General features: G+C 49.2%; 1 protein-coding gene across 1 annotated transcript; it reads right to left on the bottom strand.

Moving 5' to 3' along the window:
- Positions 1 to 22,823: 22,823 nt before the first annotated feature.
- Positions 22,824 to 56,120, bottom strand: LOC140480938 (plectin-like). The gene is made up of 2 exons (XM_072576548.1): positions 55,951 to 56,120; positions 22,824 to 26,855 (listed from the first exon to the last, which is right to left on the bottom strand). Exon 2 carries the CDS (start codon positions 26,792 to 26,794, stop codon positions 22,856 to 22,858), a length of 3,939 nt encoding a protein of 1,312 aa, XP_072432649.1. The 5' UTR covers positions 26,795 to 26,855; positions 55,951 to 56,120; the 3' UTR covers positions 22,824 to 22,855.
- Between the last annotated feature and the right edge of the window lie 6,005 nt (positions 56,121 to 62,125).

Raw genomic sequence — 62,125 nt, 5'->3', positions numbered from 1 at the left:
AGGGATATGGGCCGGGTGCTGGCAGGTGGGACTAGATTGGGTTGGGACATCTGGTTGGTATGGACGGGTTGGACCGAAGGGTCTGTTTCCGTGCTGTACATCTCTATGACTCTATGTTCCTGAGGGAGGGAATTCCAGGATTCTGACCCAGTGACTATGAAGGAATGGTGATATATTTCAAGTCAGGATGGTGAATGACTTGGAGGGGAACTTGCAGGGGGTGGTGTCCCTGTGTATCTGCTGCCCCTTGTCCTTGTAGATGGAAGTGGTCGTGGGTTTGGAAGGTGCTGTCTGAGGGTGTTTGGTGAGATTCTGCAGAGCATCTTGTAGATAGTACACACTGCTGCTACTGAGCATCGGGGGGAGGGGGAGTGGGTGTTTGTGGATGTGGTGCCAATCAAGCGGCTGCTTTGTCCTGGTTGGTGTTGAGCTTCTTGAGTGTTGGTGGAGCTGCCCCCATCCAGGGGCAAGTGGGGAGTATTCCACCGCGGGACCCTGCAACCACACGGCATCAATGTGGATTTCAACAGATTCCTCATTCCCCCCCCCCCCACTCCGCCAGCCTAGTCCCAACCCTCCAACGCGGGTACCGCCCTTCTGATCTATCCATCTTCCTTCCCATCTATCTGCTCCACCCTCCTCTCTCACCTATCACCATCACCCCCCTCTTCATCTCCCTATCACATTCCCAGCCACCTTCCCCCCAGCCTCACCCCCCTTAGATTACTTAGTGTGTGGAAACAGGCCCTTCGGCCCAACAGGTCCACACCAACCCGCCAAATTGTAACCCACCCAGACCCATACCCCTACATTTACCCCTTACCTAACACTACGGACAATTTAGCATGGCCAATTCACCTAACCTGCACATCTTTGGAGTGTGGGAGGAAACCGGAGCACCCGGAGGAAACCCACGCAGACACGGGGAGAATGTGCAAACTCCACACAGTCAGTCGCCTGAGGCGGGAATTGAACCCGGGTCTCTGGTGCTGCGAGGCAGCAGTGCTAACCACTGTGCCACCGTACAGCTCCCAGCCCACATCGTCATTCCTGATGATGGGCTTATGCCCGAAACATTGATGCTCCTGTTCCTCGGATACTGTCTGACCTGCTGTGCTTTTCCAGCCCCACTCTTTTCCATCACCCTCCTGCCTTGTGCCTTGTAGATGGTAGACAGGTTTTAGGGCGTCAGGAGGGGAGTTACTCGCTGCAGAATTCCTAGTCACTGACTTATGTGGCTGACCCTGTGTTGTACTTATAGTAGGAGTGGTTGCTAGGACCAGCAGAGGTGGATTATAAGGTTGGTGTTATATCTGGTAGTTCTGCTGATTGAAAGTCCCAGCACTGATCCCTGTGCTACACCACTGATCACAGGCTACCAATTAAAAAAGCAACCCACCACCATTAACCGATTTGTAAGCCCAGTTTACCAACTTGCCTTGAATCCCATGGACTCTTCCCTTTTGGACCAGCCTTCCATGTGGAACTTTACCAAAAGCCTTACTGAAGTTTATGTAAACAATATCAACAGCACCTCGATATATTTAGTCACCTTTCAAAAAACTCAATTAATTTAGTTAGGCAGCATCTCCCTCTAAGACTCCATGAGCATTACTATGTTAAGCTGTTTCTTGACATGTCACAGAGTTGTACAATCTGGAAACAGGAAGGAGACCAGAATTACACACAATATTCCAACAGTGGCCGAACCAATGTCCTGTACAGCCGCAACATGACCTCCCCACTCCTGTACTCAATACTCTGACCAATAAAGGAGACCATACCAAACACCACCTTCACTGTACTATTTACCTGTGACTCCACTGAAGGAGCTATGAACATGCACTCCTATCCCTGATCGATCCTTTCCATGTGTTGATTTTCCCATCCCTCACCATTTTTTCCCAATGATTTCTTGATCAGTGATGCCAGACGAACCGGTCTGTAATTACCTGGCCTATCACTGCTGCCCTTCTTGAACAAAGGAACCACATTAACCATCCTCCATCCGGCACTTCACCTGTGGTTAGCAAAGTATCAAATATCTCTGCCAGGGCTCCTCCAGTCTCCTCCCTCACCTCCCACAGCAATACGTGATACATCTCACCTGACCCTGGGCATTGATAATCATTTATACCAGATAAAACATTTACCACCACCTCCTTATTAATCTTAAGCTCTAGAACCTCACCATCCCAACTGAAATTCCTGGCTATAATGTATTTCTCCTGTGTGAAAACAGGTGAAAAATATTCATAGAACATAGAACATCGAACAATACAGCACAGAACAGGCCCTTCGGCCCACAATGTTGTGCCAAACTTCTAACCTAGATTAAGCACCCATCCATGTACCTATCCAAATGCCGCTTAAAGGTCGCCAATGATTCTGACTCTACCACTCCCACGGGCAGCGCATTCCATGCCCCCACCACTCTCTGGGTAAAGAACCCACCCCTGACATCTCCCCTATACCTTCCACCCTTCACCTTAAATTTATGTCCCCTTGTAACACTCTGTTGTACCCGGGGAAAAAGTTTCTGACTGTCTACTCTATCTATTCCTCTGATCATCTTATAAACCTCGATCAAGTCACCCCTCATCCTTCGCCGTTCCAACGAGAAAAGGCCGAGAACGCTCAACCTATCCTCGTACGACCTACTCTCCATTCCAGGCAACATCCTGGTAAATCTTCTCTGCACCCTCTCCAAAGCTTCCACATCTTTCCTAAAGTGAGGCGACCAGAACTGCACACAGTACTCCAACTGTGGCCTAACCAAACTCCTGTACAGCTGCAACATCACTTCACGACTCTTGAATTCAATCCCTCTGCTAATGAACAATAATACTCCATAGGCCTTCTTACAAACTCTATCCACCTGAGTGGCAACCTTCAAAGATCTATGTACATAGACCCCAAGATCCCTCTGTTCCTCCACCTGACTAAGAACCCTACCATTAACCCTGTATTCCGCATTCTTATTTGTTCTTCCAAAATGGATAACCTCACACTTGGCAGGGTTGAACTCCATCTGCCACTCCTCAGCCCAGCTCTGCATCATATCTAAGTCCCTCTGCAGCCGACAACAGCCCTCCTCACTGTCCACAACTCCACCTATCTTTGTATCATCTGTAAATTTACTGACCCACCCTTCGACTCCCTCATCTAAGTCATTAATAAAAATTACAAACAGCAGAGGACCCAGAACTGAACCCTGCGGAACTCCACTTGTAACTGGGCTCCAGGCTGAATATTTACCATCTACCACCACTCTCTGCCTTCGACCGGTTAGCCAGTTTTCTATCCAATTGGCCAAATTTCCCTCTATCCCATGCCTCCTGACTTTCCGCATAAGCCTACCATGGGGAACCTTATCAAATGCCTTACTAAAATCCATGTACACTACATCCACTGCTCTACCCTCATCCACATGCTTGGTCACCTCCTCAAAGAATTCAATAAGACTTGTAAGGCAAGACCTACCCTTCACAAATCCGTGCTGGCTGTCCCTAATCAAGCAGTGTCTTTCCAGATACTCGTAAATCCTATCCCTCAGTACCCTTTCCATTACTTTGCCTACCACAGAAGTAAGACTAACGGGCCTGTAATTCCCAGGGTTATCCCTATTCCCTTTTTTGAACAGGGGCACAACATTCACTACTCTCCAGTCCCCTGGTACCATCCCCGTTGCCAGTGAAGACGAGAAGATCATTGCCAACGGTACTGCAATTTCCTCTCTTGCTTCCCACATAATCCTAGGATATATCCCGTCAGGCCCGGGGGACTTGTCTATCCTCAAGTTGTTCAAAATGTCCAACACATCTTCCTTCCTAACAGGTATCTCTTCTAGCTTATCAGTCCGTTTCACACTCTCCTCTTCAACAATACGGTCCCTCTCGTTCGTAAATACTGAAGAGAAGTACTTGTTCAAGACCTCTCCTATCTCTTCCGACTCAATACACAGTCTCCCACTACTGTCCTTGATCGGACCTACCCTCGTTCTCGTCATTCTCAGGTTTCTCACATACGCATAAAATGCCTTGGGGTTATCCTTGATCCTATCCGCCAAGGATTTTTCATGCCCTCTCTTAGCTCTCCTAATCCCTTTCTTCAGGTCCCTCCTGGCTATCCTGTATCCCTCCAACGCTCTGTCTGAACCCTGTTTCCTCAACCTTATGTAAGCCTCCTTCTTCCTCTTTACTAGACATTCAACCTCCCTCGTCAACCAAGGCTCCCTCACACGACCATTTCTTTCCTGCCTGATAGGTACATACATATCATGGACACGTCGTATCTGCTCCTTGAAAAAGTTCCACATTTCCACCACATCCTTCCCTGACAGCCTATGCTCCCAACGTATGCTCCTCAAATCCTGTCTTACAGCATCGTAATTTCCCTTCCCCCAATTGTAAAAACTTCCTTGTTGTGTGCACCTATCTCTCTCCATAACCAAGGTGAAAGTCACAGAATTGTGGTCACCATCACCAAAATGTTCACCCACTAACAAGCCCATCACTTGTCCCGGTTCATTACCGAGTACCAAATCCAATATGGCCTCCCCTCTGGTTGGACAATCTACATACTGCGTTAGAAAAGCTTCCTGGACACACTGCACAAACACCGCCCCATCCAATCTACTTGATCTAAAGAGCTTCCAATCAATATTTGGGAAGTTGAAGTCGCCCATGACTACTACCCTGTGGCTTCTGCACCTTTCCAAAATCTGTTTCCCAATCTGTTTCTTCACATCTCTGCTGCTATTGGGGGGCCTATAATAAACACCCAACAAGGTGACTGCTCCTTCCCTATTTCTGACTTCAGCCCATACTACCTCCAAAGGCAGATCCCCCTCAAACTTCCTTTCTGCAGCCGTTATACCATTTCTAATTAGCAATGCCACCCCCCCTCCTTTTTTACCACCCTCCCTAATCTTACTGAAACATCTGTAACCAGGAACCTCCAACAGCCATTCCTGTCCCTCATCTATCCACGTTTCCGTGACGGCCACACTATTGTAGTCCCAGGTACCGATCCACGCTTTAAGTTCACCCACCTTATTTCTGATACTCCTTGCGTTGAAGTATACACACTTGAGCCCATCTCTGTGTCCGCAAGTATTCCCTGTCAGTGCTACCTTCTCCACAGCCTCCCTACAGTCTTGGACATCCTGACACACAGCTAGCTTACTTGCTGGACTACAAGTCCGGATCCCATCCCCCTGCCAAATTAGTTTAAACCCCCCCGAAGAGTGCTAGCAAACCTACCCCCCAGGATATTGGTGCCCTTCTGGTTCAGGTGCAACCCGTCCTGTTTATACAGGTCCCACCTTCCCCAGAATGCAGTCCAATTGTCCAAATATCTGAAGCCCTCCCTCCTACACCATCCTTGCAGCCATGTGTTCAACTGCACTCTCTCCCTATTCCTTGCCTCACTGTCACGTGGCACCAGCAACAACCCAGAGATGACGACTCTGTCCGTCCTAGCTTTTAGCTTCCAGCCTAACTCCCTGAGCTCCTGAATGACCTCCCCACCCCTCTTCCTAGCTATGTCCTTGGTGCCAATGTGTACCATGACTTCTGGCTGCACACCCTCCCCCTGAAGGATTCTGAAGACACGGTCCGAGACGTCTCGGACCCTAGCACCCGGGAGGCAACAAACCATTCATTTAAAAAACATAACCCGCATCCACTGGCTCCAAGCACAGATTGCCCCTTTTGGCTCTTCCCATGGTTGTCTTCTTACTCTTAATCTACTTATAAAATGCCTTGGGCTTTCCTTAATCCTGCTCACCAACGTTATTCCACGGCTTCTCTTTGCCTTCCTCACTTGTTTTGTAAGCAGCCCCCTATACTCTCTATAGGGGGCCCCTTCTCTGTTTTTAATGTGCTGACATAGAAACATAGAAGATGGAAGCAGGAGGAGGCCATTCAGCCCTTCGATCCTGCTCCACCATTCCTCACGATCATGGCACATCACCCAACTCAATAGCCTAATTCTGCTTTCTCCCCATAACTTTCGATCTCATACCTAGCTGTCTCTTGAATACATTCAATGTTTTGGCGTCAATTCCTTCCTGTGGTAATGAATTCCATAGGCTCACCACTCTTTGGGTGAAGAAATGTCTCCTCCTCGCCGTGCTAAATGGTCCACTCTGAATCCTCAGACTGTGACCCTGAGTTCTGGACACAGCCACCATCAGGAACATCCTCCCTGCATCTACCCTGTCTAGTCCTGTTAGACTTTTACAAGACTCTGAGATCCCCCCAGACAAAACAATCCTAACCTAGGCAGAAGTTTCCTTGTTTTTTTTCAATCAAACCCTTGCCTTTCACTCTTAGGGGAACACGCTGACACTGAGTTCTCACGAGACTACTTTGAAAAGACTCCCACCTTCCAAATGTAGACTTACCTGTAAGTAACTGCTCCTCATCTGTGTTGGCCAGGCCCTGTTTAATGATAGTGAAATTGGCCTTCCTCCAATTTAGACACTTCACTTCTGCATTGTTCTTATCCCCTTCTATAATGACTTTGAAAATTACAGAGCGATGGTCACCGTCCCCAAAAAGCATGCCACTGAAACTTCAGCACTTGAGCAGCTTCAATCCCCAGGATTAGGTCTAACACTCACCCACCTCTCAAAGGACCATCTATCTATTGACCAGCTCTCGAGGGACCATCTCTCTCCTGACACAGAAAGCTCTCTTGGATGCACTTTAAAAATGACGCCTTGTCTAATCCTTTCACACTAAGGCAATCCCTGTTAATGTTAGCAAAACCACCATCATCCCAGTCCCTAAGAAAGCACACACAGTGTGCCTTCGTGACTACCGCCCAGCAACTCTGACCTCAGTAATCAATAAGTGCTTCGAGAGGCTGGTCATGGCCCACATCAACTCCAGTCTCCCTCCCTGCCTCAATCCTCTACAATTTGCCAATTGATGTAACAGGTCCACAGTAGCTGCTGTTTCCCTCTCCCTGCACTCATCCCTGGAACATCTGGACAACAAGGACACCTATATCTGGCTCCTGCTCATTGAATACAGCTCCACCTTCAAAACCATTATCTCCTCCAGACTGATCTCAAAACTCTGGTCTCGGCTACACCCTCTGCAACTGGATCCTCAGCTTCCTGACCCACAGACCGCAATCAGTGAGAATAGACAACAGGACCTCCCCCACAATAACCCTCAACACTGCAGCCCCCCAAGGATGTGCTCTCAGCCCCTGACTGTACTCCTTGTACACTCACCGCTCTGTTGTCAAATACTAAACGAATGCCATCTACACATCTACTGACAACACCCCTGTGGTGGGAAGCTGGGTTAGGGGCTTGGTGACATGGTGCAATGAGAACAACCCACTCTCTCAATGTCAGCAAAACTAAACAACTGATCATTGACTTCAGGAAGGGAGGAGGAGGACATACCCCCATCTACATCAACGGAGTGGAGGTTGAGAGGGTGGACAGGGTCAACTTCCTCAGTGACGGTAACTGACAGCCCGTCCTGGTCTTCCCACGTAGATGTGATGGTCAAGAAGGAACAACAACACCTCTTCCTCCTCGGGCAGCTCAGGAAATTCAGCGTATCCATAAGGACCCTCACCAACTTCTCCAGGTACACCACTGAGAGCAGACTGTCCAGGTGGATAACAGCCTGGAGCGGTAACTGTAAGAAACTAGAGAAGGTGGTGTGCACAGCCCAGACCATCACAGAGGCCAACCTTCCATCCATGGACTCCATTTACACGGCTCACTGCCGCGGAAAGGCTACCAACATCGTCAAAGACCCATCCCACCCCGGGAATGATCTCCTACACCCTCTTCCATCAGGCAGAAGGTACAGAAACCTGAACACACGCACCAACAGGTTCAGGAACAGCTTCCTCCTCTCCGTTATTAGACTAACTTCAAGTAATGCTGACCTTGTTCATGTTGATCTAGCTTAGTGCTGGTCCTGTGTGGTGTAATCTGTGTGCCTCTGTCGAAGTTTTTTTTACCCCTTGCTTACTATGATCTGCCTGTACTGTTTGTGAACAAAGCTTTTCACTGTACTTAGGTACACATGACAATAGATAAATCAAACCAAAATTGACATCTCCTACAGCGATAAACCTATTCACCTGACACCTTTCTGTAATTTAGATTAGAGTGTTGTTGGAAAAGCGCAGCAGGTCAGGCAGCATCCAAGGAGCAGGAAAATCAACGTTTCGGGCAAAAGCCCTTCATCAGGAATAGAGCATTTTACCTTTCTGTAATTTGCCGGATACCTGTTCCTATATGTGAGGTTTCTGCTATAATCCCAGCAAAGTCACCACCATTTTTCTAATTCTAAGCTTGACCCAAATGGCCTCATTTGAGGAGCTTCTCAAACACCTTCCATCATTATTACAGTGACGGCTTCCTTTCTCAATAATACCAGGCCCCAACATCTCTTACATCCCCACCCCATCGCATCTGAAACATGTGTACCCTGGAATGTTGAGCAGCCAGTGCTGTCCTTCCCTCCACCGTGTCTCAGTGATCGTAATGATATCATATTCCCACACGCTGATCAACGTTCTGAGGTCACTGGCCTTACCAGTCAGGCTCCTCACATTAAAATGGATTTATACTCCAGAACTCGCCACACCCGTAGAGAAACTGTTCCATTACAGCTACAACACTGACATCTACCTACCAATGTGGTACACTGCCCAGGTATGTCCTGCACACAAAAATCAGGACAAATCTCATTCAGCTAATTATTTCCCCTTCAGTCTACTCTTGATCAATGTAAAGTGAGGGAAGGTGTCATCAACAGTTCTGTCAAACAGCACATCGTAAGAACACAGTTAAGAAATACCTGTCAAAAATATTTAATATCCCGATTAACTAATTGAGTAGAATCGAGGTGACTGGGGAGGTGATGTATTGCAACTGTAGTCGGTGGGAGCTAGTGGACACAGGTGTGGACATCTGGACCATGTGTTAGTGTAAAGATGGATGGTCTGGAGTCTGGGCTGTGATGACCCAGAAACATCAGAGAGGGAGAGAGGTTCAGACACTGTGTTTCAGGGGGCAGTCACACCCTTTAGATTAATCACATCAAATTTGGTCCACAGTCAGGGAAAATCAGGGTGTGACTATGACTGAGGCAGGTTTGAGGATGATCTGGAATTTAACTTCCATGGAGCCTCAACCAGTATCCTCATCGATCCTCATGTATCCTCATCGATCCTTGTCCTGATTAGAGATAGAAGTCATCATCATCAGCAATCACTAATGAGAGGGAAAAGGATAGACCAGATCTAAAAGTTGAAGTTCTAAGTTGAAGAAAGGCCAATTTTGATGGTATTAGGCAAGAGCTTTCGAAAGCTGATTGGAGGCAGATGTTCGCAGGTAAAGGGACGGCTGGAAAATGGGAAGCCTTCAGAAATGAGATAACGAGAATCCAGAGAAAGTATATTCCTGTCAGGGTGAAAGGGAAGGCTGGTAACTATAAGGAATGCTGGATGACTAGAGAAATTGAGGGTTTGGTTAAGAAAAAGAAGGAAGCATATGTCAGGTATAGACAGGATAGATCGAGTGAATCCTTAGAAGAGTATAAAGGCAGTAGGAGTATACTTAAGAGGGAAATCAGGAGGGCAAAACGGGGACATGAGATAGCTTTGGCAAATAGGGTTAAGGAGAGTCCAAAGGGTTTTTACAAATATATTAAGGACAAAAGGGTAACTACGGAGAGAATAGGGCCCCTCAAAGATCAGCAAGGCAGCCTTTGTGTGGAATCGCAGAAAATGGGGGAGATAATAAATGAGTATTTTACATCAGTATTTACTGTGGAAAAGGATATGGAAGATATAGACTGTAGGGATATAGATGGTGACATCTTGCAAAATGTCCAGATTACAGAGGAGGAAGTGCTGGATGTCTTGAAACGGTTAAAGGTGGATAAATCCCCAGGACCTGATCAGGTGTACCCGAGGACTCTGTGGGAAGCTAGAGAAGTGATTACTGGGCCTCTTGCTGAGATATTTGTATCATCAATAGTCACAGGTGAGGTGCCGGAAGACTGGAGGTTGGCAAACGTGGTGCCACTGTTTAAGAAGGGCAGTAAAGACAAGCCAAGGAACTATAGACCAGTGAGCCTGACCTTGGTGGTGGGCAAGTTGTTGGAGGGAATCCTGAGGGACAGGATGTACACGTATTTGGAAAGGCAAGGACTGATGAGGGATAGTCAACATGGCTTTGTGCGTGGGAAATCATGTCTCACAAACTTGATTGAGTTTTTGAAGAAGTAGCAAAGAGGATTGATGAGGGCAGAGCAGTAAATGTGATCCCTATGGACTTCAGTAAGGCATTCGACAAGGTTCCCCATGGGAGACTGATTAGCAAGGTTAGATCTCATGGAATACAGGGAGAACTCGCCATTTGGATACAGAACTGGCTCAAGGTAGAAGACAGAGGGTGGTGGTGGAGGGTTGTTTTTCAGACTGGAGGCCTGTGACCAGTGGAGTGCCACAAGGATCGGTGCTGGGTCCTCTACTTTTTGTCATTTACATAAATGATTTGGATGTGAGTATAAGAGGTACAGTTAGTAAGTTTGCAGATGACACCAAAATTGGAGGTGTAGTGGACAGCGAAGAGGGTTACCTCAGATTACAACAGGATCTGGACCAGATGGGCCAATGGGCTGAGAAGTGGCAGATGGAGTTTAATTCAGATAAATGCGAGGTGTTGCATTTTGGGAAAGCAAATCTTAGCAGGACTTATATACTTAATGGTAAGGTCCTAGGAAGTGTTGCTGAACAAAGAGACCTTGGAGTGTAGGTTCATAGCTCCTTGAAAGTGGAGTTGCAGGTAGATAGGATAGTGAAGAAGGCGTTTGGTATGCTTTCCTTTATTGGTCAGAGTATTGAGTACAGGAGTTGGGAGGTCATGTTGCGGCTGTACAGGACATTGGTTAGGCCACTATACTTCGTGCAATTCTGGTCTCCTTCCTACTGGAAAGATGTTGTGAAACTTGAAAGGGTTCGGAAAAGATTTACAAGGATGTTGCCAGGGTTGGAGGATCTGAGCTACAGGGAGAGGCTGAACAGGCTGGGGCTGTTTTCCCTGGAGCATCGGAGGCTGAGGGGTGACCTTATTTTCCCTGGGACAGGGAGTCCAGAACTAGAGGGCATAGGTTTAGGGTGAGAGGGGAAAGATATAAAAGAGACCTAAGGGGCAACTTTTTCACCCAGAGGGTGGTATGTGTATGGAATGAGCTGCCAGAGGATGTGGTGGAGGCTGGTACAATTGCAACATATCAGAGGCATCTGGATGGGTATATGAATAGGAAGGGTTTGGAGGGATATGGGCCGGGCGCTGGCAGGTGGGACGAGATTGGGCTGGGATATCTGGTCAGCATGGACGGTTTGGACCGAAGGGCCTGTTTCCGTGCTGTACATCTCCATGACTCTGTGACTTTAAGTTTTACAATCCTCGTGGACAAAGATGAGAGTGGTCCCAAAGGAAGTGCGCTAAATTAGGGGAAGGCCAACTATAGCAAAGTTTATCAGGAGCTGGGGAATCTGGATTGGGAGCAGCTGTTTGAAGGGAAATCCACATTTGATATGTGGGAGACTTTTAATGAGAGGTTGATTAGAGTGCAGGACAGACATGTCCCTGTGAAAATGAGGGCTAGAAATAGCAAGGTTGGGGAACCATGGATGAGAGGTGACATTGTGAGACGAGTGAAGCTGAAAAAGGAAGCATCGGCGACTGAAAACAGATGAAGCTTTGGAAGAATATCGGGAAACAAGGAATTATGAGGGCTAAAACAGGTCCGGAAATATCTTTAGCAAACTCGGTTAAGGAAAATCCCAAAGCCTTTTATTTTAGTCAGAGAGTAGTAGGTGTGTGGAACGCACTGCCAGCATCAGTAATAGACTCGCCAACTTTGAGAGCATTTATGGTCATTGGATAGACACATGGACGAGAATGGAATAGTGAAGGTTAGATGAGCTTCAGGTTGGTTCCACAGGTTGGCACAATATCGAGGGCCGAAGGGCCTGCACTGTGCCGTCATGTTTTATGTTCTATGTACATAAGGAGCAAGAGGGTAACTAGAGAAAGGGTTGGCCCACTCAAGGACAAAGGAGGAAAGTACAGTGTGAAGTCAGTGAAAATGGGTGAGATTCTTAATGAGCACTTTTCATCAGTATTCAACGAGGAGAGGGACATGACAGAGATTAGGGCTAGATGTCTGGGTCAAGTTGGCAGAAGGAGGGGAGGAAGTGTTGGGTATTCTAAAAGGCAATAAGGTGGACAAGTCCCCAGGTCTGGATGAGATCTACCTCAGGTTACTGAGGGAAGCGAGAGAAGAAATACATGGGGCCTTAACAGATATCATTGCAGCATCCTTGAACATGGGGGAGGTCCCAGAGGACTGGAGAATTGCTAATGTTGTCTCCCTGTTTAAGAAGGGTAGAGGGATAATCCAGGTAATTACATACCGGTGAGCCTGACGTCAGTCGTAGGGAAGCTGCTGGAGAAGATACAAAGAGATAGGATCTATTCCCATTTGGAAGAAAATGGGCTTCTCAGTGATAGGCAACATGGTTATGTGTGGGGAAGGTGATGTCTTACCAACTTAGTAGAATTCTTCCAGAAAGTGACAAAGTTGATTGATGAGGGAAGAGCTATTGATGTCATATACATGTACTTCAGTAAGACATTTGCTAAGGTTCCCCATAGTTGGCTGATGGAGAAGGTGAAGTCGCGTGGGGTCCAGGGTGTTCCAGCGAGGTGGATAGAGAACTGACTGGGCAGCAGGAGACAGAGAGTAGTAGTGGAAGGGAGTTTTTCCAAATGGAGACCAGTGACCAGTGGTGTTCCACGGGGATCCATCCTGGGAATACTGTTATTTGTGATTTACATAAATGATCTGGAGGAGGCGATAGGTGGTCTGATTAGCAAGTTTGCAAATGACACTAAGGTTGGTGGAGTAGCAGATAGTGAAGGGGACTGTGAGAGAATACAGCAGAGTATAGATAGATTGGAGAGTCGGGCAGGGAAATAGCAGCTGGAGTTCAATTCTGGACAAATGCGAGATGATGCGTTTTGGAAGATCCAATTCAAAAGCGAATTGTACAATAAATGGAAAAGCCCTGGGAAAATTGATGTACAGAGGGATCTGGGTGTTCAGGTCCATTGTTCCCTGAAGGTGGCAACACAGGTCAGTAGAGTGGTCGAGAAGGCACACGGCATGCTTTCCTTCATTGGACGGGGTATTGAGTCCAAGAGTTGGCAGGTCATGTTACAGTTGTATAAGACTTTGGTTCGGCCACATTTGAAATACTGGGTACAGTTCTGGTCACCACATTACCGAAAGGATGTGGATGCTTTGGAGAGGTTGCAGAGGAGGTTCACCAGGATGTTGGTATGGAAGGCACTAGCTATGAGGAGAGGTCGAGTAGGTTAGGATTATTTTCATTAGAGAGACGGAATCGAGGGGAATCTGACTGAGGCTGACAAAACCATGGAGGGTGGATAGCAAGAAGCAGAGTGGGGGACTCAATTACTAGGGGTCACGAGTTCAAAGTGAGAGGGGAAAAGTTTAAGGGAGGTATGTGTGGAAAGTTGTTCACGCAGAGGGTGGTGGGTGTTTGGAACGCATTGCCAGTGGAGTTGGTAAAGGTGGGCGCAAGAGGGTCATTTAAGATGTGTCTAGACAGATACCTGAATGGGCAGGAAGCAGAGGGATACAGATCCTTAGAAAATAGGTGTCATGTTTAGATCGAGGATCTGGATCGGTGCAGGATTGGAGGGCCGAAGGGCCTGTTCCTGTGCTGGAATATTCTTTGTTCTTTCTTCTTAATTAAGAAATGTGGAGCCAATCTTGGTAAATCTCTCGCAACCAATTTCTCCTACCAAGTTTGGGCCCGAATCTTTTACTACAGTCAGTCGGAACTGAAACAGCTGCTTCTCCTAAGAGACTGAAACCAAAGATGTCCCCTGAATCTGTAAATCCCCAGGATAGGTTCTCAGTCAATCCGTGGTCTTGTGCAAACCTAAAGTTTGGAATCCAGAGCAAATTTTATGAAAAACTAACTCTGTAATCACTGAAACAACCACGCTGGTATCAGCCTCTACTGGAACCAGGTGACCAGCTAACCAGACATTTATTTTAATTCATTCTGAATTGGATGTTGCTAAGAAATGTAACTGTTCCAAACCGGATGTAGGTGGACTTTCCAGGTTATGAACTCTCCTGGATACCCATCTATGAGTTCTCTTACTCAAGTCTTGCAGAACTCTTTTGCTGCCTTGAGTCTGAATACCACTAACAGCTACAATGGCTTACTGGCTGGATCCTGAAGGAAAGTGTAACTGTTTGGCCAAGGCTTGGCCTTATTTGGGGTTTTGCTGTGAGCTGACCCAGAATCCCCTGATCACAATATGTCCTGATGAAGTTATGGAATTGTATGCTGTCATATGGTGCTCCCCAATCCCTGTCAGCTTCCAATGCAATAGCCTGCAACTCATGTTCCATTTGACGCATTTTCCCATGATAAAGTCAGTTGTAGTGCCTGTTTGAAGTCTAGTTCTGCTTCAGCTAGTTTTTGTATAGTTAAATCATTAATCCCACATATCAGATGGTCTCATAAGTATCTCATTAAGGGTTAAACCAAATTCACTGGCTTCTGCCAGTTGACGTAACCAAGTCAAAAACCCTAACACAGATTCCCCTGATTCTTGAATTGCTGATTAAAGGCTGTCACAATGTCATACAGTCATAGAGTCCTACAGCACAGAGACAGGCCCTTTGGCCCATACCGACCAAAATGACCATCCACACTAACCCCATTTCCCAGCACTTGGCCCACATCCTTCTAATCCTTCCCTATCCGTGTATTTGTCCAAATGCCTTTTAAATGTTGTTAATGTCCCTGCCTCAACCACTTCCTCTGGCAGCTCATTCCATTTGCGTACCACTCTCTGGGTAAAAATGTTGTCCCTCAGGTTCCCTTTAATTCTTTCCCTTCTAACCTTAAACTGATGCCCTCTGGTCTTCAACTCCCCAACCCTTAGAAAAAGACTGAGTTCATTCACCTGATCCATGTCTCTCATGGTCTTATCCATCTCTATAAGATCCCTCCATAGTCTCCTACGCTGGAAAGAAAAAGTCCAGGCTTGTCCAACCTCTCCCTATAACCCAGACCACTGAGTCCTGGCAACATCCTTGTAAATTTCTTCTTTCCAGTTTAATAACATCTTTCCTGTAGCAAGGTGACCAAAACTGAACACAATCCTCCAAGTGCGGCCTCACCAACATCCTGTATAACTGCAACATAACTTCCCACCTTCTACTCTCAGTGCCCTGACTGATGAAGGCCAGTGTGCCAAAAGCCTCCTTCACTGCTCTGTCTCCACTTTCACCTGAACACCAAGGATCCTCTGTTCCACTGCACTCCTTGAGGCCTTACCATTCACCGTGAAACCCCTACTTGGATCTGACTTTCCAAAATGCAAGACCTCACACCTCTCTTTATTAAACTCCATTTGCCATTTCTTGGCTACTTCCCCAGATTCCCCCGCTGCAATTTCTGGTAATCTTTCTCACTGTCCATGATACTGCCTATTGTAGTGATATCAGAAAACTGTCGAATGAATCAAAGGCATGGTGTAAGAAAATACTTACCCCAACTCAAAGACCACTGTTACAAGCAGGTTTCTTCAGGATTGCAGTTTACTCTCATCTCCACTGAAATAACTCTGGAGAGGCCAGTGTCCTGTCACCATGTTACCTTTTAATTACATGTGAGCAGCACTTGACTCGATAGAGTCAGGTACCAGAGTCTCAGCATCTCCTACACTCCCACAGCCACGGTTCCCTGACTGGATCAGATTAACAGCCCCAGTCAGAGAGCTGATATTGTATGAGGCTCAGCTGGCTGCTTTGTTCCAAGTGCGGTGGCACAGTGGTTAGCACCTGGGTTCAATTCCCGCCTCAGGCAACTGTTTGTGTGGAGTTTGCACGTTCTCCCCGTGTCTGCGTGGGTTTCCTCCGGGTGCTCCGGTTTCCTCCCACAGTCCAAAAAGGTGCAGGTCAGGTGAATTGGCCATGCTAAATTGGCCATAGTGTTAGGTGAAGGGATAAAATGTAGGGGAATGGGTCTGGGTGGTTGGTCTTCGGAGGGTCGGTGTGGATTTGTTGGGCCGAAGGGCCTGTTTCCACACTGTAAGTAAACTAATCTAATCTAAAACAAAAGTGCGGATTGAATGACAAGGTACTCTGGCTCAGAGTCAATGGCGGGAAGCAGTAGGAGTGCCACAAGCTCCTCATATCCCCATCTTGTCCCACATTGCTGTCATTAACTGCAGCATTTCTTGGGTGTCAGAGCCCAGCTCCTACTGCTTTGAGTCAGGGTGGCCCCGTAATGGGCTGTTCCTGTCACTGGAGCATCGAAAATGGTTCATTTCTTTGTTAACTTTCTCAATGAATGTTGTTCTTGTTGAAAGGCTTAGCCATTTCAGATTTGGACAAGCAGGAAGTTCTACGCTCAGAGGGTGGGGAACCTTTGGAACTCTCTGTGCTAAAGGCTACAAAGACCCATTTATTGAGTGTGGAGATTGGAGAGATTGAGTGTAATCTATGTGTATGATAGTTAGTGTAGACTTGATCGGACAAATGGCTTCCTTCCACACTGTAACAATCCCAAGAATTCTATGAATGATTTCTGGATATTGGAGGGACAGTGGGATCTGGGGACAGTGAAGTCATGGCATAAAAACTGAAATTCGACTCACCTTCCCGTTTTTATCAGATACCCGTGGAATAAAGGAACAATATTCTCCACATTATCACCAATTCCACTATTTCTTCTGTAGAATCAAGGCATATCAGAGATCCAGAAAGCTAACTTGTATCTACTTTAATGTGAGGAGGCTGACTGGTAAGGCCAGTGACCTCAGAACGTTGATCAGCGTGTGGGAATATGATATCATTACGATCACTGAGACACGGTGGAGGGAAGGACAGCACTGGCTGCTCAACATTCCAGGGTACACATGTTTCAGATGCGATGGGGTGGGGATGTAAGAGACGTTGGGGCCTGGTATTATTGAGAAAGGAAGCCGTCACTGTAATAATGGTGGAAGGTGTTTGAGAAGGCTCTTAGAAACAGAAAAAGGAAGTGAATGTCCCTGAAAATTGCCACCCAGATTGACAGGGTTGTTAAGAAGACATACTGTGTTTTGGCCTTTATTAATAGAGGGATTGAGTTCCGGAACCAGGAGGTCATGCTGCAGCTGTACAAAGCTCTGGTACTGCCACACTTGGAGTATTGTGTACAGTTCTGGTCACTGCATTATAAGAAGGATGTGGAAGCTTTGGAAAGGGTGCAGAGGAGATTTACCAGGATGTTGCCTGGTATGGAGGGAAGGCTGAGGGACTTGAGGCTATTTTCATTAAAGAGAAGAAGGTTAAGAGGTGACTTAATAGAGACATACAAGATAATCAGAAGGTTAGATAGGGTGGACAGGGAGAGCCTTTTTCCAAGTATGGGGACGGCAAACACAAGGGAACACAACTTTAAATTGCGAGGTGATAGGTATAAGACAATGTCAGAGGGAGTTTCTTTACTCAGAGAGTAGTAAGGGTATGGAATGCTTTGCCTGCAACGGGAGTAGATTCGCCAACTTTAAGGGCATTTAAATCGTCATTGGACAGGCATATGTACGTACATGGAATAGTGTAGGTTAGATGGGCTTCAGATTGGTATGACAGGTCGGCACAACATCGAGGGCCGAAGGGCCTGTCCTGCGCTGTAATGTTCTATGTTCTATAATGTCTGAATTGAAGGAAGACAGATTTCACTCTCATCAGACAGAATCCCAGTCAGCTCTGGAGTCAGGCAGGGCTGCCCTCTCTCTCCTGCCTTGTTTGTGTGCTGCATAGAGCCATTTGCCGAAGGATGCGAGCCTGAGAGGGGTGACTATTCCTGGCAGCGGGGACCTGCAGGTTTAGGGGTCCCTGTACATGGATGGCGTCGCTGTTTTCTGCTCGGATCCGCTGTCCGTGCACAGACTCGTGTGCATCTGTGACCAGTTCGAACGGGCCTCGGGGGCCAAGGTAAATTGAGGCAAGAGCGAGGCCATGCTCTTCGGGAACTGGGCCGACCAATCCTCTATCCCCTTCACCGTCAGGACTGACCACCTGAAGGTGCTGGGTATTTGGTTTTGTGGGGCTGGGGCGTGCATCAAGTCTTGGGAGGAGTGTATCAGTAAAGTGAGGCAGAAACTGTGCAGATGGAAGCAACGGTCGTTCTCCATCGCGGGAAAAAACCTGGTCATCAGGTGTGAGGTTCTATCAGTATTGTTATATGTGGCACAGGTCTGGCCTATCCCTAGAACCTGTGCCATCACAGTCACCCAGGCCATCTTCCACTTCATGTGGAGATCAAAGATGGACCGGGTCCAAAGGGACACAATGACACAACGGGGGAGAAAACACGCCCAATGCCACCCTCACCCTGATGGCCACCTTTGTGTGTGGCTGCATCAAGCTGTGCGTGGATCCCCGGTATGCAAACACCAAGTGTCACTACGTACTGAGGTTCTACCTGTCCCCGGTGTTGCGAAGGATGGGCCTGGCCTCGCTGCCGCGGAACGCTCCGAGTAGTTGGACCGTTCCGTATCACCTGTCCTTCGTGGAGAAATTTATGAGGAAAAACACCTTTGACCACAAGTCCATCAGGAAGTGGTCAGCACGTAGTGTCCTTGAGACCCTTCGGAAAAAGGAGAGGGCGGATCCTATCGAGCGGTTCCCTGAGCAGACTGTCAAAGCCATTTGGCAGAATGCCTCATTGCCAGAACTTTCCAACAAGCACCAAGACGTGGCTTGGCTGGTGGTGAGAAGGGCTCTGCCTGTGAGATCCTTTATGCACGCCCGGACTCTCTGCCGCACCGCACGCTGCCCTCGAAGTGGCTGCGGGGGCGACGAGACTGTCACACACCTCCTTCTGGAATGTGCCTACACAGAAGAAGTCTGGGGAGGAATGCAGTGGTGTTTGTCGAGGTTCGTCCCGAGCAGTGCCGTGACGCGGGACTCCGTGCTCTACGGCCTGTTCCCCGGGACTCACACCGAGACGAACATCAACTGTACCTGAAGGTCATCAACTCGGTGAAGGATGCTCTCTGGGCGGTCCGAAATCTGTTGATCTTCCAGCTGAAGGAGTTGACCCCGAATGAGTGTTGCAGACTGGCACATTCCAAGGTCCAAGACTACGTGTTGAGGGACGCGTTGAAGCTTGGGGCAGCTGCCGTCAAGGCGCGGTGGGGAAAGATCACCATGTAACATCGGCCTGCCTAAAGAAGAGGGCCCACGCAGTCATTGGGCTCTGCTGAGACCTCAGCAGAATAGCTGATTTACAAACTTGTATTTATGAATGATTAATTCTGATCTCTCTATGTAAAGAAATGTAGTGTGTATGTATGTATGGCATCACCAATGGTATAGATATCAAAATAACTTTATGAATAAAGTATATTTTTGAAATTTAAAAAGATCAGACAGGATGTGATTGGTGGGAGCTGCTACTTAAAGACAAGTCTACATTTGGAAAGTAGGAGTCTTTTGAAAGTAGCATAGTGACAGTTCAGGGTCAGTGTGTTCCTCTAAGAGTGAAGGACAAGGGCAGCAAGTCCAAGAATCCTTGGATCTCAAAGGGACATTGGTCTGGATAGAATACTGTGATAAACAAAGAGGAAACGTATGCCAGGTTCAGAACATGCAAAGCTGGTAAGGTCCTTCAGGGGTATAGAGTGTGTGGGGGGGGGGGCTTAAAACAGAAATGAGGGGCAAGGAGGTGCCAGGAAGTATTAGGAAAAATTAAGGAAAACCCCAAGGTATTTTCTGAGTGTACTAAGAGTAAGGGTTAACGGAGAAAGAGTGGGGCCTCATTGAAACAAAAGGGGCAACCTGTGCATGAAGCCAAAGGATGTGAGAGATTTTAAATGAATATTTTTCATCTGTATTCACAAAGGAAAAAGACTTGTAGTTGGAGATTTCAATTGAGATGGTGAAGTTCTTGAACATGTTAAGATTAATAAATGTTTTGGGGGACATAAAGGTGCATAAATCCCTGGGGCCTGAGGAGATATATCCCAGGATACTACAGGAGACTAGGGATGAGATTGGTGAGGCCCTTGACAGTGAGATTTAATACTTTTCTGACCAGAGATAAAGTGCCAGATGACTGGAGGATGGCTAATGTGGTTCCTTTGTTCAAGAAGGGCAGCAGAGATAGGTCAGGTAATTACAGACCGGTTAGTCTGATGTCAGTGATGGGGGAATCATTGGAAAAATTCTGAAGGACAGTATCAACAAAACTTGGAAAGGCAGGGATTGGTCAGAGATAGTCAGTACTGATTTGTTACAGGGTGATCATATCTGACTCATTTAACTGAGAGTTTTGAAAGGTGAACTAGGGTTGTGCTGTTGATGTGATTTACATGGACTTCACAAGGTCCCACAGGGAAGGCTGGTCCAAAAGGGAAGAGTCCGTGGAATCCAAGGCAACTCAATCTAAACTGGGCTTACAGATCAGAACCAAAAGGAGGGTTGGTTTTGTGATTGGAAGCCTATGACAAGAGATCAGTGTGGGATGTTCAATGTTTGTTATCTACATTAATGATTTGGATGGAATGTAGAAGATATAATTGGTAAGTTTGCAGATGGCATAAAAATTGAGGATGGTGTTGTTAATATTAAGACGGATGGTGTTAGGCTACAATCTGATATTGATCAGCTGGTAAATTGGGCAGAGCAATGGCAGATGGAATTTAATCCTGATAAGTGTGGGGTGATTCATTTTGGGAGGTTTAATAAGGGAAGGATATACACAATGAATGGTAGGTCCCTGGGGAGCACTGAGGAACAAAGGGACCTTGATTACAAGTCTATAGATTCCTGAACGTTGCAGCACAGGCAGAGAGGGTGGGGAAGAAGGCGTTTGGGAGATCAGAGTCGAGAGTGTGGTGCTGAAAAAGCACAGCAGGTCGGGCAGCATCTGAGGAGCAGGAGAATCGACATTTTGGGCAAAGGCCCTTCATCAGGAATGATGATGAAGGGCTTTTTCCTGAAACATCGATTCTCCTGCTCCTCGGACGCTGCCTGACCTGTTGTGCTTTTCCAGCATCACACTCTCGACTCTGATCTCTAGCATCTGCAGTCCTCACTTTTGCCATGTGGGATATTAGCCAGGGCATATAATATAGGAGCAAGGAGATCTTGTTACAATGTTAGAGAGCATTTGTTTCCAACAGCTGTGCAGTTCTGGTCACCACACTATCAGAAGGATGGAGTACAGAGAATTTTCACCAGGACATTGCCTGTGATGGAAAGTCTCAGCTACGAGGAGAGACCAAAATAGGCCAGGGCTTGGTAGATTATTGGCGAAAGTGATAACTGTGGATGCTGGAGATTAGAGTCAAGAGTGTGGTGCTGGAAAAGCACAGCCTTGGAAGCTGCCTGACCTGTTGTGCTTTTCCAGCACCACATTCTCAGTGATCGATGGTTGACCCAGTGCAGGTAGACAAGTTTAGTGTATTTTGGTGTTTGTCGGTTGGAACAGAAAATGTTGCCATGAAATAAATGGAGCTGGAGGACAACAACCTTAAAATTCCTGAAAAGAAATCATGAACACATAATGACTCAACTTTATTGGTCAGAGTATTGAGTACAGGAGTGGGGAGGTCATGTTGTGGCTGTACAGGACATTGGTTAGGCCACTGATGGAATATTGAGTGCAATTCTGGTCTCCTTCCTACTGGAAAGATGTTGTGAAACTTGAAAGGGTTCAGAAAAGATTTACAAGGATGTTGCCAGGGTTGGAGGATTTGAGCTACAGGCAGAGGCTGAACAGGCTGGGGCTGTTTTCCCTGGAGCGTCGGAGGCTGAGGGGTGACCTTATAGAGGTTTACAAAATCATGAGGGGCATGGATAGGATAAATAGGCAAAGTCTTTTCCCTGGGGTCGGGGAGTCCAGAACTAGAGGGCATAGGTTTAGGGTGAGAGGGGAAAGATATAAAAGAGACCTAAGGGGCAACTGCTTCACATAGAGGGTGGTACGTGTATGGAATGAGCTGCCAGAGGAAGTGGTGGAGGCTGGTACAATTGCAACATTTAAAAGGCATTTGGATGGGTATATGAATAGGAAGGGTTTGGAGGGATATGGGCCGGGTGCTGGCAGGTGGGACTAGATTGGGTTGGGATATCTGGTCAGCATGGATGGGATGGACCGAAGGGTCTGATTCCGTGCTGTACATCTCTATGACTCTATGACTCCTCCTCCAACTTCAGCACTGATATAGATGTCTCCACATCTGTTAAATCAGATCTCAGCTCAGGAAAGTTAAATTTCCTGTTTTAATTTTATATTTTTTCTCTCTTGACCTAACTCTATCTCTTGACCATAATTACGTTAATTTTTAGTGAACTAGAAATGACTTTCCACTGTGTGATGTGGGAGTTGATAAAAGTTGCTTGATTAAAAGGGGGCCAGCACAGAAGTGATGTTAATTCAATTTGCGGGATTCGAAGCTACTTCTCCTGGCAAATTATCTGACAGGAGGCAGGAGCGGACAGCTGAAAATGATCATTTCAATGCTGACATCCGAGGACTTTCGTGATGAAGGGCTTATGCTCAAAATATCAATTCTGTTCCTGGGACGCTGCCTGACTGGCTGTGCTTTTCCAGCACCATACCTTTTGACTCTGACCCTCCAGCACTTGTGGTCCTCACTTTCTCCTAGATTCTGAAACAAGTGAAAACCATCATAAACCAAAGTACAAATGATATCCAGTTTGAAGAATTTTCATCTTTATTGAACTCATTTACTTTTAAGTAGCAACAGACAGAGCCCAGTCTCTGGGTCTTTAACACATCGCTCCATCAGCTGCAGATAGGTCAAGTTCTCTTTAGTATTTGGGTCAAAGAATCCTTTGGTGTCATCCCCAGCATCGGACAGAATCTCATTCATCTTCTGATCAAACATTCCTCGTTGGTAGGCCACATCGACAGGCAGTCGGTGACTGTGCACAGGGTCAATGATGCCTCCTGTGGCAATCTGTGCCTCAAGGAGACGGATCCCATGATCTTTTACGATCAGATCCTTCTTCAGGGCCTGAAACAAGGAGATCACATTCCCTGTGTAGGGATCTTTGTAGCCAGTCACAGCTCTTTCAGCAGACAGCAGTTTCTTATGGAGGTCTGCACTAACAAGTTTTTCATTTACTGCCTCGTCAACAGTGTACTTTGCATTTGTCACTGGATCGATGAGGAATCCAGTCGCAGCCTGCGCCTCCAACAGGATCAAGGCTGTTCCTGGCATCAGAAGATTCTTCTTCATTGCCCGGTAGATACTCATCTTCTCATTGGTTGACTCCACAAGGACCCCAGCAATGCTGTCTGATCCCTGGAGATACACCTTTACTGATTCCAACTCACTAACATCTTGCACAGTCTTCATCCCTGTCTGCAGATCCTGAAATGTTTGTTCATCAATGATCTTAGATTCCACCAGTTCTTCAGCAGTAATTTCCGAGCGGAAACCTAAAAAGGTGATTGATGTTTTTTTCTGTGTTTGAGTTCCCTCAATGATTGTGCGGATGAGTTTGACGATTGTCTCGAGCTCTATCTCCTTGTTTCGGTATTTCACTAACAATTCATTTCTCTTCTCTTCAGTGAAGAGTTTAGAATGAAGAAAGCACCACACAGAAAAGCACACCATTTCCTTTCTCAATGCTGCTTCTACCTCTTCAGCAGTGAGGAGCTGAGGAACTGCACATGTGACAGTATTGGAAGTAGTCACACTGACTGTCTCTGTCTGAGTTTGCTCAATAGTTGTGGTGATAATTTTGATGATGGTCTTCATATTGATCTCCTTCCTCTTGTACTTTGCAATCAGCTCATTCCTCTTTTCCTCAGTGAAATACCCTAAATGGAGCAGTTCCCACACTGAGAGAGTCTTGCCCTTGAGTGGACCACATGTCATAGTTATTACCTCGTCTCTCAAAGCTTTTTCAATTTCTACCCTGTTGTAAATCTGCTGAGTCTTTACTCCCTTGTTTGTCAACTTTAACAGACAGAGCCCAGTCTCTGGGTCTTTAACACATCGCTCCATCAGCTGCAGATAGGTCAAGTTCTCTTTAGTATTTGGGTCAAAGAATCCTTTGGTGTCATCCCCAGCATCGGACAGAATCTCATTCATCTTCTGATCAAACATTCCTCGTTGGTAGGCCACATCGACAGGCAGTCGGTGACTGTGCACAGGGTCAATGATGCCTCCTGTGGCAATCTGTGCCTCAAGGAGACGGATCCCATGATCTTTTACGATCAGATCCTTCTTCAGGGCCTGAAACAAGGAGATCACATTCCCTGTGTAGGGATCTTTGTAGCCAGTCACAGCTCTTTCAGCAGACAGCAGTTTCTTACGGAGGTCTGCACTAACAAGTTTTTCATTTACTGCCTCGTCAACAGTGTACTTTGCATTCATCACTGGATCGATGAGGAATCCAGTCGCAGCCTGCGCCTCCAACAGGATCAAGGCTGTTCCTGGCATCAGAAGATTCTTCTTCATTGCCTGGTAGATACTCATCTTCTCATTGGTTGACTCCACAAGGACCCCAGCAATGCTGCTGTCACCCTCTAAGTATTTCTGTACAGAGGACCTCTTGAGAAGATTTGTAACTGTCAAGTTGCCTGTCTGGACTTCTTCAAATGTCTGGCTATCAATGATTTCAGATTTCAGCAACTCCGTGAGAGAGATTTTCTTTCTGAAGCCATCAACCGTAATGTTTGTCTGAGTTCTGTGTTCTCTCTCTTCAATGGTGTTGATAATAATAGTAATGATCTGTTCAATTGTTAATTTTTTGGAGGTGAATTGTTGTACAATCTCTCGTCTCTTAATGTCTGTGATGTAATCTGAGTTGAGACATTCCCAGATTGACATGGTTCTTCTTTCGAATTTCCCCTTTTTGATGGAGATTGTGGCTTTTTGAAAGGCAATGATTGTTTGATTGTCTATATAACGCAGGTCCCTCAGACACAACAGACAGAGCCCAGTTTCTGGCTCCATCACACATCGCTCCATCAGCTGCAGATAGGTCAAATTATCTTTAGTGTTGGGGTCAAAGAATCCTTTGGTATCATCACTGGGGTCAGAGAGAATCTCATTCATCTTCTGATCAAACATTCCTCGTTGGTAGGCCACATCGACAGGCAGTCGGTGACTGTTCACAGGGTCAATGATGCCTCCTGTGGCAATCTGTGCCTCAAGGAGACGGATCCCATGATCTTTCACGATCAGATCCTTCTTCAGGGCCTGAAACAAGGAGATCACATTCCCTGTGTAGGGATCTTTGTAGCCAGTCACAGCTCTTTCAGCAGACAGCAGTTTCTTACGGAGGTCTGCACTAACAAGTTTTTCATTTACTGCCTCGTCAACAGTGTACTTTGCATTCATCACTGGATCGATGAGGAATCCAGTCGCAGCCTGCGCCTCCAACAGGATCAAGGCTGTTCCTGGCATCAGAAGATTCTTCTTCATTGCCCGGTAGATACTCATCTTCTCATTGGTTGACTCCACAAGGACCCCAGCAATGCTACAGGTTCCTTTCAGGTATCTGTTCACAGACTGGAGCTGTAAAACCTCTTCTGCAGTGGTGAGTCCTTTGTCAAGTTTTTGGAACAAATTCTCATTAATGATGTTACTGTCCAATAACTGCTGAGCAGATACCTTTTGTCTTAGACCATGAAACATCACTCCCTTCTTCTTCCTTTCTGTTTGTTCAATGGTTGTGGTCACGTTGGTGATAATTGTCTCAATTGTGCATTCTCCTGTTTTGACCTTTCCAACAAACTCCTTGGTTTGATCTGCAGTGAAGTATTCAGAATTGATGATTTCCCAAAGAGTTGCTTCCCGGCCTCTGAACCTGCCGAATTTTAATGAAACCAAAGTCTTTTTGAAGACTGCCTTGATCTTTTCATCAATGTGAAGCTGGATTCCCTTCACCACTTTGTCCGTAACAATCAACAGACACAACCCAGTCTTTGGGTCAGTCACACATCTCTGCTTCAGCTCTAGGTAACTGAGATTTTCCTGTGTGTTGGGGTCAAAGAATCCTCTGGTGTCATCACTGGGGTCAGAGAGTAACTTGTTCATCTCCTCATCAAATATCCCTCGTTGATAGGCAGCATCGACTGAAATATGTTGGCCAGAGAAGGGGTCAATGATGCCCCCTGTTGCTATCTGGGCTTCCAGTAAACGGATTCCATGTGAACGTACAACCAGGTCTTTCTTTAAAGCCTCAAAGAGGGAGATGAGGTCCCCAGTGTAAGGGTCTTTATAACCCACTGCCCCCTTTTCTGCAGACACTAGCTTATCATATACATCTGTCCCAATGATTCCCTCCTGGAGAGCGTCATCCACAGACAACTTTTGTTCGGTCACTGGGTCAATGATGAAGCCAGTAGCTGCTTGTGCTTCTAACAGCATCATTGCTGTTCCTGGCTGCAACAACCCCTTCACCTTTGCTTGGTAAATGCTCATCTTCTCATTGGTTGAATGAATGAGGAGGCCAGCAATACTGCACTCACCTTTCTGAAAGATAGTGACGCTCTGTTTTTGGGAGAGGTTCATTCCAGGGTCACTGCTCTTCGCTGCTGGCCCCAATGACTGTTGACTCTGGTCAGCTGTGCTCACAGAGCAGGTGTGCTCACCAATGAAAGCTGATGCTTCTCCATTCTGCACACGATTCACGTTCGCCATTGTCTCCGAATGAGGAATTTATCTGCCACGTGTCGTGATGGTGTCTGTGATGTTGATGCCACTTTAAAGACAAGAAAATATTGTTATGGCCCACAGTCAGCCTCATACTCAATCTCCTGAACTGGAGACTATTTATAATCTTATTACTACAGAACCAATCAACTGTTCCCTACCAGTGGAACACTGCATTCTCCTTTGAAATTCTTTCATAGGACATGGGTATTGCTGGCTAGGCCAACGTTTCATGTCCTTCTTTAATTGCACAGGAGAAGGTGGTGGGGAGCTGCCTTCTTGAACCACTGCAGTCCATGTAGACCCACAATGCCGTTAGGGAAGAAGTTCCAGGATTTTGAGCCAGTGACAGTGTACGCACAGTGTTAACATTGACCAGAGCAAGTCAGAGGCTGGGAATCCTGCAGCATATGGGCATCATGGAGGCTCAGTGGTTAGCACTGCTGCCTCACAGCACTAGATACCCAGGCTCAGGTTACTGTCCACGTGGAGTTTGCACATTCTCCATGTGTCTGAGTGGGATTGCTCCAGTTTCCTCCCACAGTCCAAAGATGTACAGTTTAGGTGAATTGGCAATGCTAAATTGTCCATAGTGTTCAGGGATGTGTAGGTTAAGTGCATTAGTCAGGGGAAATCTAGAGTAATAGGATAGGGGAATGGGTCTGGGTGGGATACTCATCGGAGGGTCAGTGTGGACTGGTTGGGCCGAAAGGCCTGTTTCCATACTGTAGGGTTTCTAAAAAGGGAAAAAAGAGTAACTCACAAGTCAGGAGTGTGATGAAATACTCCCCATTTGCCTGGATGGGTGCAGCTCCAATAATACTCAAGAAGCTCAACACCATCCAGGTCAAAGCAACCCTAGATTAGAATCACATCCACAAACTGCCACTCCCTCCCACCACCGACACTCAGTAGCAGCAGTGTATACTAACTACAAGGTGCACTGCAGGAATTCACCAAAGATCCTTCAACATGTCTCCCCATCAACCCCCTTCCCCACATACACCCCCTGCCCCACCTACAGCCACTGCCCCACATACACCCCCTGCCCCACCTACAGCCACTGCCCCACATACACCCCCTGCCCCACATACACCCCCTGCCCCACCTACACCCCCTGCCCCACATACACCCCCTGCCCCACCTACACCCCCTGCCCCACCTACATCCCCTGGCCCACCTACACCCCCTGCCCCACCTACAGCCACTGCCCCACCTACAGCCACTGCCCCACATACACCCCCTGCCCCACATACACCCCCTGCCCCACCTACAGCCACTGTCCCACATATAGCTCCTGAAGGTGGAAGTGGTTCAGAGGGGGGTAACTAGATTGATTCAAGACATGAGGTGTTTGTTTCATGAAGAGAGATTGAACAATTTAGGCCCATTCTGTCTGGAGTTTAGAAAAAGGAGAGGAGATCTCATTGAGGTTTATCAGCTGCTGAAGGGGATTGGCAAAGTTGATGAAGAGCGCATATTTCTTCACATGGGACAATCTAGAATGTGAGATGATAGTTTTAGGATAAGGGGGTAGCAGAGTTAAAACAGAGACAAGGAGAAATTACTTCTCTCAAAGTGACATGAATCTGTGGAATTCACTCCCCCAGAGTGCAGTGGATGCTGGGACATTGAATAAAATGTAAGGAGGAGATTAACGGGCTTTTAATGAGTAATGGGTTATGGAGGATGGTCAGGAAAGTAGAGTTGAGGCTGATATGTGATCAATCATGATAGTATTAAATGGTGGAGTAGACTAGTGGGGCTGAATGGCCTGCACCTGCTTCTAGTTCTGACATTCTTATGTTTGATCTGACTAAAAACCACCCTCAGCCTGAATAATCACTCGCCTAATGAATTAAAAGATGTGACATGTTCAACAGCTTATTTGCTTACAGTAGCTATTGTTTAAAATGGGGGTGTCCTTTCTGTTGTTGTAAAGATGGGGTGTCCTTTCTGCCTTCTGTACACTGGCTGCACTTACCCCTGGTGTTTGCACACAGACAGCAATTTATTTTCTTTTTAAAAACACCAGTCATCCTGACTGGAAATGAGCAGTTTCTCGGTACATGGATAATAGTAATTTGCCCAGAGTTTCCCTCTGACCAGGAGTATGGTGCTTTTCCTGGGATTCAGTCAGACTGTAGAGATGGTGAGGGTTAAAGACTGCCTGAAGGACTGATGGGATATGAGTGTGGAATATCAATGATTGCACCATACCCAGTTTTTCTGAGAATGAAAGGTGGGTGTGTAATTGAACAGTCAGACTCTTTGTCATTTGTAAAGGGATGATAAGGAGATGGAAATAGACAGGCACAAGAATTTCTGGAGAATAATTACCACAAGTGCCCAGCTGTCTGCTGATACGCTGATGTTATCAGTGAAATGCACAAACAACATTTATACCAACACATTTTGTCATGAGCCTCATTCACATTGTGATGGACTTTCCACTCTGTCTGAAGGTACTGTGTGCACTTGGCAAGACCCCAGTCTGTTTGGGCATGAAGTGTTATGAAAAGTTCAGGTGATTATCAGCACTGACAGGACCTCACTGTTTGAATCTACCTCCCTGTTTTGTCAGTAAGGAGAGTTTCTTAAACCCTGGCCACACTGCCACAAAGGTTAGAGAAGTCCAGCTTTGATTTTGTCACTGGGGATGAGATTGTGGCCATAAACATATGGAAGGGGTTTGCTGGAAAGGACACAGGGAAGGTGTTTCCACATGTGACTGAAATCAGTCCTCGATGCCATAAATACAAAACAGTCATTAATAAAACCGTTCAGCAATTTAGGACACTCCTCTTTCCCCAGCGAGTGAGCCAGATGGAAAACTTGCTCCCATAGTGACAGGAGTCATTAACCTCACAAAGACAGAGAGAGAGGTCGGACTGGGGTCATTGAAGGGGAAAGCTGGATAAATGCATGAGAGAGAAAGGGATAGGACACTGGGATGTGATGAAAAGTGAGTGAGAGGATACTTGTGTGGGGCAGATATACACCAGCATAGAACAGCTGGGCTGAATGGCCTGCACACTTGATTTCCAAGTTAGTGCAGCAGAAGGAGCTGGTAAATGAGAAACTACAATGTTAAATCACAGAATCCCTACAGTGTGGAAGCAGGCCATTCAGCCCATTGAGTCCACACCAACTGCCTCTGGCCCAGACCCATCCCATCTTTGTAGCCCTACATTTCCCAACACATCTGCAATTCATGAAGTGAAGACTGAGCTGCAGACACTGTGGAGCATCAGGGAGTGGGAGAGTGAGCTGGGCACTTTATTCCAGGGGGCAGTCACAGCTTTTTGGACAGAGCCAATTATTCCATCAGGGACAGGAAGGTGTGACTGTAAGTGAAGAGGGTAAGGGGGCCCAGCGAAGGACGGCAACTGGCCGTGGGCTTGGGGATGTTGCAGAAATGAACTGGGACAATGGCTGGACAGGGGTGGGAGGAGAGATGAGGACTGCCAGAAGTTTTCAGCCTGAACTTATCAGGGTGTTTTAAATGGAGGCATTATAGCAAGGTCGGTGTCATTAGTTGGTAACTCAGAATGTTTGAATGCAAATTGGACATTTTTAGTACAGGCCTGATGACTGAGTGCCAATCTGTCTCTGAAACAGTATGGCAGTCTATGTTGATTGGAATTCCAGATTAGTCTCACCCTGTACTGTGGGAGTTTCAGCACCTAAACCTCTGACCTGAAGTATATTTACACTGTAACAGTGCAGATATCATCATGGTTTCTATAGAAGGCATCTTGTGCAGTGAATAAATACAGGCATGGAGTTGTTAGGTTGATGGACTGGAACTGAGGGGTGAGGTGTGTAGATTAAACCCTCTCAACAGAGAGAAGGTCTTTGACACATGAGGTAGCAGTACTGTTGGTGGGGACCCCAGTCTGACCTCTCTCTGTCTTTGTGAGGTTAATGACTCCTGTCACTATCTCACTGAAGAGCAGGGAGACTCTCCCCACTGTTCTAGACAAGAATAATCACTGAATCATTATCACAAAGAAAGAGAGATTATCTGGGCATCATCACATGGCTGTTTGTGGGATCCTTCTGTGTACAATAGATGAACTGCCTGATTTTCTTTCATTTGACAATGTCTATTCTCTGAAATCTTCTTCATTGACAATGGCCTGCTTTGGACCATACTAAGGATGTGAAAGGTGCTATAATAATGCACCCACAAAAAATGTGAAAGATGATTGTTTAAAAGGCAGGTGTTAAAGGAATACAGAGATCTTGGAGGATTTTGGCATGAGAACAGGTAACTGAGTTGAGGAGCAGCAAGACATCACAATGATCGAAAAATGAATGTTGACCTAAGTGTTGCACTGAGCTCTGCCTGAGGAGGGCAAGTTGCGAGTGAACCAGAACAAAATGAACAATGCACTGAACATAAATCAGTCATTTTAAGAATAGAGGAACTACTGCACTAACACCCCCTGCCTCACTGCCTGTACCTGTCCCACTGTACTAACACCCCCTGCCTCACTGCCTGTACCTGTCCCACTGCACTAACACCCCCTGCCTCACTGCCTGTACCTGTCCCACTGCACTAACACCCCCTGCCTCACTGCCTGTACCTGTCCCACTGTACTAACACCCCCTGCCTCACTGCCTGTACCTGTCCCACTGCACTAACACCCCCTGCCTCACTGCCTGTACCTGTCCCACTGTACTAACATCCTCTTGCTTCACTGTTTGTATACCTGTCTGTTAATGTAACCCACTGTTCAAGAAGGGAGGGAGGCAGAAGACAGGAAGAGGTAGACTGATTAGCCTGACCTTAGTCATTGGTAAGATTTTAGAGTCCATTATTAAAGATGAGATAACAGAGTACTTGGAAGTGCATAGTAAAACACGGCTGAGTCAGCACAGCTTCATCAAGGGGAGGTCACGCCTGATGAATCTGTTAGAATTCTTTGAGGAGGTAATGAGCAAGTTAGACAAAGGGGACCCAGTGGATGTTATCTATTTGTGTTCAGAGGAAGGATCACTGGACCTGAAACATTAACTCTGATTTCTCTCCACAGATGTTGCCAGATATGCTGAGCATTTCCAGCAATTTCTGTTTTTGTTGTTGATCTATTTTGGTTTTCTGAAGGCCTTTGACAAGTTGCTGCACAGGAGACTGTGAAAAAAGATAACAGCACATGGTGTTAGAGACAAGGTACCATTATGGATAAAGGATTGGGTGACTGGCGAAAACGGAGAGTGTGGATAAATGGGTCTTTTTCAAGATGGCAGCCGGTTACTAGTGGAATTCCATAGAGATCAGTATTGGTACCAAAATTACCAAATTATAGATTAAAAATCTGGACAAAGGAACTGAGGGCATTGTTGCTAAGTTTGCAGATGTCACAAAGATAGATGGAGGGACAGGGTCTTGTTAAGGAAGTGGGGAGGCTTCTAATCTCTGCATAAATGCTTCTGTTTAGAGTCCTGATATTGGTGATTGCAGTCTGCCCAATTGGGCTGGATGGCGGGTGAGGGGAAGCACTTCAATCCAGAACAAAAACCAAGGATGGGGAAGGACATAAGGTATGAATTGGGTATGTTCGGGATGGCGATGGGGGTGGGATGGTGGTGGTTGATTTTGATTAGCACAGATATGATGAGGGCCGAAGACCTTTTCGTGTGCTGTAGATTTCTCTGACTCCATATTTTTACACCACTTACATGCCTTACTATCTGGGTGTGAAGGAGCAAACCTGTATACAATGACTAGAACCCTCCAAATATCAGACCCAGTGGTACAGAAACAGTGCCATGTAGACCAACATAGTTCACAGGCCTAAACCGTTATAGTTGACTGTGTGTGACGAATACACTTCCTCAGTCACAGGTACCAAGAGAGTGGTGAAGCAGCTCTTCAGCTGATTGAAATTCAAACAAGTTTATATGAATGAATACACCGAGCACTTTTCATTCTACAGAAAACACTCTCAAAGATCCAAAACCAAGTGTCCTGGGAATGTTTGATAGGGGACAGTGTAGAGAGATCTTTACTCCATATCTAACTCCATGCTGTCCCTATCTGAGGAGTGTTTGATGGGGCCGGTGTAGAGGAAGCTTTACTCAGTACCTCATCCCATGCTATCCCGGGAGTGTTTGATGGGGACAATGTAGAGGTTGTTTTACTCTGTAACTAACCCCACACTGTAAAATAATATGATCATAAGATATAAGAGAATGAGACCTGCTCTGCCATTCCATTATGGCTGATATGTTTCTCAAGCCCAATCTCCTGCCTTCCCCCCATAACCCTTGACCCAAGAACCTATCTTTCTCTGTCTTAAATACACTCAATGACTCGGCCTGCACAGCCCTCTGTGGCACTAAGTTCCACAGTTTCCCACCCTCTGGCTGAAGACATTCCTCCTCACCTTAGTTCTAAAGGGTCGTCCCTTCACTCTGAGGCTGTGCCCTCAGGTCCTAGTCTCTCCTCAGCTACTCTGTCCTAACCTCTCAGTATTTTGTAAGTTTCAATCTGATCCCTCCTCATCCTTCTAAATTCCATTCAGTACAGACCCAGACTCCTCAACCATCACTCATATGACAACCGTTCATTCCTGGGATCATTCTTGTAAACCTCCTGTACACCCTCTCCAACACCATCACATCCTCTGGCAGCTCATTCCATACACACACCACCCTCTACGTGCAAAGGTTGCCCCTAAGGTCTCATTTAAATCTTCCCCCTCTCACCCTAGACCTATGCCCTCTTGTTCAGGACTCACCTACCTGTTTATTTACCCTATCCATGCCCCCCATGATTTTATAAACCTCTATAAGGTCACACCTCAGTCTCCGAAGCTCCAGGGAAAACAGCCTGAGCCTATTCAACCTCTCCCTCTAGCTCAAATCCTCCAACCCTGGCAACATTCTTGTAAATCTTTTCCGCACTCTCTGAAATTTAATATCTTTCTTATATCAGGGACCCGAGAATTGAGTGTAGTAGTCTAGAAGTGGCCTAACCAATGTCCTGTACAGCTGCAACATGACCTCCCAACTCCTGTACTCAATACTCTGACCAATAAAGGAAAGCATACCAAACGCCTTCTTCACTATCCTATCTACCTGTGACTCCACTTTCAAGGAACTATGAACCTGCACTCCAAGGTCTCTTTGTTCAGCAACACTCCCCAAGACTATTAAGTGTCTAAGTCCTACTCTGATTTGCTTTTCCAAATTGCAGCACGTCACACTTACCTAAGTTACACTCCCTCTGCCACTTCTCAGCCCATTGGCCCATCTGGTCCAGATCCTGTTGTAATCTGAGGTAACCCTCTTCGCTGTCCACTACACCTTCAATTTTGGTGTCATCTGCAAACTTACTAACTGGACTTCCTATATTCACATTAAAATCATTTATATAATTGACAAAAAGCAGTGGATCCAGCACTGATCCATGTGGCACACCGCTGGTCACAGATCTCCAGTCTGAAAAGCAACCCTCCACGATCACCCACTGTCATCTATCTTCGAGCCAGTTCTATGTGCAAATGGATATTTCTCCCTGTATTCTATGTGATCTAACCTTGCTAACCAGCCTCCCATGAGTAACCTTGTCTATGTTGAAGACCACATAGACAATGTCCGAACTGTTCCAAGGAAGGGTCATTCAACCCAAAATGTTAACTCTGATTTCTTCCCACAGGTGCTGCCAGACTTGCTGAGTTTTTCTAGCAATTTCTATTTTTGTTTCAAGATATCACTGTTTGTTTCTCCAAGTTCTGTCGCTTCTATACCCTTCTCCACAGTACATACAGACATTTAGTATCTCACCCACCTCCTGTAGTTCCACACATAGGTGGCCTTGTTGATCTTTAAGGGGGGGGGTAAACTCTCCCTAGTTCCTCTTTTGCCCTTCATGCATTTTTCGAATCTCTTTGGACTCTCTCTTTAACCCTATTTACAAAAGCTGTCCTGGTGGTTTTTGATGACGGACGGTGTAGAGGAAGCTGTGCTTCTTGTTGTGGAAACGTTTAATTAATTCATTCATTGGATGTGAGATTCAGTGACTGGGCCATTCCTAATTGGCCCTTGATCTCAGTGGTTAGCGAGGGCCATTTCAGAGGACCAGCTTTTGGGTCTGGAGTCATATGTAGCTTTCAACTTCCAGTTTTTATTGATCTCAAATTTCACCATCTGACGTAGTGAGATTTGAACCCATTTGCTTGGGTTCTGGATTACTAAACCACTGTTACACTTCTCCTGGGGACAGTCTAGAGGGCTGTGTCCAATAAGTGTCTCATTTCCTCAATCACTTGCAGTGTGAGTTTTACGAATGTTTTGTGCTCTGTATTTGTGTGAAGTGCACGTGGGGACAGTTCTTGATTAGAGTAAGAATCCTGAGGACTGTGAGAGTGTGAAGTCACATGGTGTGCAGGGTGTTCTAGCAAGGTGGATAAAGAACTGGTTGAGCAACAGGAGATAGAGAGTAGTAGTTGAAGGGAGTTTCTCGAAATGGAGAAAGGTGACCAGTGGTGTTCCACAGGGGTCAGTGCTGGGGCCTCTGTTGTTTGTAATATACATAAATGATCTGGGAGAGGGCACTGTTGGTCTGATCAGTAAGTTTGCAGATGATACAAAGATTGGTGGAATAGCAGAAAGGGACTATCAGAGAATACAGGAGGATATAGATAGACTGGAGAGTTGGGCAGAGAAGTGGCAGATGGAGTTCAATCCAGGCAAATGTGAGGTGATGCATTTTGGGAAGTCTAATTCTAGAGCGAATTATACAGTAAATGGAAGAGCCTTGGGAAATGTTGATGGGCAGAGAGATCTGGGAGTGCAGGTCCATTGTACCCTGAAGGTTGCTGCACAGGTGGATAGAGTGGTCAAGAAGGTATATAGTATGCTTGTCTTCATCGGACGGGGTATTGAGTATAAGAGCTGGCAGGTCATGTTAAAATTGTACAAGACATTGGTTCGGCCGCATTTAGAATACTGTGTACAGTTCTGGTCGCCACATTGCCAAAAGGATGTGGACGCTTTGGAGAGGGTGCAGAGAAGGTTTACGAGGATGTTGCCTGGTATGGAAGGTGCTAGTTATGAAGAGAGGTTGAGTAGATTAGGTTTGTTTTCATTAGAAAAAAGGAGATTGAGGGGGGACCTGATTGAGGTTTACAAAATCACGCAGGGTATAGACAGGGTGGATAGAGACAAGCTTTTTCCCAGGGTGAAGGATTCAATAACCAGAGTTCATGCTTTCAAGGTGAGAGGTGGAAAGTTTAAGGGGGATACACGCGGTGAGTACTTCACACAGAGGGTGGTGGGTGTTTGGAACACATTGCCAGCAGAGGTGGTAGAGTCAATTCTTTTAAGATGCGTCTGGACAGATGCATGAGAAGGTGGGGAGCAGAGGGAAAAACAATGACTGCAGATGCTGGAAACCAGATTCCGGAATAGAGTGGGGCTGGAAAAGCACAGTAGTTCAGACAGTATCCGAGGAGCAGGAAAATCGACGTTTCTGGCAAAAGCCCTTCATCAGGTGGGGAGCAGAGGGATACAGATGCTGAGGGATTGACTGACAGGTTTAGACAGTACATTTGGATCAGCTCAGGCTTGGAGGGCCGAAGGGCCTGTTCCTGGGCTGTACATTTTCTTTGTTCTTTGACTAGTGAAAGTTAGAACAACTGACTCCATATCCCTCACTCCTCCCCATACCATTCCCTGTAATTGAAATATGCATGTGGATATACAGATGACTGTGTGTGAGTGCATGTGTCTGTATGAGAGAGAGAGTGGGTAAGTGTGTGTCCTTGCGTGCGTCTTTGCCTGTGTGTGTGCATGTGAGAAAATGAAAGTCTTTGTGTATATTTATGTGTGTGTGTGTGTCTTTCTGGGAACGTGTATGTGCGTGCATGGTGTATGGCTGTGTGTGTGTGTGTGTGTGTGCGTGTGTATATACGTGTGAGAGACTGTGCATGTCCATATGAGAAGTGTTTGTGTGCATGAGTGAGTGTGCGAGTATGTTTGAGTGAATGTGTACGTGTGTGAGACAATGAGTGAATGTGTGTCTGTGTCGGTGTATGTGAGAGTGAGTGTGTGTGAATGAATGAGTGATTGTGTGTCTGTGTCGGTGTATGTGAGAGTGAGTGTGTGTGAATGAATGAGTGATTGTGTGTGAGAGTGAATGTGTATGGGAATGAGTGTGTTAATGAGTGTGAGCGTGTAAGCAAGAATATGTTTTGTGTTTGAGAGTGAATGAGCATGTGAATAGGTGTGTGTGAGTGAATATATGAGTGAGCATGTGAGTTTGTGTGAAAGTGAGCGTGCAAGAAAGTGAGTTTAAAGGTTTAGGAGAAGATTTGTAGCTCGGGTGCTCGTTGTTGTGGTTCTGTTCGCCGAGCTGGGAATTTGTCTTGCAAACGTTTCGTCCCCTGTCTAGGTGACATCCTCAGTGCTTGGGAGCCTCTTGTGAAGCGCTTCTGTGCTGTTTTCTCCGGCATTTATAGTGGCCTGTCTCTGCCGCTTCCGGTTGTCAGTTCCAGCTGTCCGCTGTAGTGGCCGGTTTATTGGGTCCAGGTCGATGTGTTTGTTGATAGAGTCTGTGGATGAGTGCCATGCCTCTAGGAATTCCCTGGCTGTTCTCTGTTTGGCTTGCCCTATAATGGTAGTGTTGTCCCAGTCGAATTGATGTTGCTTGTCATCTGTGAGTGTGGCTACTAAGGATAGCTGGTCGTGTCGTTTCGTGGCTAGTTGGTGTTCATGGATACGGATCGTTAACTGTCTTCCTGTTTGTCCGATGTAGTGTTTTGTGCAGTCCTTGCTTGGGATTTTGTGCACTACATTGGTTTTGCTCATGTTGGGTATCGGGTCCTTCGTCCTGGTGAGTTGTTGTCTGAGCGTGACTGTTGGTTTGTGTGCTGTTATGAGTCCTAGTGGTCGCAGTAGTCTGGCTGTCAGTTCAGAAATGCTCCTGATGTATGGTAGTGTGGCTAGTCCTTTGGGTTGGGGCATGTCCTCGTTCCGTTGTCTCTCCGTTAGGCATCTGTTGATGAAATTGCGAGGATATCCGTTTTTGGCGAATACATTGTATAGGTGTTCCTCTTCCTCTTTTTGCAGTTCTGGTGTACTGCAGTGTGTTGTGGCCCTTTTGAATAGTGTCCTGATGCAACTTCGTTTGTGTGTGTTGGGGTGGTTGCTTTCATAGTTCAGGACTTGGTCTGTGTGTGTGGCTTTCCTGTAAACCTTTGTGGTGAATTCTCCGTTCGGTGTTCTCTGTACCATCACGTCTAGGAATGGGAGTTGGTTATCCTTTTCTTCCTCTCTAGTGAATCGGATTCCTGTGAGTGTGGCGTTGATGATCTGGTGTGCGTTCTCTATTTCTGTGTTTTTAATTATTACAAAGGTGTCAACCACATATCGGACCCAGAGTTTGGGTTGAATTTGCGGTAAGACTGTTTGTTCTAACTTTGCATTACCACTTCTGCTATGAGTCCAGAGATGGGTGAGCCCATGGGTGTGCCATTGATTTGTTTGTATATCTGGTTGTTGAATGTGAAGTGTGTTGTGAGGCACTTAAACTACTTCACATTCAACAACCAAATATACAAACAAATCAATGGCACACCCATGGGCTCACCCATCTCTGGACTCATAGCAGAAGCAGTAATGCAAAAGTTAGAACAAACAGTCTTATGGCAAATTCAACCCAAACTCTGGGTCAGATATGTGGATGACACCTTTGTAATAATTAAAAACACAGAAATAGAGAACACACATCGGATCATCAACACCACACTCACAGGAATCCGATTCACTAGAGAGGAAGAAAAGGACAACCATCTCCCATTCCTAGACGTGATGGTACAGAGAACACCGAATGGAGAATTCACCACAAAGGTTTACAGGAAAGCCACACACACAGACCAAGTCCTAAACTATGAAAGCAACCACCCCAACACACACAAACGAAGTTGCATCAGGACACTATTCAAAAGGGCCACAACACACTGCAGTACACCAGAACTACAAAAAGAGGAAGAGGAACACCTGTACAATGTATTCGCCAAAAATGGATACCCTCGCAATTTCATCAACAGATGCCTAAGGGAAAGACAACGGAACGAGGACATGCCGCAACCCAAAGGATTAGCCACACTACCATACATCAGGAGCATTTCCGAACTGACAGCCAGACTACTGCGACCACGAGGACTCATAACAGCACACAAACCAACAGCCACTCTCAGACAACAACTCACCAGGACGAAGGACCCGATACCCAACATGAGCAAAACCAATGCAGTGCACAAAATCCCATGCAAGGACTGCACAAAACACTACATCGGACAAACAGGAAGACAGTTAACGATCTGTATCCATGAACACCAACTAGCCACGAAACGACACGACCAGCTATCCTTAGTAGCCACACTCACAGATGACAAGCAACATCAATTCGACTGGGACAACACTACCATTATAGGGCAAGCCAAACAGAGAACAGCCAGGGAATTCCTAGAGGCATGGCACTCATCCACAGACTCTATCAACAAGCACATTGACCTGGACCCAATATACCGGCCACTACAGCGGACAGCTGGAACTGACAACCGGAAGCAGCAGAGACAGGCCACTATAAATGCCGGAGGAAACAGCACAGAAGCGCTTCACAAGAGGCTCCCAAGCACTGAGGATGTCACCTAGACAGGGGACGAAACGTTTGCAAGACAAATTCCCAGCTCGGCGAACAGAACCACAACAAAGTGAGTTTGTATGAGTAAGTGTATTTGTAAGAAAGTGAATGTGTGTGAGAGTGTGTGTTCATAGTTGAGAGAGAATGAGTGTGAGTGTGATAGACAGTGAGTGTTCACAAGACTGAGTTTGTGTGGGTGTGAGAATGATTGTTGGTGTGTGCAAGAGTGTGCATATGTATGAGAGATGTGCAAGAGAGGAAATGAGTGAGTTTGTGTGTGAAAATGAGTTTTTGAGATTGAGTGAGTGTGTGAGAGAGTGAGAGTGCACAAGAGTGTGTGTGCAGAGTCAGTGACTGTGTGTGAGAGGGATTAGATGAGTGAGTTTGTGCGAGTGAGTGCATTTGTGAGAGAATGAGTCTGTGAGAAGTGAGTTTGTCTGTGAAAGTGAGTTTGTGTGTGTGTGAGAGCGATTGAGAAAGTATGAGTATGTCTAGGCACAAGAGTATGTGTGTGTGTATATACAAGAGTGTGTGCAAGACAGTGTGCATGTGTGAGTGTGTGTGCATGTACATGTGCAAGACTGAGTGTGAGAGTGACTGTGTGATAAAGAGAGATTGAGAGTAAGTGTGTCGGTATGCAGCATTGTGCAAGACACTATATATGTGTGAGTTCCTGTGAGAGTGTGTCTCACTGCCTGTGCACATCTATGTGTGAGAGAGTGGGTGTGCACCTGTATGTATGTGCAAGAATGAGATATTGTGTGCACCTGTGTGTGCAGATGTATGTTTGCGTGCGAGAATGAGTGTATGTGCGTGAGTTTGTGTACAAATATGTGTATGAAAGGGTGAGTGTATGTGTGTAAGATTATGAGTAAGTGTGTGTATGTGCATGTGTGTAAGCATGAGTGAGTGTGTAAGTGCGAGTGTGTAAGAGTGTGAGTGAGTACGTGTGTACATGTGTGTAAGCATGTCTGCATGTGTGTGAATGAGTGAGTGTGAGTGTGTGTAAGTGTGTGAGTGTGAGTACCTGTAGATGTGTGTGTGGGGGTTGAGGCTGAGTTTCCTGCACCTTACTGAATCCAGTGCGAAGGAGAGTTGTGATAAATGAGGAATGTTGGGTGTGGTATCTGAACACTCCACTCATGATGATTTGCTTGACTGCGTTATAAAACAGTTCTATCAACAGGGCATCTTATTGGATGTCCGGAAACCAACATTTCACAAGAATGATATGTACTTCTTGTCAGATGTGGGAGTTTAAAGAGAGTTTAAGGGTTACTGCAGATTATATCTGCCATAAATGCTGTTGGATGCAAATCTTGTCAGATTGAGTGGATTCGTTGGAGAGACAAATAGAAGCGATGAGGAATTTGCAACAGCAACAGTATGTGGTGAATGGCAGTTATTGGAAGGGGAGTCAGTCTCAGATACAGTCACATAGATGGGTTAACTCCAGGAAGGGTGAGAGAGGTAGGCACCTAAGTCAGGAATCCTTTGTGGATATACCCATTTCAAACGGGTATGCTGTTTTGGAAAACGTAGGGGGTGATGGACTCTCAGGGGAACGTAGCACGAACAGCCAAGTTTCTGGTATTGAGCCTGGCTCTAATGCAACGAGGGGTACGTCGGCTTCCAAGAGATCAATTGTGTTAGGGGATTCTGCAGTCCAAGGTACAGACAGATGTTTCTGTGGCCAGCAGAGAAAAAGCAGAATGGTGTGTTGTTTCCCTGGTGCCAGGATCAAGGATGTCTCAGAGAGAGTGCAGAATGTTCTCACGGGGGAGAGGGGCCAGCAGGAGGTCATTGTCCACATAGGAACCAATAACATAGCAAGGGCAAAGGTTGAGCCTCTGAAGGGAGATTACAAAGAGTTAGGTAGAATTTTAAAAAGGAGGTCCTTAAGGGTAGTAATTAGGAGGTTAGAGCAGATGAATGCATGGCTGAGGAGCTGGTGTGTGGGAGAAGGATTCACATTTTGGATCATTGGAATCTCTTTTGGGGTAGTAGTGACCTGTACAAGAAGGACAGATTGCACCTAAATTGGAAGGAGACTAATATACTGGCAGGGAAATTTGCAAGAACTGCTTGGGAGGATTTAAATGAGTAAGGTGGGGTGCGGTGGGGGGGGGGGGGGGGGGGGGGTGGGGGGGGGGGTGGGGGGGGGTGCGAGGGGTGGGACCCAGGGAGATAGTGGGGAAAGAGATCGATCTGAGATGGGTACAGCTGAGAACAGAAGTGAGTCAAACAGTCAGGGCAGGCAGGGACAAGGTAGGACTAATAAATTAAACTGCATTTATTTCAATGCAAGAGGCCTAACAGGAAAGGCAGATGAACTCAGGGCACTGTTAGCAACATGGGACTGGGATATCATAGCAATTACGGAAACATGGCTCAGGGATGGGCAGGACTGGCAGCTTAATGTTCCAGGATACAAATGCTACAGGAAGGATAGAAAGGGAGGTAAAAGAGGAGGGGGAGTGGCATTTTTGATAAGGGATAGCATTACAGCTGTACTGAGGGAGGATATTCCTGGAAATACATCCTCTAGCTTATCTCTCCACGTTTCAGGCTCACTGCCTTTATTCCTGATGAAGGGCTTTTGCCCGAAACGTCGATTTCGAAGCTCCTTGGATGCTGCCTGAACTGCTGTGCTCTTCCAGCACCACTGATTCAGAATCTGGTTTCCAGCATCTGCAGTCATTGTTTTTACCTCATATGTTGAAGGTGTTAGATTAGAATCAATCTAAACATCAGGTCATAGACAGAGAACACAGGGGGCTAACACCTTCAACATATTGTCTAGCTATCACCATTGTTAACAGCTAACACGAGAATGCAACTTTTAAAAAAAGGTTTTGTGATTTACACATGAAAGAAGTGAAACTATCACTGTATTCTAACAGATGAAAGGCTTAACTGACAGACAATTTTTCAATGTATAATTTCAGTTACGTCACGCTGTAAATTTTTGCAGTGTGAGGGACTGGGCAGTGGGTGTGGGGGACTGGGCAGTGGATGTGAGGGAGACTGAGCGCCTCCTAGCAGAGCGCTTTAGGGAACATCTCCGGGACACCCGCATCAATCAACCACACCACCACGTGGCCCAACATTTCAACTCCCCCTCCCACTCTGCCAAGGACATGGAGGTCCTTAGCCTCCTTCACCGCTGCTCCCTCACCACCAGACGCCTGGAGGAAGAACGCCTCATCTTCTGCCTCGGAACACTTGAACCCCAGGCCATCAATGTGGACTTCAACAGTTTCCTCATTTCCCCTTCCCCCACCTCACCCTAGTTCTAAACTTCCAGCTCAGTAACTGTCCCCATGACTTGTCCGGTCTTGTCCTACCTGCCTATCTCCTTTTCCACCTATCCACTCCACCCTCTCCTCCTTTGACCTATCACCTTCATCCCCTCCCCCACTCACCCATTGTACTCTATGCTACTCTCTCCCCACCCCCACCCTCCTCTAGCTTATCTCTCCACGCTTCAGGCTCACTGCCTTTATTCCTGATGAAGGGCTTTTGCCCGAAACGTTGATTTCGCTGCTCGTTGGATGCTGCCTGAACTGCTGTGCTCTTCTAGCACCACTAATCCAGTGGGTGTGAGGGACTGAGCAGTGGGTGTTGGGGACTGGGCAGAGGGTGTTGGCAACTGGGCAGTGGGTGTTGGGGACTGGGCAGTGGGTGTTGGGGACTGGGCAGTGGGTGTGAGGGACTGGGCAGTTGGTGTTGGGGACTGGGCAGTGGGTGTGAGGGACTGGGCAGTGGGTGTGGGGCATTGGGCATTGGGTGTGAGGGACTGGGCAGTGGGTGTTGGGGACTGGGCAGTTGGTGTTGGGGACTGGGCAGAGGGTGTTGGCAACTGGGCAGTGGGTGTGAGGGACTGGGCAGTTGGTGTTGGGGACTGGGCAGTGGGTGTTGGGGACTGGGCAGTGGGTGTTGGGGACTGGGCAGTGGGTGTGAGGGACTGGGCAGTTGGTGTTGGGGACTGGGCAGTGGGTGTGAGGGACTGGGCAGTGGGTGTGGGGCATTGGGCAGTGGGTGTGAGGGACTGGGCAGTGGGTGTTGGGGACTGGGCAGTGGGTGTTGGGAACTTGGCAGTGGGTGTGGGGCATTGGGTAGTGGGTGTGGGGCATTGGGCAGTGGGGTTTGGGGACTGGGCAGTGGGTATTGGGGACTGGGCAGTGGGTGTGAGGGACTGGGCAGTTGGTGTTGGGGACTGGGCAGTGGGTGTGAGGGACTGGGCAGTGGGTGTGGGGCATTGGGCAGTGGGTGTGAGGGACTGGGCAGTGGGTGGTGGGAACTTGGCAGTGGGTGTGGGGCATTGGGCAGTGGGTGTTGGGGACTGGGCAGTGGGTGTGAGGGACTGGGCAGTGGGTGTGGGGCATTGGGTGTTGGGGACTGGGCAGTGGGTGTGGGGCATTGGGCAGTGGGGTTTGGGGACTGGGCAGTGGGTATTGGGGACTGGGCAGTGGGTGGTGGGAACTTGGCAGTGGGTGTGGGGCATTGGGTAGTGGGTGTGGGGCATTGGGTAGTGGGTGTGGGGCATTGGGCAGTGGGGTTTGGGGACTGGGCAGTGGGTATTGGGGACTGGGCAGTGGGTGTGAGGGACTGGGCAGTTGGTGTTGGGGACTGGGCAGTGGGTGTGAGGGACTGGGTAGTGGGTGTGGGGCATTGGGCAGTGGGTGTGAGGGACTGGGCAGTGGGTGGTGGGAACTTGGCAGTGGGTGTGGGGCATTGGGCAGTGGGTGTTGGGGACTGGGCAGTGGGTGTGAGGGACTGGGCAGTGGGTGTGGGGCATTGGGCAGTGGGTGTTGGGGACTGGGCAGTGGGTGTGGGGCATTGGGCAGTGGGGTTTGGGGACTGGGCAGTGGGTATTGGGGACTGGGCAGTGGGTGGTGGGAACTTGGCAGTGGGTGTGGGGCATTGGGTAGTGGGTGTTGGGGACTGGGCAGTGGGTGGGAGGGACTGGCAGTGGGTGTGAGGGACTGGGCAGTGGGTGTTGGGGACTGGGCAGTTGGTGTTGGGGACTGGGCAGTGGGTGTGAGGGACTGGGCAGTGGGTATTGCGGACTGGGCAGTGGGTGGTGGGAACTTGGCAGTGGGTGTGGGGCATTGGGTAGTGGGTGTGGGGCATTGGGCAGTGGGGTTTGGGGACTGGGCAGTGGGTATTGGGGACTGGGCAGTGGGTGGTGGGAACTTGGCAGTGGGTGTGGGGCATTGGGTAGTGGGTGTTGGGGACTGGGCAGTGGGTGGGAGGGACTTGGCAGTGGGTGTGAGGGACTGGGCAGTGGGTATTGGGGACTGGGCAGTGGGTGGGAGGGACTGGGCAGTGGGTGTGAGGGACTGGGCAGTGGGTGTTGGGGACTGGGCAGTTGGTGTTGGGGACTGGGCAGTGGGTGTGAGGGACTGGGCAGTGGGTATTAGGGACTGGGCAGTGGGTATTGGGGACTTGGCAGTGTGTGTGGGGCATTTAGCCGTGGGTGTTGGGGACTGGGCAGTGGGTGTGAGGGACTGGGCAGTGGGTGTGAGGTACTGTGCTGTGGGTGTTGGGGACTGGGCAGTGGATGTGAGGGACTGTGCCGTGGGTGTGGGGCATTGGGCAGTGGGTGTTGGGGACTGGGCAGTGGGTGTGAGGGATTGGGCAGTGGGTATTGGGGACTGGGCAGTGGGTGTTGGGGACTGGGCAGTGGGTGTGAGGGATTGGGCAGTGGGTATTGGGGACTGGGCAGTGGGTGTTGGGAACTTGGCAGTGGGTGTTGGGGACTGGGAAGTGGGTGTGAGGGACTGGGCAGTTGGTGTTGGGGACTGGGCAGTGGGTGTGAGGGACTGGGCAGTGGGTGTGGGGCATTGGGCAGTGGGTGTGAGGGACTGGGCAGTGGGGGTTGGGGACTGGGCAGTGGGTGTTGGGGACTGGGCAGTGGGTGTGAGGGACTGGGCAGTTGGTGTTGGGGACTGGGCAGTGGGTGTGAGGGACTGGGCAGTGGGTGTGGGGCATTGGGCAGTGGGTGTGAGGGACTGGGCAGTGGGTGGTGGGAACTTGGCAGTGGGTGTGGGGCATTGGGCAGTGGGTGTTGGGGACTGGGCAGTGGGTGTGAGGGACTGGGCAGTGGGTGTGGGGCATTGGGCAGTGGGTGTTGGGGACTGGGCAGTGGGTGTGGGGCATTGGGCAGTGGGTGTTGGGGACTGGGCAGTGGGTGTGAGGGACTGGGCAGTGGGTGTGGGGCATTGGGCAGTGGGTGTTGGGGACTGGGCAGTGGGTGTGGGGCATTGGGCAGTGGGGTTTGGGGACTGGGCAGTGGGTATTGGGGACTGGGCAGTGGGTGGTGGGAACCTGGCAGTGGGTGTGGGGCATTGGGTAGTGGGTGTTGGGGACTGGGCAGTGGGTGGGAGGGACTGGCAGTGGGTGTGAGGGACTGGGCAGTGGGTGTTGGGGACTGGGCAGTTGGTGTTGGGGACTGGGCAGTGGGTGTGAGGGACTGGGCAGTGGGTATTGGGGACTGGGCTGTGGGTGGTGGGAACTTGGCAGTGGGTGTGGGGCATTGGGTAGTGGGTGTGGGGCATTGGGCAGTGGGGTTTGGGGACTGGGCAGTGGGTATTGGGGACTGGGCAGTGGGTGGTGGGAACTTGGCAGTGGGTGTGGGGCATTGGGTAGTGGGTGTTGGGGACTGGGCAGTGGGTGGGAGGGACTTGGCAGTGGGTGTGAGGGACTGGGCAGTGGGTGTTGGGGACTGGGCAGTTGGTGTTGGGGACTGGGCAGTGGGTGTCAGGGACTGGGCAGTGGGTATTGGGGACTGAGCAGTGGGTGGGAGGGACTGGGCAGTGGGTGTGAGGGACTGGGCAGTGGGTGTTGGGGACTGGGCAGTTGGTGTTGGGGACTGGGCAGTGGGTGTGAGGGACTGGGCAGTGGGTATTAAGGACTGGGCAGTGGGTATTGGGGACTTGGCAGTGTGTGTGGGGCATTTAGCCGTGGGTGTTGGGGACTGGGCAGTGGGTGTGAGGGACTGGGCAGTGGGTGTGAGGTACTGTGCAGTGGGTGTTGGGGACTGGGCAGTGGATGTGAGGGACTGTGCCGTGGGTGTGGGGCATTGGGCAGTGGGTGTTGGGGACTGGGCAGTGGGTGTGAGGGATTGGGCAGTGGGTATTGGGGACTGGGCAGTGGGTGTTGGGGACTGGGCAGTGGGTGTGAGGGATTGGGCAGTGGGTATTGGGGACTGGGCAGTGGGTGTTGGGAACTTGGCAGTGGGTGTGAGGGATTGGGCAGTGGGTATTGGGGACTGGGCAGTGGGTGTTGGGGCTGGGCAGTGGGTGTGAGGGATTGGGCAGTGGGTATTGGGGACTGGGCAGTGGGTGTTGGGGACTGGGCAGTGGGTGTGAGGGATTGGGAAGTGGGTATTGGGGACTGGGCAGTGGGTGTTGGGAACTGGGCAGTGGGTGTGAGGAATTGGGCAGTGGGTATTGGGGACTGGGCAGTGGGTGTTGGGAACTTGGCAGTGGGGTTGGGGACTGGGAAGTGGGTGTGAGGGACTGGGCAGTGGGTGTGAGGGACTGGGCAGTGGGTATTGGGGACTGGGCAGTGGGTGCTGGGAACTTGGCAGTGGGTGTTGGCGACTGGGCAGTGGGTGTGAGGGACTGGGCACTGGGTGTGGGGTATTGAGCAGTGGGTGTAGTGCATTGGGCAGTGGGTGTTGGGGTGGTCAGTGTGTGTGGGTCGTTGGGGAGTGGGTGTTGGGGACTGGGCAGTGGGTGTGGGGGATTGGGCAGTGGGTGTGGGGCATTGGGCAATGAGTGTGGGGCATTGGACAGTGGGTGTGGGGCATTGGGCAGTGAGTGTGGGGCATTGGGGAGTGGGTGTTGGGGACTGGGCAGTGGGTGTGGGGCATTGGGCAGTGAGTGTGGGGCATTGGGCAGTGGGTGTGGGGCATTGGGCAGTGGGTGTTGGGGACTGGGCAGTGAGTGTGGGGCATTGGGGAGTGGGTGTTGGGGACTGGGCAGTGGGTGTGGGGCATTGGGCAGTGAGTGTGGGGCATTGGGCAGTGAGTGTGGGGCATTGGGGAGTGGGTGTGGGGCATTGGGGAGTGGGTGTTGGGGACTGGGCAGTGGGTGTGGGGCATTGGGCAGTGGGTGTTGGAGACTGGGCAGTTGGTGTTGGGGACTGGGCAGTGGGTGTGAGGGATTGGGCAGTGGGTGTGAGGGACTGGGCAGTGGGTGTTGGGGACTGGGCAGTGGGTGTGAGGGACTGGGCAGTTGGTGTTGGGGACTGGGCAGTGGGTGTGAGGGACTGGGCAGTGGGTGGTGGGAACTTGGCAGTGGGTGTGGGGCATTGGGCAGTGGGTGTTGGGGACTGGGCAGTGGGTGTGAGGGACTGGGCAGTGGGTATTGGGGACTGGGCAGTGGGTGGTGGGAACTTGGCAGTGGGTGTGGGGCATTGGGTAGTGGGTGTGGGGCATTGGGCAGTGGGGTTTGGGGACTGGGCAGTGGGTATTGGGGACTGGGCAGTGGGTGGTGGGAACTTGGCAGTGGGTGTGGGGCATTGGGTAGTGGGTGTTGGGGACTGGGCAGTGGGTGGGAGGGACTTGGCAGTGGGTGTGAGGGACTGGGCAGTGGGTGTTGGGGACTGGGCAGTTGGTGTTGGGGACTGGGCAGTGGGTGTGAGGGACTGGGCAGTGGGTATTGGGGACTGAGCAGTGGGTGGGAGGGACTGGGCAGTGGGTGTGAGGGACTGGGCAGTGGGTGTTGGGGACTGGGCAGTTGGTGTTGGGGACTGGGCAGTGGGTGTGAGGGACTGGGCAGTGGGTATTAAGGACTGGGCAGTGGGTATTGGGGACTTGGCAGTGTGTGTGGGGCATTTAGCCGTGGGTGTTGGGGACTGGGCAGTGGGTGTGAGGGACTGGGCAGTGGGTGTGAGGTACTGTGCAGTGGGTGTTGGGGACTGGGCAGTGGATGTGAGGGACTGTGCCGTGGGTGTGGGGCATTGGGCAGTGGGTGTTGGGGACTGGGCAGTGGGTGTGAGGGATTGGGCAGTGGGTATTGGGGACTGGGCAGTGGGTGTTGGGGACTGGGCAGTGGGTGTGAGGGATTGGGCAGTGGGTATTGGGGACTGGGCAGTGGGTGTTGGGAACTTGGCAGTGGGTGTGAGGGATTGGGCAGTGGGTATTGGGGACTGGGCAGTGGGTGTTGGGGCTGGGCAGTGGGTGTGAGGGATTGGGCAGTGGGTATTGGGGACTGGGCAGTGGGTGTTGGGGACTGGGCAGTGGGTGTGAGGGATTGGGAAGTGGGTATTGGGGACTGGGCAGTGGGTGTTGGGAACTGGGCAGTGGGTGTGAGGGATTGGGCAGTGGGTATTGGGGACTGGGCAGTGGGTGTTGGGAACTTGGCAGTGGGGTTGGGGACTGGGAAGTGGGTGTGAGGGACTGGGCAGTGGGTGTGAGGGACTGGGCAGTGGGTATTGGGGACTGGGCAGTGGGTGCTGGGAACTTGGCAGTGGGTGTTGGCGACTGGGCAGTGGGTGTGAGGGACTGGGCACTGGGTGTGGGGTATTGAGCAGTGGGTGTAGTGCATTGGGCAGTGGGTGTTGGGGTGGTCAGTGTGTGTGGGTCGTTGGGGAGTGGGTGTTGGGGACTGGGCAGTGGGTGTGGGGGATTGGGCAGTGGGTGTGGGGCATTGGGCAATGAGTGTGGGGCATTGGACAGTGGGTGTGGGGCATTGGGCAGTGAGTGTGGGGCATTGGGGAGTGGGTGTTGGGGACTGGGCAGTGGGTGTGGGGCATTGGGCAGTGAGTGTGGGGCATTGGGCAGTGGGTGTGGGGCATTGGGCAGTGGGTGTTGGGGACTGGGCAGTGAGTGTGGGGCATTGGGGAGTGGGTGTTGGGGACTGGGCAGTGGGTGTGGGGCATTGGGCAGTGAGTGTGGGGCATTGGGCAGTGAGTGTGGGGCATTGGGCAGTGGGTGTGGGGCATTGGGGAGTGGGTGTTGGGGACTGGGCAGTGGGTGTGGGGCATTGGGCAGTGGGTGTTGGGGACTGGGCAGTTGGTGTTGGGGACTGGGCAGTGGGTGTGAGGGATTGGGCAGTGGGTGTGAGGGACTGGGCAGTGGGTATTGGGGACTGGGCAGTTGGTGTTGGGGACTGGGCAGTGGGTGTTGGCGACTGGGCAGTGGGTGTTGGGGACTGGGCAGTGGGTGTGAGGGACTGGGCAGTTGGTGTTGGGGACTGGGCAGTGGGTGTGAGGGACTGGGCAGTGGGTGGTGGGAACTTGGCAGTGGGTGTGGGGCATTGGGCAGTGGGTGTTGGGGACTGGGCAGTGGGTGTGAGGGACTGGGCAATGGGTGTGGGGCATTGGGCAGTGGGTGTTGGGGACTGGGCAGTGGGTGTGGGGCATTGGGCAGTGGGTGTTGGGGACTGGGCAGTGGGTGTGAGGGACTGGGCAGTGGGTGTGAGGGACTGGGCAGTGGGTATTGGGGACTGGGCAGTGGGTATTGGGGACTTGGCAGTGTGTGTGGGGCATTTTGACGTGGGTGTTGGGTACTGGGCAGTGGGTGTGAGGGACTGGGCAGTGGGTGTGAGGTACTGTGCAGTGGGTGTTGGGGACTGGGCAGTGGGTGTGAGGGACTGGGCAGTGGGTATTGGGGACTGGGCAGTGGGTGCTGGGAACTTGGCAGTGGGTGTTGGGGACTGGGCAGTGGGTGTGAGGGACTGTGCCGTGGGTGTGGGTCATTGGGCAGTGGGTGTTGGGGACTGGGCAGTGGGTGTGAGGGATTGGGCAGTGGGTATTGGGGACTGGGCAGTGGGTGTTGGGAACTTGGCAGTGGGTGTTGGGGACTGGGCAGTGGGTGTGAGGGACTGGGCAGTGGGTGTGAGGGACTGGGCAGTGGGTATTGGGGACTGGGCAGTGGGTGCTGGGAACTTGGCAGTGGGTGTTGGGGATTGGGCAGTGGGTGTGAGGGACTGGGCAGTGGGTGTGGGGTATTGGGCAGTGGGTATAGTGCATTGGGCAGTGGGTGTTGGGGTGGTCAGTGAGTGTGGGGCATTGGGTAGTGGGTGTTGGGGACTGGGCAGTGGGTGTGGGGGATTGGGCAGTGGGTGTGGGGCATTGGGCAGTGAGTGTGGGGCATTGGGCAGTGAGTGTGGGGCATTGGGGAGTGGGTGTTGGGGACTGGGCAGTGGGTGTGGGGCATTGGGCAGTGGGTGTGGGGCATTGGGGAGTGGGTGTTGGGGACTGGGCAGTGGGTGTGGGGCATTGGGCAGTGGGTGTTGGGGACTGGGCAGTTGATGTTCGGGACTGGGCAGTGGGTGTGAGGGACTGGGCAGTGGGTGTTGGGGACTGGGCAGTGGGTGTGAGGGACTGGGCAGTGGGTGTTGGGGACTGGGCAGTTGGTGTTGGGGACTGGGCAGTGGGTGTGAGGGACTGGGCAGTGGGTATTGAGGACTGGGCAGTGGGTATTGGGGACTTGGCAGTGTGTGTGGGGCATTTAGCCTTGGGTGTTGGGGACTGGGCAGTGGGTGTGAGGGACTGGGCAGTGGATGTGAGGGACTGTGCCGTGGGTGTGGGGCATTGGGCAGTGGGTGTTGGGACTGGGCAGTGGGTGTGAGGGATTGGGCAGTGGGTATTGGGGACTGGGCAGTGGGTGTTGGGAACTTGGCAGTGGGTGTTGGGGACTGGGCAGTGGGTGTGAGGGACTGGGCAGTCGGTGTGAGGGACTGAGCAGTGGGTGTTGGGAACTTGGCAGTGGGTGTTGGGGACTGGGCAGTGGGTGTGAGGGACTGTGCAGTGGATGTGAGGGCCTGGTCAGTGGGTGTGATGCACTGTGCAGTGGGTGTTGGGGACTGGGCAGTGGATGAGAGGGACTGTACAGTGGGTGTGAGGGACTGGGCAGTGGGTGTTGGCAACTGGGCAGTGGGTGTTAGCAACTGGGCAGTGGGTGTTAGCAACTGGGCAGTGGGTGTTGGGGACTGGGCAGTGAGTGTGGGGCCATTGGGCAGTGGATGTTGGGGACTGGGCAGTGTGTGTGGGGCATTGGGCAGTGGGTGTGGGGCATTGGGCAGTCGATGTGGTGTACTGGGCAGTGGGTTTTGGGGACTTGGCAGTGGGTGTGAGGCAATGGGCAGTGGGTTTTGGGGACTGGGCAGTGGGTGTGGGGCATTGGGCAGTGGGTGTTGGGGACTGGGCAGTGGGTGTGGGGCTTTGGGCAGTGGGTGTTGGGGCTGGGCAGTGCGTGTGGGGCATTGGGCAGTGGGTGTTGAGGCTGGGCAGTGAGTGTGGGGCATTGGGTGTTGGGGACTGGACAATGGGTGTGAGGGACTGGGCAGTGGGTGTGGGGTATTGGGCAGTGGGTGTAGTGCATTGGGCAGTGGGTGTTGGGGTGGTCAGTGAGTGTGGGGCATTGGGGAGTGGGTGTTGGGGAATGGGCAGTGGGTGTCGGGCATTGGGCAGTGGGTGTGGGGCATTGGGCAGTGGGTGTGGGGCATTGGGCAGTGAGTGTGGGGCATTGGGGAGTGGGTGTTGGGGACTGGGCAGTGGGTGTGGGGCATTGGGCAGTGAGTGTGGGGCATTGGGTGTTGGGGACTGGACAATGGGTGTGAGGGACTGGGCAGTGGGTGTGGGGCATTGGGCAGTGTGTGTGGGGCATTGGGGAGTGGGTGTTGGGGACTGGGCAGTGGGTGTGGGGCATTGGGCAGTGAGTGTGGGGCATTGGGCAGTGAGTGTGGGGCATTGGGTGTTGGGGACTGGACAATGGGTGTGAGGGACTGGGCAGTGGGTGTGGGGCATTGGGCAGTGGGTGTGGGGCATTGGGCAGTGGGTGTTGGGGACTGGGGCATTTTTTTAAACCCAGAGGGTGGTGCAGGCAGGTACTCTCACTCTGTTCAGGAACCATCTGGATGAGTTCTTAAAGTTCCAGGGTGTAGTAAACTATGCACCAAATGCAGGTAAATGGGATGAGTGCAGTTTGACGTTTGTGGGTCAGCACAGATATCCTGCTTCAATGCACGGCTATAACTATTGAGTGACTTTGGGGGACAGGGAAGACGCCACAGTCAGTGTGAGGTCTTTAACAGCTTTGGGGAGTGGCTTTGGCTAAAGAACAGAACTTAATTGGGCTCCTACCTGATCTGATTAATAATAAATACAAACAAACCCCTAAAATTACAGTAAAGCAGCTATGGAAGTGAGTCGAAATACTGAAATGTGATTCAATAGACAATAGGTGCAGGAGTAGGCCATTCTGCCCTTCGAGCCTGCACCACCATTCAATATGATCATGGCTGATCATCCTTAATCAGTATTCTGTTCCTGGATTCGTGGTGCTGGAAGAGCACAGCAGTTCAGGCAGCATCCAACGAGCAGGGAAATCGATGTTTCGGGCAAAAGCCCTTCATCAGGAATAAAGGCAGTGAGCCTGAAGCGTGGAGAGATAAGCTAGAGGAGGGTGGGGGTGGGGAGAGAGTAGCATAGAGTACAATGGGTGAGTGGGGGAGGGGATGAAGGTGATAGGTCAAGGAGGAGAGGATGGAGTGGATAGGTGGAAAAGGAGATAGGCAGGTAGGACAAGTCCGGACAAGTCATGGGGACAGTTACTGAGCTGGAAGTTTGAAACTAGGATGAGGTGGGGGAAGGGGAGATGAGGAAGCTGTTGAAGTCCACATTGATGCCCTGGGGTTGAAGTGTTCTGAGGCGGAAGATGAGGCGTTCTTCCTCCAGGCGTCTGGTGGTGAGGGTGCAGCGATGAAGGAGGCCCAGGACCTCCATGTCCTTGGCAGAGTGGGAGGGGGAGTTGAAATGTTGGGCCACGGGGCGGTTTGGTTGATTGGTGCGGGTGTCCCGGAGATGTTCCCTAAAGCGCTCTGCTAGGAGGCGCCCAGTCTCCCCAATGTAGATGAGACCACATCGGGAGCAACGGATAAAATAAATGATATTGGTGGATGTACAGGTGAAACTTTGATGGATGTGGAAGGCTCCTTTAGGGCCTTGGATAGAGGTGAGGGAGGAGGTGTGGGCACAGGTTTTACAGTTCCTGCGGTGGCAGGGGAAAGTGCCAGGATGGGAGGGTGGGTCATAGGGGTGCATGGACCTGACCAGGTGGTCACAGAGGGAACGGTCTTTGCGGAAGGCGGAGAAGGGTGGGGAGGGAAATATATCCCTGGTGGTGGGGTCTGTTTGGAGGTGGCGGAAATGTCGGCGGATGATTTGGTTGATGCGAAGGTTGGTAGGGTGGAAGGTGAGCACCAGGGGTGTTCTGTCCTTGTTACGGTTGGAGGGGTGGGGTCTGAGGGCGGAGGTGCGGGATGTGGACGAGATGCATTGGAGGGCATCTTTAACCACGTATCTTGTTCCTGCCTTATCTCCATAACCCTTGATTCCACTATCCTTGAGAGCTCTATCCAACTCTTTCTTAAATGAATCCAGAGACTGGGCCTCCACTGCCCTCTGGGGCAGAGCATTCCACACACCCACCACTCTCTGGGTGAAGAAGTTTCTCCTCATCTCTGTCCTAAATGGTCTACTCCGTATTTTTAAGTTGTGTCCTCTGGTTCGGGACTCACCCATCAGCGGAAACATGTTTCCTGCATCCAGAGTGTCCAATCCTTTAATAATCTTATACGTCTCAATCAGATCCCCTCTCAGTCTTCTAAACTCAAGGGTATACAAGCCCAGTCGCTCTAGTCTTTCAGCGTAAGGTAGTCCCGCCATTCCAGGAATTGACCTCATGAACCTACGCTGCACTCCCTCAATAGCCAGAATGTCTTTCCTCAAATTTGGAGACCAGAACTGCACACAATACTCCAGGTGTGGTCTCACCAGGGCCCTGTACAGCTGCAGAAGAACCTCTTTGCTTCTATACTCAATCCCTCTTGTTATGAAGGCCAGCACGCTATTAGCCTTCTTCACTACCTGCTGTACCTGCATGCTTGCCTTCATTGACTGGTGTACAAGAACACCCAGATCTCTTTGTACTGCCCTTTACCTAAATTGATTCCATTTAGGTAGTAATCTGCCTTCCTGTTCTTGCCACCAAAGTGGATAACCATTCATTTATCCACATTAAACTGCATCTGCCATGCATCTGACCACTCACCTAACTTGTCCAGGTCACCCTGCAATCTCCTAACATCTTCCTCACATTTCACCCTGCCACCCAGCTTAGTATCATCAGCAAATTTGCTAATGTTATTACTAATACCATCTTCTATATCATTAATATATATTGTAAAAAGCTGCAGTCCCAGCAATGATCCCTGCGTTACCCCACTGGTCACTGCCTGCCAATTCGAAATGGAGCCGTTTATCACTACTCTTTGTTTCCTGTCAGCCAACCAACTTTCAATCCAAGTTAGTACTTTGCCCCCAATACCACGCGCCCTAATTTTGCTCACTACACTCCTATGTGGGACTTTATCAAAAGCTTTCTGAAAGTCCAGGTACACTACATCTACTGGATCTCCCTTGTCCATCTTCAGAGTTACATCCTCAAAAAATTCCAGAAGATTTGTCAAGCATGATTTCCCCTTCATAAATCCATGCTGACTCTGACCTATCCTGTTACTACTATCCAGATGTGTTGTAATTTCATCCTTTATAATAAACTCCAGCATCTTTCCCACCACGGAGGTCAGACTAACTGGTCTATAATTTCCTGCTTTCTCTCTCCCACCTTTCTTAAAAAGGGGTACAACATTAGCCACCCTCCAATCCGCAGGAACTGATCCCGAATCTATCGAATTCTGGAAAATAATCACCAAGGAGGAGGAAGCCGATTATTCTCACAAAGCGAGGATCATAGTTACAGAACCAAATTAACTTTATTTCCAAAATTATGCCTAGTGTAATCCCACTCTCCCCCTCACTCCCTGCGCCATTTAATATCCCACCCAGTGTAATCCCACTCTCCCCCTTCACTTGCTGCACCCTTTAATATCCCACCCCGTGTTATCCCATTCTCCCATTCACTCCCTCTACTCTAATATCCCATCCAGTCTGATCCCACTCACTCCCCGCTCCCTTTAATATCCCACACAGTCCAATCCCACTCTCCCTCTCACTCCCCACTCCCTTTAGTATCCCACCCAATATAATCCCACTCTCCCACTCACTCCCGGCGCCATTTAATATCCCACCCAGTGTAATCCCACTCTCCCACCCAGTGTAATCCCACTCTCCCACTCACTCCCTGCACCATTTAATATCCCACCCAGTGTAATCCCACTCTCCCACTCACTCCCTGCACCATTTAATATCCCACCCAGTCTCATCCCAGTCCTCTTGTACCGTTGCATGAGGTCACAGCCTCTGCGCAACTCCTATCTCCCGATAACTCGGTGTTCCGTGGAGTTCATTGCATAGTTCCATTTCAGATTGCTGTCTGTAGTTTGACCCTCAGCACGGGATTAAGGGTTAGACAAGATCCCAGACCTTGCACCCCAGACACTGCCCTAAAGGAAGCTGGAGCACCAATACAGAGTTAAACTTCCCCTGTGTTCAGCACTATCCCTACCTGGGAGTGTTCAGTCCACCTTCTCTTACAGCCTGCTCTTGGTCTGTTCCAGGCTCGTGCTCCAGTCCGAATAGTTCTCCCTCAGTTCTGAGCCTTTTTAAAGTAGAGATTCCCCGCCCTGATACTGGAACAGCATTGTTGGCAGCAGGTTTGTTTTCCAGTGAAATCAATAAATGGAGGTGGTGCCAAACCACAACAGCCCAAACTTGTCATAGGGAAGGTAAGGAATGTTGTTAGACTAGAACACGAAAATACTTCCCCAATGCTGATCCCTATACATACACAAGATGCTGCTCCCATAACCATAACCTCAAACATTAACCTTATCCTTAACACAAACCCTAACCTGAAAATTAATCCTAACCCCAAATCCTAACCTCAAAACCTGAACATAGACCCAAACACTAACCCCTCTCCAAACCCAAATTTAATTCCCACCTTAAACCTATATCCTATCCCCTCAACCCTGCACCTTAAACCCCTCCCAGGCATATATCCATATTCCCTCTCTAAACCCACATCCTCTCCCCAAAGCCTGTACCTTCACGCATTGCCCAAAGTGGATCGTAAACCCTTTCCCAAATCTGAAGCAGATTCAGTTGCCACATTTAAAAATTGGAGAAATATTTGAAAATGAAGCATTTACAGAATTATGGGAAATAAGATAGAGAGTGGGTGGGTTTTATTGTAGACTTCTTTCAAAGAACAGTATCAGTTTGATGGGCTGAATGGGTTAGCGTTCTGTATTATGTGACACACTGATTTCTATCTTAAAAAACAGATGTGATCCTGTGGGGAATAAGTTGACAATTCGTAGTGAGAGGTGCTGGAGTAGACTGTGCCTGTGTGAATGGAAATCAGGAATCTGACAACATCCTTCAGTCTCACCACAGAATTATAGAATTCCTGCAGTGTGGAGGGAAGCCATTCGGCTTACTGAGTCCACACTGACTCTCTGAGCAGCATCCCAGGCAGACCCACCCTCTTCCCCTATCCCTGTAACTCTGCATTCCCCATGGCTAACCCACCTGGCCTGCACATCCCTGGACACAACGGGCAATTTAGCATGGCCAATCCACCTAGCCTGTACATCCCTGGACTGTGGGAGGAAACCCACTCAGGCACGGAGAGAATGTGCAAACTCCACACAAACAGTCACCCCAGGCTGTTAGTTAGTGCCCATCCCTAATCCCCTGAGAACTTGCTCAATCAAGATCCTCACGCAGCCTTGTTTCACATTGTTAAAGAGAGATAGGCAGTATTCTCTGATTGAACCAGTTTATAATTTACCAATCAGCAGTTTTCAGGCCCCGTTAATGCTGCCAGACCTGCTAACTTTCATTCTCCGTGTTTGTTATGAAATCTTGAAATATCATTGTCACATGTACTTAAGTATAGTGAAAGGCTTTGTACTCTGTGCACAGACCCACCCAAACCCACTCTGTCCCTGTAATCACGCATATCCCATGGCTAATCCACTTAGCATATACATCCCTGGGAACTATGGGCAATTTAGCATGGCCAATCCACCTAACCTGCTCATCTTTGGACACAAACCATACCAGATCATACCATACAAAGTGCATAAGAGTAGGGCAACAGAGCGAGGAATGCAGTGTTACAGCTACAGGGAAAGTGCAGAAAGAGCGAGATCAACATTAAATTTCAAATTTGAGAGATTCGTTCAGAAGTCTAATAACAGTGTTTTTGAAACTGTTGGTAAGTGTGTTTAAGTGTTTGGATGATCTGCTGGACAGAAATTGGAAGAGCCTATAACTGGAGTGGGAGGAGTCTTTGAGATGATCATAGAACATAGAAAAGTACAGCACAGAATAGGTCCTTTGGCTACGGTATTGTGCCGAGGATAAGCCTAATGTAAAGTAAAATAACTTAACCTACATACCCCTCAACTCACTGCTATCCATGTGCACGTCCAGCAGTCGCTTAAATGTCCCTAATGACTCTGCTTCCACCACCAGAGCTGGCAATGCATTCCATACTTTCACAACTATCGACGGCACCTCCAACCTTTGTGTCATCAGCAAATTTACTAACCCACCCCTCAACCTCCTCATCCAAGTCATTTATAAAAACTACAAAGATCAGAGACCCAAGAACAGAGCCCTGTGGAACCCCACTTACCACTGACCTCCAGACAGAATACTTTCCATCTACAACCACTCTCTGCCTTCTGTCAGCCAGCCAATTCTGAATCCAGATAGCCAAATTTCCCTGTATCCCATACATCCTGACTTTATGAATGAGCCTACCATGGGGAACCTTATCAAATGTCTTGCTGAAGTCCACATACACCACATCCATTGCTCCACCTTTGTCAATCTGTCTTGTCACTCCTCAAAGAACTCAATAAGATTTGTGAGGCATGACCTGCCCCTCTCAAAGCCATGCTGACTGCCTTTAATCACACTATGCTTTGCCAAATAGTCATCAATCCTATCCCTCAGAATTCTTTCCAACAATTTTCTGACCACAGACGTAAGACTGACTGGTCTGTAATTGTCAGGGATTTCCCTATTACCCTTCTTGAAAAGGGGAACAACATTCGCCTCCCTCCAATCCTCCGGTATGACTCCCGTGGAGGGTGAGGAGGCAAATATCCTCGCCAACAGCTTAGCAACCTCCTTTCTCGCTTCCCAGAGCAGCCTGGGATAAATCTGGTCTGGCCCTGGGGACTTATCAATCTTAATGTCTTCCTAAATTTCCAGCACATCACCTTCATCAATCTTGATCTGGTCAAGTCTGTTTCCCAGCTCCTCAAAGTTCTCATTCACAACAAGGTCCCTTTCCTGAGTGAAAACCCAAAGCAAAAAACTCAGTTAGAGCTTCCCCTATCTGCTCAGACTCCACGCACAAGTTCCCTACAGGGCTATCCCTGATTGGCCCTACCTTCTCCCTCATCATTCTCTTATTTCTCATATATGAATAAAATGCCTTTGGGTTCTCCCTAATCCTTCCTGCCAAGCCTTTTGTCGTGCCCCCTCCTGGGTCTCCTCAATCCATTTCTGAGTTCCTTTCTAGCAAGCCTGTAATGCACTAAAGCTGTGTTAGATCCTTGCTTCCTCCACCTTATGTAAGCTGCCTCTTACTTTTGATGAGAACCTCATCTGATCTCGTTATCCAAGGTTCCTTAATCTTACACCTTCTTACTTGTCTCAGAGGAACAAATCTGTGCATCACTCGCAACAACTGCTCCTTAAACAGTCTCCATGTGTCTGCTGTGCCCTTTCTGTGGAACAATTGCTCCCAGTCTGTACTTCCCAACTCCTGTCTGATCGCGTCATAATTTCCTTTTCCCCAATTAAATATCTTCCCTCAGTAACTGCTCCTTTCACTCTCCAAGGCTGTGGTAAATGTGAGGCAGATGTGGTCACTGTCACCAAAGTGCTTTCCACTGTGAGATCTGACACCTGTCCTGGCTCATTGCTAAGCACCAAATCCAAAATGGTCTCTCCCCTCGTCGGTCTGTCTACATACTGAGTAAGGAAACCCTCCTGAACACACCTGACAAAAACGGCTCCATCCAAACCATCTGCACTAAGGAGGTTCCAGTCGATATTGGGAAAGTTGAAATCACCCATAATAACAAACCTGCTACATCTGCATTTTTTCAAAATCTGCCCCCCCCTATGAGTTCTTCAATCTCTCTCCTGCTATTAGGGTGTCGTAGAAAACTGCCAATGAGGTGGCTGCTCCCTCGCTGTTCCTAACTCCCGCCCATACTGACTCAGTAGACTAACCTTCCTCAACAACCTTTGTTTCTGTAGCTGTGATGCACTCTCTGATTAGCAATGCTACACCCCCTCCTCTTTTTCTACCCTCCCTGTTCTTTTTAAATGTTCTGAACCCTGGAACATCCAGCAACCATCCCTGTCGCTGTGAAACCCACGTCTCCGTTATGGCCATAACATCATAGTCCCAAGTACTGATCCATGCTCTAAGTTTGTCGGTCTTATTTCGGACACTCCTTGCGTTAAAGCAGACACACTTTAACTGATCCCTTTGTTTCATCACATGAGAAACCTTCCCGATAGATTCACTACAACTGCCCCCCTCTCGGACATGTGGCTCTGATTCCCACCTCCCCCTGCCAAACTAGTTTAAACCCTCCCCACCCACACGAGCAAATCTCCCACCCTGGACATTTGTGCCCCTCCAGTTCAGATGCATCCCATCCTTCATGTACAGGTCCCACCTTCCCCAGAAGGTATCCCAATGGTCTGAGTATCTGAAGCCCTCCCTCCTACACCACCCTCACAGCCACATGTTAAGCTGCATTCACTGACTGTTCCTCCCCTCACTATCTCGTGGGACCAGTACCAAACCTGAGATCACTACTCGACTCGTCCTGCTCTTCAGCTTCCAACCTAACTCTCTGTGGTCACTTTTCAGACCCTCAATCACTTTCCTGACTATATCATTGGTGCCAATATGTACCACGATTTCTGGCTGCTCACTCTCCCCCTTCAGAATCCTGTAAACCCGATCGGTGACATCCCGGATCCTGGCACCAGGGAGGCAACGTACCTTCCAGGAGTCCCGTTCCTGACCACAAAATTTCCTGCCAATCCATCTAACTGTTGAGTCCCCTACCACTAGCACTTTTCTATTCTCTTCCCTTCCCTTCTGAGCCACAGTGCCAGCCTTAGTGCCAGAGACCTGACAACTGTGGCTTTCCCCTGGTAGGCCGTCCCCACCAGCAGTATCCAAAATGGTATACTTATTGCTGAGGGGAATGGTCACAGGGGATCCCTGCCTTATCTGTTGGTTCCCTTTCTTCCCCCTCACTGTAACCCAGCTGTCCTTATCCTGTGTCTAGGGAGTGACCACCTCCCTGTACATCCTCTCAATTACCCCCTCAGCCTCCCAGATGATCCATAGTTCATCCAGCTCCAGCTCCAGTTCCCTAATTTGGTTTTCGAGGAGCTGGATTTGGGTGCACTTCCCACAGATGTGGTTGGCAGAGACATGTGAAGTGTCTCTCACCTGCCACACTCTGCAGGAGGAACATGCAACTGCCCTAACATCCATATCCCATTATGCTGAAAGCCCACACAGGACGAAACAAAGGAAGAGAAGAAAAGAAAAAAGAATTAAAAATGAGAAACCTGAAAACTTACCAAGTTTACAGACTCTTAGTAAGGTTAGAGGAGGTGGGTGGGAGGAAGGCCCTACAGTGTAGGGTAGAGGGTAGAGCAGTGGATGTAGTGTACATGGATTTTAGTAAGGCATTTGATAAGGTTCCCCATGGTAGGCTTATGCGGAAAGTCAGGAGGCATGGGATAGAGGGAAATTTGGCCAATTGGATAGAAAACTGGCTAACCGGTCGAAGGCAGAGAGTGGTGGTAGATGGTAAATATTCAGCCTGGAGCCCAGTTACAAGTGGAGTTCCGCAGGGATCAGTTCTGGGTCCTCTGCTGTTTGTAATTTTTATTAATGACTTAGATGAGGGAGTCGAAGGGTGGGTCAGTAAATTCGCAGATGATACGAAGATAGGTGGAGTTGTGGACAGTGAGGAGGGCATTTGTCGTTTGCAAAGGGACTTAGATATGATGCAGAGCTGGGCTGAGGAGTGGCAGATGGAGTTCAACCCTGCCAAGTGTGAGGTTGTCCATTTTGGAAGAACAAATAAGAATGCGGAATACAGGGTTAATGGTAGGGTTCTTAGTCAGGTGGAGGAACAGAGGGATCTTGGGGTCTATGTTCATAGCTCGTTGAAAAGTTGCCACTCAGGTGGATAGAGTTTGTAAGAAGGCCTATGTTGTATTATCGTTCATTAGCAGAGGGATTGAATTCAAGAGTCGTGAAGTGATGTTGCAGCTGTACAGCACTTTGGTTAGGCCACAGTTGGAGTACTGTGTGCAGTTCTGGTCGCCTCACTTTAGGAAAGATGTGAAAGCTTTGGAGAGGGTGCAGAGAAGATTTACCAGGATGTTGCCTGGAATGGAGAATAGGTCGTATGAGGATAGGTTGAGAGTTCTCGGCCTTTTCTTGTTGGAACGGCGAAGGATGAGGGGTGACTTGATCGAGGTTTATAAGATGATCAGAGGAATAGATAGAGTAGACAGTCAGAAACTATTTCCCCGGGTACAACAGAGTGTTACAAGGGGACATAAATTTAAGGTGAAGGGTGGAAGGTATAGGGGAGATGTCAGGG

Source organism: Chiloscyllium punctatum, chromosome 8, assembly GCF_047496795.1.
Source record: "Chiloscyllium punctatum isolate Juve2018m chromosome 8, sChiPun1.3, whole genome shotgun sequence".
Lineage (NCBI taxonomy): Eukaryota > Metazoa > Chordata > Chondrichthyes > Orectolobiformes > Hemiscylliidae > Chiloscyllium > Chiloscyllium punctatum.
Note: the sequence above shows the minus strand (reverse complement) of the source record. Positions and strands in the feature narration are given on the sequence as shown.

Excerpts from the sequence above, each read along its gene's own strand:
- LOC140480938 (XM_072576548.1), bottom strand. The coding sequence starts at position 26,794 with ATGGCGAACGTGAATCGTGTGCAGAATGGAGAAGCATCAGCTTTCATT.